The sequence below is a fragment of the Haliotis asinina genome, chromosome 8 (genome assembly GCF_037392515.1).
Source record: "Haliotis asinina isolate JCU_RB_2024 chromosome 8, JCU_Hal_asi_v2, whole genome shotgun sequence".
NCBI lineage: Eukaryota > Metazoa > Mollusca > Gastropoda > Lepetellida > Haliotidae > Haliotis > Haliotis asinina.
The window spans coordinates 62,208,571-62,264,763 of record NC_090287.1 but is presented as its reverse complement, the minus strand read 5'-3'; the positions used below and the strand labels follow the sequence as shown (position 1 = coordinate 62,264,763).

Here is a 56,193-nt window from a genome sequence, read left to right as displayed (position 1 = left end):
TGGCATCAATTCTGTCGATTCTATTATAACTGTATAGTTGTAAGGGTAAGTGTTAAGTGTATTCCAATGTAACTGCATTTGTGGGTAACGTTGGTCGATTTGTAACTTTACCGTGGCAGTGTGTATATTTGTAAACATACTGCCTCGCTTCTTTTTGTGACACGTGAATTCATTACAAGATTACATATGTGAGTATTTTCGTGGAAATGCTCTTACTTGCTTAAGGTGAGGTAAGGTGAAATTCAATGCCGTTCATAAGATATATTTCACTCTTATGACGACGTGCATGCGGGTGTATATGTAAACTGGATCAATAGTGCTAACTAACTGAGATTCCATGCCGTAGTTTAGCATGAATACCTCACTCAGACATATTATACTGGCCCCGAGCCGACATTGTTACCCATTAATGCTGAGCGCCATCTTATGGTATGACTCGACCGGGCATAGAACCCGCGACCTTCATCGGACGTTCTAACCACTACACCACGGAGGGGGTTGTTACGAACGTAAGGGGTGGGGGTGATGGATATTTTGTTATGCATCTTTGAAAATAGAACTAACTTGCATTTGTAAGGAAACTTATAAATTCTAAGCGTTTACACGAATAACTGCCTCATGGCATATCTGGACATATGAGAACCCTGTTTTCTGTTTTGTGTTTATGTATTACACGTCAATCCAGCGGTTTTTTCTTTTCAATTTTAACATAAGTTTCACAAATCACTAAGATGATTGTAAGTCACTAAGGTAACCTTTGTGCAATGATAAACAATGAAAGTTAAGGTTAAAATCGGTAAATGTTGCTTTATGAAAGGAGACCCAGTTCAGAAACCTGTACGGCCAGAAGTTAAGGTTTAGGTCCGGTTCTGCATGACACGCCTCCGTCTGGTTCTGGTCAACTCATTGATGTTCTCCCATGTCTTAAGCTATTTTGAAACATGACGCAGCCACAAATCTACGTAAAGGACTTTTTCTTCGTACAAAATACATAGCACGTTAATTTACTTTTGAGTAGATATCGTTTTACATGACTTCTTCAGCTTGTGCAAATATACTCCAGTCGGAATGATGCTTTCACACGCACCGTTTGTGCTCTAAAAGCAAATATACGTTTCTGTGCTCATGCACTTACATAAGAAGAGGAAGGCAAGTGAACATGGTAACAGACACTTTCTGGCCTCTCCACAACAGAAAAGAACTCTTTCCTGTTCGTTAAAATGCTGACCCAACTCTGCTTGTTATAAAGATCACCCAGAAGAATGTACATTCTCCCCCGTGACCAAAAGCAATTTGTGTTACATATACCGGTGTATATGTACACTCACATGTATACCTGTTCATGAGACGTTAGTGCATGTGTACCTGTTGAAATAATATTGTTTACGTTCACGATGACTTGTTTTCATATGTGGGTGTTATTGTGAGCGTTCTGTACAGAAGCGGTGTGAAAGGAGACTTTTTGCACATAACCAAAATTAACTTTCCTAGTTCATATGCTTGTGTAAGTTGGCACACATGTTTGAACTGATGATTGTAAATCAGAAATGAAAATGTATTCAAGAAACAAGTTTGTAGGCATGGCATTATATGTACATAATCACTTCAGACGTGTTTTCATAAGATGTCTCATGTCATTACACAATTACCTTAATCTCAAAAGTCTGCGATAGTATAGAAAGGAATATGTTGTTATAATTTATTCAGTTTAAAATCACGGCAACTCGACAAATATATTTCTTTTTAAATCAGTACACCTTTAAGGAATACCTTTGTGTTTTGCTGAGGACAGTGACAAACGGAAAGCCATAAGAACTATGAGTCATCTGGTAGTGTTACCTACACCGGTCACGTAACAGCTGCATGAACATATACTCTTTCTTTAAGAGCGACGTCGCTGTGTCCGGCTGTTGACGAGCGCTGACTGCGGAGATCAAGGAGGAAAGCGTTAAATTGATGTTTTAAAATAAAATGTCTAAGGAATAAACTGCGAATAGGCTATTCTAAACACGAACAATGGTTTCAGATGAAATATTGTGGTTCTAAAAGATGTACCATCATAATCTAAGAAATAATCCTGATTGTCCTTTTCAGTTGGTAAGATAGCCGAACGTTGTTGCTATTGACAACAGCTAGTTTTACGACACGAAGTCGGCTCACAAACAACATTCGCATTAATTTCCGAATGTCTATTTACAGGTATATCTCTCAGTTATGGCCTTGGTATTTATTTATTCCGCTTGAAATATCGCTCATCCATTTGCAGCATATGTAGCAGTGGCTTACACGTGATTAAACTTACTTTGACATCAACACAAGCAGTGGTTCACAGCAGAAAGGTGTGTGATGAAAATTCTGGCTCACGATATCACGTCGGAATGATAGTCTGCGGATGTGACTACGTATCCCCCGCCCCTTTCACACACGCACTCACAAACTCTCACGCACATACACTCGCTCACACACGGAGTCATACAACACACAGTGAGTTTAGTTTTAGGGCGCTTTAAGCAATGTTCCAGCAATATCATGGCGGGAGACACCAACAGTGATCTTCACACACATTCTACCCATGTGTGGAATCGACATAGGTCTTTGGAGTGAACAGCAAATGCTTTAACCACTAGACTACCTCATCAACCTATTCGTTAAACACAATTACTACTTGAGTTCGACTTGAGCCAGGTTTTAGGACACTTCTATTAACATTCCAGCAATACCTGTCATAGACAGAGACCAGAGACCAATACACGCAGACACATTGCCACGACAAGGATTTACTGTGATTATGGACACGTGTTTTGTCTCCTATATATATTGGGGGTTTGACAAACTATGTCCTACCTATGAAGCTATGAGGGCAGCAGATTTTACAGTGGATTATTAGCACATCAAATCAGAGCAGGCAAGTTTGCACAAACAATTCCAATAGCCTGACAATTTTCCATCATATTAGTTGCATGTATTTTGAGAATTTTTATCGCAAAGTCATTTTCTACTTAAAGCTTACAACACAACACATCCAGGTGAATTATACCGTTGCGTTCTGTATGCATTGTTTTTAACTCACATCGTGTGGTGAAGTTTCTGTGGATGCTGTGGAGTAAGTACTTATGGCAGAAACCACCTATCTAAATTCTGAATTCAGATTCGACTGTTACGATTATGACTGCACACAAGTATGCGTTAACATTTGAAATGAAGTACTGGCAAGAGTACGGTCATTATAAGAACAGCCAATCACGCCAGTCAAACTAAACATAAACACATGCAAAGGCGAGCCCCAGGGTATACTTCACATCAACCAATGCTCCAAACAAACTTCTTCCGTTATTTTAAGCTTTCAAATAAAAGATCGAGGTTAAAAGTTGTTGTAAGGGAATCTGTGTGGTTTCAGAGATAAACAACGTCTTGAGATAGCAATACCAAGCACATTCATCTACGGATGATGTGGACTTGTATGTTGCGGTTTGGTTGTTGAAGTCAAGCCTCCAGCTCTCCTGAGCGTGCTTGCGTGTGTATGAATGTATGAGTCACGGTGTCAAGAGGAACATGCCGAGTCCTATCATGCCATCATGGCTGTGTCTGTAGACTCCGGTCGCCAACAGGTAAAGGTCTGCTGGACACTGGCACCTAAACACGCAATCTTGCCGTAACTGACACGCGCGTGCACTGACCTGTGTCCACTCTGAAGCTATCTTAAAGCACGTTCTTTGTGTCTGTACTTTGTTGGACAATGCAAATATTTGCACAGGATCATATCCGTCACTTCACACGGGAAGCTGGGTGAGATTTAATGACATCACCAAAATGCAAATGTCCTCCCTGTAAAACATGATGCTCCCTGTTACAGAGGCGTGTGGTCTGTGCGTAGAGCTCAGGTCACAAATCAGTTGAAGTTAACGAACATTCGGCGCGGAGATTTCTTAGACAGGTGGCCGTGTTTGGCAGCTTGACTTCTGAAAGTTAACAAGACATCCACCAGTCCTGCTCCACAAGGAAGCATATATGATACATGTGGTCTTACTTTAGGCAAGTGAGTTTGTTCAACTTTGCCTCAGCAAAAATGGGTACCCGGTGAAACACGTACTGAGACTGTTAACCTTCTAGTACCTAACAGGCCGCTTCGGATATCCGTGATAATATAAATGGGATTATGCGTTTTGAGTAGGATATCTAGTCTGGAAAAGGCGTTATAAATATTATCATCATTGTTGTTGTTAGGACCTCACACATGGGGCCCAACGCATAGATTCTGACACAAATGACATCACGCACAGGACCTCACACAGAGGGCCCAACGCATAGATTCTGACACAGATGGCCAAACGTATAGAATCTTACATGGATAGCCTCACATAGCGGGCTAGATTTGCACAAGACTCTATGGTACAAATTAACAGTTTAAATGATAATTTCTAAAAGAAATTGAATAACCGACTGGATGTACTGTCCGCTTATCTATTCACTGCATCTTTGGTACAAGGATGATAGAGAGCCTAGCACGGACGCTCTGACGATGAGGACACTTGAGAGGTCATGACACAATACAGAGGACCTCACAAAGAGGACCTAATGAAAAGACCTGACACAGATGACCTTATGACGATGACCAGGCATGATGTCCTGATGTCGAGAACATGACAGAGAACCAAAGGCTGAAATCTTCAATCAAATGACCCGCAATACAACGTGGTCTATAAGCAGTGTGGACCCGATACTAAGGACCTCGTTAACACCAAAACAGCTGCATCTATAATGATATAAACTGCTGCGGCACGTATAATCTAATATATAATAAACTACGCTTCTAACGATCAATTCTTGTAAGGAACTAGAGATATGACGCGTACGTTTTTGCCCGAGCACTGCATATTTAGGTACTGTACAGTCAAACACTTGGGCACACTGCAAAGGAATACTCAGGGACCTAGCTTTTTCTTTGACACAACCGTAAATTCTATGCGTCAAAGTTCAATGCAAAGCGTCAAAGTCCGAGTGCGACGTGTCAAAGTTCAATGCGACGTATCATAGTTCGATGCGACTCTCTCTCTCTCTCTCTCTCTGTCTCTCTCTGTCTGTCTGTCTCTCTCTGTCTGTCTGTCTCTCTCTCTCTCTCTCTCTCTGAATATGCATAATTTTGAGAGTAACAAACTAACCCATGTACATTGAAACAGAGCCCCAGGGAAACCAGATGACAAAATCTAGACTTGCTTAATTTAGGGCTTTAGCGCTGTATAAAGGGCTTGAAGACGGGAAAATAATGTGGTTCGGGGACTGTGAGACAGACTAATGCGACGAGTCGAAGCCGGAGACACCGGTATTTCACATTAAATGTAAGCCAGGAATATTACCCACCTAATCCGCATCTGTTTTCACCCTCACGAAATAAATATGTTTGTGTCGCAGAATGCCCAAACCAAGCATACAAACAAGTATTTCTATAAAAAGCAACCAACATTAAAATGCCAAGTCAAAATCCTTTATGATGAAATGAGAAGCCCTCAGTTCAAAGTTCACGTTAAGGTGTCGTTTTCCTTTCCTTTATTAAAGCGGGGTAATTATATATAGAGATGTTTGAAAGCAGAACTGTTTGAAGACAACTGATGAGAATAATTGCTTGGGTGGACATAAGACCAGTGGATGGCATGGTATATTTTATCCGATATAAACATGAACGAGACACTCGCTTTCAGACGGTTTGTATAGTCCAGAAACCATCATCTCCTGAAACAGAATTCACTGGGTGTAAACAGCAAAACGGTCATGAAAATTGAGATTCTTGAGAGGCATTTAGAAGGTGATTCACCCGAAGAAGGGGCAAGAAGAAGGTCAGAAACATCGTGTAATTCAAATTTGCCATCCGTATACTCGTTTTAAAAAGATCATAAAAATTGTAATGAATGCGCCCTTGAGTTTATTGCTGCTTGGTCGTTTATTGTTATTATTTTTACACAGCAATATTACACCTAAATGGCATCGCGTCCTTGAGAGTCAAGTGACGTCACGATGTGTTACAAAATCACTCAATATGTTCAGTTTGACTGGTATTTCAGCATATATATATATATTTCAGAATATAAAGCGACAAAATCCTAGTTCCAAAATAACGAGTACAACGTCAGAAAACAGCCAGCTTTGATCATCCTCCGAATGTGACAGTTATATGAATGAACAACTGAGAAGCAGTGACGACACCCGGTGTTCGCGAAGAATGTTACCATCACCTAAAGTCTTTACTGGAAGCAGAGTTCCTTGCTTGATCCCGTACATATCACAAGCAACAGTTTCTGAATCTCTGTCAGGTTGCGACGACAGCAGGTGTTAGCGAAAATGTGAGTCATATCCCCAGGGTTGTACCCGTCACAAACACATGCAAGGGCATCCGAATTATTTCTGTTCCTGATCTGTCTCACATTCTGGAAATCTCCCAATGACCACCATAAAGCTTCCTGAAAATTTTCATGAAAATGTTACAACCCTCTTGAAACGATACAAAGCAAGACGTGTATGACGCTCTTTTGAAAAAGAGCTGGTTCGACTATATTCAAGTCGTGCAGCATAGACACCAACCACTCGAGCTGCAAGAATACTGAGCGACATAAAGTGGTAGCTGACTGTTAGAGAATATCTAGCTTCCATCCTCTCACAGTCTCGTGGTTGGTCCACTCTTTTTGCACAGATCCAAGTAGGACACAGATAAGGCGATGCCATTGGTCTCCCTAATTTCTAAATCAGGTATGAAAACCAGTAGAAGGGAATTGGTTCCATAACATCTAAAAAAAGAAGCAGTCGCAACATAATGGCGCCATGCCTGATGCATGAAAACCTTGAACAGATAACGGTGTATAATGTGATTGAATTAACACACAGTCGTGTCTTACTGCCAACATACATCTGCTCCACTGCTGAGCGCGGCGCTAAACAAATGGATGATCATAACACACTCAGAATTATACAATCGACTTTTAGCTTAGATTTCTTATGGGCGTGGGAGGGTTTTGTCCGCTTATTCAGATCCTTCCTAAGAAGCACGGAGAGTCACTGCCACAAATCACAAAATACTTACCGTATCAGCCTTCACTGCATTTTTTGACAAATTGAGGACCAATTTTTTTCACAAAGCAGATAAATTTACAAAGACAACTCCTCAAAACAGTTAGAAACTGAAACCATTATAAAATGTTGCAGCAATATTTCGAATAAAGATGTCATGTTTGCAATAAGAAATACATTTTCCAAAACAAAATAAGACGAGTTGTAGCTATATATTAATGGATTTCTATCCCAGTCACTGAGAATAGTCTTGTTTTGCATTCCTGCACTTTGTACAAATATGCAGAATTGTGTATGTACTTTTCTAATGTCGTGTCGGTAGTTCACGATCTCTTTCCGCCAAGGAGTAAACTTGGTGGGACTTTGCAGTCCAAAACCTCTACAGTGTACCAGGAGGTAGTTTTGTAAATCGATCGCCTCTTAAAATTGCATAGAGACTTGTTTTGTTTTATCTGCAAAGTGCATCGTATCCACTGAAAATATGTTTCGGCCTCAAAAAGCCCGTATTTCCGGGGATTTGATTTTTTTCAGAATTAACAAAATCATTTACAGTTGCGTCTCTGCCACCTTTCTTGAACTCAAGAACGCACGCACAAGAATGCAAACATACGTACATACATCTATAGCTCGCAGGAATATTTGCTTTTCACTCTGCCACGACAAACTGTAAAAAGCAACTTGTTGCCATGGTGATGTTCTGATCAGTGACACTGCCACCGGCAATAATGCAATGAGAAATGTCGTGTCCAATTTGTGTAGCTCATGACGGTAGCTCATTAATTCCAAACTAAACAAAAACCAGCATTGCGCACCTCCACAATTTTAAGAGGAGCCTAGCGTGAATATGCAGGTATAATTACATCGGATTTCCACCGGGCATCAAAAATCACTTACACCAGTAAACACTGAGACATTCGAGTTCACAACAAACTCCGATTTCACTTGCAAATAGATTCTGATAACAGGCTTTTTTCACCTGTCACTTCCCCGCCAGTGAAGCAAGACAAATGATTTGTTCTATCAGACGAGATTCGCATACCTGAGCGATGAGTCTCACCTTAACTTCTAGAGTAGCCGCCGTGGGAATACATACACACATAAATATACCATAGCTATCACCTGTAGCAAACAATAGACAAAGGATAATAGCATGGCTTTCTTTATGTACCTGCCAATCGATGTTGATCTTAGAAGTACAGACGGACGCCACCGTCTTGTGAGACAGGACATACCTATTGTGCAGTGATAAGAACAGCAGTTTCATTTACTTCTAAAAGCGTTAGTTCTATCATGTTGAAGTAATTGTTCAACCTCCGTGGACTTCACTGGTGGAATGTGTGTGTTGTGTCTTGAAGGACGTCGTAGTGTGTATATAGTGACAGGAATTCTGAAAATAAATTTGTTTGATAAAAGTCTTGTGTAGGTTAAGAACAAGTTTATCTTTCATGAAAAAGAAAGCGCATTTAAATTAAATATTTTATTGAGGCGAACGAACACAGGTCTAACATCAACATCAAGAACAACGATATCATCATCATCATTACCATCATCATCATCGTCGTCGTCGTCATCGTCATAAAATGTAGAATGCTGGGTTCTTTATTATGCATGCACTGTAATCATGTCAAATGATGAAAGAGCACTCCTGTCGGCGATGTTCCTGCTGAACTAGCCGTGTCATCGAAACACCTAGTGAAGGAACATATTTACTACACGACTCAACTGGTCATACATCTCCGCATCCAATGTGCTAACTTCGGTGCATCTTTATGTAAAGTGGTAAGGATAACGGTCGACAGTGAAGGTACGCACATATTTACATAAATATTATAAACAGGAAGGGAAAATGAATTCCGACTATTTGCGACACTTCGTTTGTTGCCTACGGCAAAAGTGAATCTCTTGCATCATACTATTTTTTCATATTGATCATGAAGTGATTGGATGAATGCGTCTTGAATTTGTCGGGGAACAGTAAAGACGTTTTTGGTACTATAGCATGTGAATCACAGTCTTAATTTATATATATATATATATATATATATATATATATATATATATATATAAAGTAAATGAACAGTAAAGGTTGACAACTGCACGTACTGCCTAGTCGCGCAGTTCCCTAGGAAAATGGTGTCTTTTCAACTTGTCAGAGATCTTAAACGGGTGGTTTTAATCCCTGATAATATTATGAAGGGGGATTTGACTGTCTCGTAGATATTCTCGCTGTCTCCAGCAAAATTGCAAATGCCCACAATGGCTTCCCATCACTACCACCACAACCTTCATCTTATACCAGATGAACATCTGATACACGATATCACCGAAATACGTACACTCACTCTACACACGACATCACCGAGACACGTACACTCACTCTACACACGACATCACCGAAACACAAACACTCACTCCACACACGACATCAACGAGACACGTACACTCACTCTACACACGACATCACCGGGACACGTACACTCACTCTATACACATCACCGGGACACGTACACTCACTCTACACACGACATCACCGAAACACAAGCACTCACTCTACACACGACATCACCGGGACACGTACACTCACTCTATACACATCACCGAGACACGTACACTCACTCTACACACGACATCACCGAAACACAAGCACTCACTCTACACACGACATCACCGGGACACGTACACTCACTCTATACACATCACCGGGACACGTACACTCACTCTATACACATCACCGGGACACGTACACTCACTCTACACACGACATCACCGAAACACAAGCACTCACTCTACACACGACATCACCGAAACACAAGCACTCACTCTCCACACGACATCACCGGGACACGTACACTCACTCTACACTCGACATCACAGAGACACGTACACTCACTCTACACACGACATCAACGAGACACGTACACTCACTCTACACACGATATCACCGAGACACGTACACTCACTCTACACACGACATCACCGACACGCGTATCTTCTTTGAGAGGCATGTTTGAACTTGGAAAGGACAATAGAGACAAACTTTAAGGACAACAACTCATGAAAAATAGAAGTTTTTATCCATAAAGTTTGCCAGTAGTGTACAAACAGAATAACTATATTAGGCTGCAGAAAAAATTAAATGTTTCTCGAGAACATTTTTTTCAAAAGAAACGAGGGCGGTGGGACTTTGAGGAAGGAACATGCGTGTATTTTTATTTCTTCTGCCAGAAATACAGCTTGGGATGTTTAGCACGTGTTAATGAGTTGGAGATTCAGTCACAATCGTTTTTACAGACATTCATTCTTATAATGGACACATGGATGATCGGGAACAGGCCGAGACAAAACAAAATTAAATGGTAATAAAAACTTGTTACGTGCACAAATAAAAGTGATGCACCGAAGCTTTTTCTCTCTTTTAATTTAGCCGTATGTGAAGTCGCAACTATGCATATGTTCTTAAAAATGTTAAATGTTGAAAAAATAATTCATTATTAAAGCAGCTCTTGCATCTGGATATACTGAACTAGATATAACACGTTATAGAAAACTCGAAAATGAAAACTTTGACATAAGGGATACGAAAACGTTCAAGCACAACTGCGCAAACATCTTTCACAAACAGTTTAATTTTTAGCTTTATATTATCAACAGATTAACCAATTTTTTTACCGTTGTTTAAACATTTTTAGAAATATATGCATCTTGGAGTCAGTTCGGATACATTATTCACATAAGACGTTTACACGTCCTAATAACGAATCTTCTCGTGTAAAACATGCCTCATTCATTTCTAGAACTATGTTCATCGCCATGACATCCTGTTCGGTTAAAACAAGAACTTTTGACCATATACAGCTACGGATGTCATCTCATAACAAAATACTTCCTTGAGCCAGTCGAACATGTCAGGCATGTGTTTGACGCTGGCACGTTTCCGCTGACGTAATTTTCATGAAGTTCATGTATATCTCAGGGGCATTTACCTTCTATGGCGAAGGCCATTCTACTTCACAAGAGACGTCAGCGGTCAAGTATGTGAGAGACAGCAACATGTGGTCAAGGCCGTCAGTGGCACGAGAGGACGTTCATCTGCTGAAAGCGACATGGTTACAGATCCCTATACTGTTCCTGAATGTACTTTCATGGCATCGCGAATGACAAGGAACCGTTTTATGTATTTTATCAAATTCCATGAGGATATTTTAGTATGCAACAGGATGTTTATTTGATAGAATGATCAGAACTCTATATCTTCATCAGCTGTACATCCTCCGGTCATACAATCCGTCACACGATCATGGAAATGGATTTTAGAAACGGAATAAATATGTTGTTGTTTTTCTTCTTATTTTTTTCTGACAAGACACCGTTAATTTTATATTGCATACTTGAACAATGTCTTTATATGTGCGGTCCTATGTTTTAACATTGATATGTAGTTGTTTTCAACAACCATTCTTCCGTTGCTACAGGCACTGTAGATACTGTAAATTTGATATAACCTTCCTTGAATCATGTTATTATTTTATATATTTTAATTGACAGAAATCGTTGAAAAGCAGGCAATCCGACTTTTATGTACGTTATCATACCAATTACGTGTTAAAAGATAGCAGTAAGAAAATGCAGGGAATTTCTAAAGTGTTAACAACGTGGAGTAAAAGTGGAGTCAACTGAACGATTTCATATCATTTACAACCTATGAAAATCCGGTTACAGCTGGTCTTCAGCAACTCATGTTTGTCGTAAGATGCGCCTGACGGGATCGGGGGACCAGTCTCTGACTTGGTTGACACATATAGTCGTATCACATTACGTAGATCAATGTTCATGTTGCTGATCACTGGATTGTCTGGTCCAGACTCGGTTGTTTACAGACCGCCGCCAAACCGCTGTATTATTGTTGAGTGCGGCGTAAAACAAATAACAAAGCAAGCAAGCAACCAAATCATATCGTCTTCATGTATCTGTTGATCACTGTCAAATAATGTTACATCAGGTGTTCACTAAAGAATGATCAGCGTGTTCGCCACCAGCTCTGTCATCCGGCACAGACACATCACTTGAAAAACGCAATGTTTGCTGTTTCATCTTTTGTTGTTATATTGTTTGCTGTCACATTGTTTGGTGTTATATTGTTTGCTGTCACATTGTTTGGTGTTATATTGTTTGCTGTCACATTGTTTGTTGTTACATTGTTTGCTGTCACATTGTTTGGTGTTATATTGTTTGCTGTTTCATCTTTTGTTGTTATATTGTTTGCTGTCACATTGTTTGGTGTTATATTGTTTGCTGTCACATTGTTTGGTGTTATATTGTTTGCTGTCACATTATTTGGTGTTATATTGTTTGCTGTTTCATCTTTTGTTGTTATATTGTTTGCTGTCACATTGTTTGGTGTTATATTGTTTGCTGTCACATTGTTTGGTGTTATATTGTTTGCTGTCACATTGTTTGGTGTTATATTGTTTGCTGTCACATTGTTTGGTGTTATATTGTTTGCTGTCACATTGTTTGGTGTTATATTGTTTGCTGTTTCATCTTTTGTTGTTATATTGTTTGCTGTCACATTGTTTGGTGTTATATTGTTTGCTGTCACATTGTTTGGTGTTATATTGTTTGCTGTCACATTGTTTGGTGTTATATTGTTTGCTGTCACATTGTTTGGTGTTATATTGTTTGCTGTCACATTGTTTGGTGTTATATTGTTTGCTGTCACATTGTTTGGTGTTATATTGTTTGCTGTCACATTGTTTGTTGTTACATTGTTTGCTGTCACATTGTTTGGTGTTATATTGTTTGCTGTTTCATCTTTTGTTGTTATATTGTTTGCTGTCACATTGTTTGGTGTTATATTGTTTGCTGTCACATTGTTTGGTGTTATATTGTTTGCTGTTTCATCTTTTGTTGTTATATTGTTTGATGTCACATTGTTTGGTGTTATATTGTTTGCTGTCACATTGTTTGGTGTTATATTGTTTGCTGTCACATTGTTTGGTGTTATATTGTTTGCTGTCACATTGTTTGGTGTTATATTGTTTGCTGTCACATTGTTTGGTGTTATATTGTTTGCTGTCACATTGTTTGGTGTTACATTGTTTGTTGTCACATTGTTTGGTGTTATATTGTTTGCTGTCACATTGTTTGGTGTTATATTGTTTGCTGTCACATTGTTTGGTGTTATATTGTTTGCTGTCACATTGTTTGGTGTTATATTGTTTGCTGTCACATTGTTTGGTGTTATATTGTTTGCTGTCACATTGTTTGGTGTTATATTGTTTGCTGTCACATTGTTTGGTGTTATATTGTTTGCTGTTTCATCTTTTGTTGTTACATTGTTTGTTGTCACATTGTTTGGTGTTATATTGTTTGCTGTCACATTGTTTGGTGTTATATTGTTTGCTGTCACATTGTTTGGTGTTATATTGTTTGCTGTTATATTGTTTGCTGTCACATTGTTTGGTGTTTTATTGTTTGCTGTCACATTGTTAGGTGTTATATTGTTTGCTGTCACATTGTTTGGTGTTATATTGTTTGCTGTCACATTGTTTGGTGTTATATTGTTTGCTGTCACATTGTTTGGTGTTATATTGTTTGCTGTCACATTGTTTGGTGTTATATTGTTTGCTGTCACATTGTTTGGTGTTATATTGTTTGCTGTCACATTGTTTGGTGTTATATTGTTTGCTGTTTCATCTTTTGTTGTTATATTGTTTGCTGTCACATTGTTTGGTGTTATATTGTTTGCTGTCACATTGTTTGGTGTTATATTGTTTGCTGTTTCATCTTTTGTTGTTATATTGTTTGCTGTCACATTGTTTGGTGTTATATTGTTTGCTGTCACATTGTTTGGTGTTATATTGTTTGCTGTCACATTGTTTGGTGTTATATTGTTTGCTGTCACATTGTTTGGTGTTATATTGTTTGCTGTCACATTGTTTGGTGTTATATTGTTTGCTGTTTCATCTTTTGGTGTTATATTGTTTGCTGTCACATTGTTTGGTGTTATATTGTTTGCTGTCACATTACTTGGTGTTATATTGTTTGCTGTCACATTGTTTGGTGTTATATTGTTTGCTGTCACATTGTTTGGTGTTATATTGTTTGCTGTCACATTGTTTGGTGTTATATTGTTTGCTGTCACATTGTTTGGTGTTATATTGTTTGCTGTCACATTGTTTGGTGTTATATTGTTTGCTGTCACATTGTTTGGTGTTATATTGTTTGCTGTCACATTGTTTGTTGTTACATTGTTTGCTGTCACATTGTTTGGTGTTATATTGTTTGCTGTCACATTGTTTGGTGTTATATTGTTTGCTGTCACATTGTTTGGTGTTATATTGTTTGGTGTTATATTGTTTGCTGTCACATTGTTTGGTGTTTTATTGTTTGCTGTCACATTGTTTGGTGTTATATTGTTTGCTGTCACATTGTTTGGTGTTATATTGTTTGCTGTCACATTGTTTGGTGTTATATTGTTTGCTGTCACATTGTTTGGTGTTATATTGTTTGCTGTCACATTGTTTGGTGTTATATTGTTTGCTGTCACATTGTTTGGTGTTATATTGTTTGCTGTTTCATCTTTTGTTGTTACATTGTTTGTTGTCACATTGTTTGGTGTTATATTGTTTGCTGTCACATTGTTTGGTGTTATATTGTTTGCTGTCACATTGTTTGGTGTTATATTGTTTGCTGTCACATTGTTTGGTGTTATATTGCTTGCTGTCACATTGTTTGGTGTTTTATTGTTTGCTGTCACATTGTTAGGTGTTATATTGTTTGCTGTCACATTGTTTGGTGTTATATTGTTTGCTGTCACATTGTTTGGTGTTATATTGTTTGCTGTCACATTGTTTGGTGTTATATTGTTTGCTGTCACATTGTTTGGTGTTATATTGTTTGCTGTCACATTGTTTGGTGTTATATTGTTTGCTGTCACATTGTTTGGTGTTATATTGTTTGCTGTTTCATCTTTTGTTGTTATATTGTTTGCTGTCACATTGTTTGGTGTTACATTGTTTGTTTTCACATTGTTTGGTGTTATATTGTTTGCTGTCACATTGTTTGGTGTTATATTGTTTGCTGTCACATTGTTTGGTGTTACATTGTTTGTTGTCACATTGTTTGGTGTTATATTGTTTGCTGTCACATTGTTTGGTGTTATATTGTTTGCTGTCACATTGTTTGGTGTTATATTGTTTGCTGTCACATTGTTTGGTGTTATATTGTTTGCTGTCACATTGTTTGGTGTTATATTGTTTGCTGTCACATTGTTTGGTGTTATATTGTTTGCTGTTTCATCTTTTGTTGTTATATTGTTTGCTGTCACATTGTTTGGTGTTATATTGTTTGCTGTCACATTGTTTGGTGTTATATTGTTAGTTGTTTCATCACGTGTTGTTATATAGTTTGTTGTTATATAGTTTGGTGTTATACTGTTTGTTGTCCACGAGCACCTGTAATCTTGTCATCTCTGGAACCCACCACTATCACGGATCCTTCCACTGGCCTCAATGATACCAGCCGGACATCTGTTGACAGTGCCATAGCAAACACACCTTATCCATTAATCCTGACCTCATTTCAAACGATTCCTGTGTCGAGCCTAATAGCTAAGCTTACATACTATGAACATATACACAGACTCCAACTAAAAGTTTACGTACCTCAGCTGGCTATAGGGACCCCTTATTGTATGTGTGCGTAATTCGAGTAGGTATTATTCTGTGTGACACCCGACATAAACGTCTATGGTATTTATGTGATTAACGACATAAAGTTTTTCAATCAGGACTGTCTCAACCATTTCTTATGGCTGTTTACAGGTATCATTCACAGACTGACCCTCAGCGATCGGTCTCACTCTAATTTTGTTATATTTAATCATGGCAAGCAAAACTCGGTTAGTGTGTTCAACCTGAAGTTCTGGTGTAACCTGGCCTGACAACCAGCAATGCCGTTCGTGATTCTACAAATTCAAAATTAGACAATATCATTGTACTCAGTTGTATAAATCTAAATTCGTATTTGCGTATTATGGAATCGGGAGTTGAACAATTGTAATTTCGGCCTACGATCCCGAGTTGAGAAAAACAGAAAACAGGTGGTCAAAAAAGGGTTGTTTTAAGTGAATTCATTATAAACGTAATTTAACGTTTGATTCAAATAACTGTAGATTCCAAAGACCTGTTTGAAACACCGTCTACAATGGCCGATGTTGAGTTACCGGTCATGTGTGTGGAACAAAACTGGTATATATGTAATAATTGTTATTGACAAGGATTCAGTTAACATTGCCTTCTGATTCTCTCATAAAGTTTGTTCAATATTACAATATGATTCAATCGTATTTATTCTAAAAATATTTTTACGTCAACACCTAAACTTTGTCCATTGTGCCTGAAGTAGAAAGTACACCATAAAGTGAGGTAGACATCCAGTACAAATGTGTTAAGTAAATCACTAACGAGGGTAACTAGCCAAGGCAAGTTGGGTGGTACTGCATGTAACCAAGGTGGAGCGAAAACTAATCTGCATCGATATATAATAACCGTGTAATCATTATGATATCATGATATCATAATCATAATCTCTTTCGCATCATGGCATGAAAAACAGATAATCGTAATATCATAATATAACACCTCGCATCCTCTTTATCAAGTCACAATACATCGCACAAAATGAGAATTTTACTACCGCTTCTCGTAGCACTGGGTAACGACATTTCAGCCCAAAATTATTATGGTTTTGCAGTTCGACATATATTGTTAACGATTTAACAGTTCAAAATCACTTCATCTTTACAATACATAATTTCAACGTTTCTTTAGTACATATATCATTTCAACTGTCATGATACATCGATACATCATTAGCTTTGTAATACTCAGATGTTCGCATGTCTAACATATTACAGTTTTGCGTTCTTACATTATTACAGATCCAGTGTTACAGATGCAAAACGCGTATTATCAAACAAAGAAATATCGTAATATCGTATTAATATCGTAAGTATCAGATATTTTGGACTTTTGGACTTGGATGGTACAAGCTGAACTATCTGAAGTATCAGAATAAAGTAGATACTGTTTGGTATAAATAATACTAGTCATTTGCATATGCACCGGTTTGATATGTCACCTCGATAGCACTGTTACCTTCACAGTTTACATGTCAGAATAGGACTATGACTTCCCTTATAACTATTAATACCTGATTACATTATAGCATGTGTGAATTGCAGGACGAAAGAAAGTATTCACTTGAAAATAGTGTACAATACTGTGTACTGTGACACTCCGAAACTGTGATATGCCTTGTTAGACTTGCACACGTCTCTATGGTTATGATTAATAGTTTAAATGATAATTTCTATAAAACTTTATTACTCGCCCGTTGAAGATACTGCAGTGTAATATTTTCACTTCAATATTACACTTGTGTAATACCGCTTGACGTATGACGTCAAAATGGTTCAAAGTTGTGACGTCACAATGCTAATGTTGATGTCGCGAGTTTACTAGACCTTTCTTGACTTGAAAGCTGAGTTTCCTCACACTAGGCAATTTCGCCGCGGTTTCTGTCAATTTATGTTGGCGAGTAATAAACAGAATACTAAACTCGCCTCCGTGAAATACCATTTTCATTAAACTCGTTAAAGATTTGGTATCAAACGAGCAAATCTTTAACTCGTTTAATAAAAATTGTATTACACGGAAGGTCGTTTAGTATCCTCTATGTACATATCCCTCCACCAAACTGGTATACTGCTTTCGCTCGTTTGATACCAAATCATTAACTCGTTTAATAAAAATGGTATTACACGGAAGGTCGTTTAGTATCCTCTATGTACATATCCCTCTGGTATACTGTCCACTTATCTATACTTGCCTCTTTAAAGGATAGAACCACTATACATCCACGGGCTTAGTCACAGTACAGCCTTGGAAGAAGGACAACGCCATGCATACATCACCTGGTGTGAGATACTCACTGAGATTATCGATGGTGTGAGATACTCACTGAGATTATCGATGGTGTGAGATACTCACTGAGATTATCGATGGTGTGAGATACTCACTGAGATTATCGATGGTGTGAGATACTCACTGAGATTATCGATGGTGTGAGATACTCACTGAGATTATCGATGGTGTGAGATACTCACTGAGATTATCGATGGTGTGAGATACTCACTGAGATTATCGATGGTGTGAGATACTCACTGAGATTATCGATGGTGTGAGATACTCACTGAGATTATCGATGGTGTGAGATACTCACTGAGATTATCGATGGTGTGAGATACTCACTGAGATTATCGATGGTGTGAGATACTCACTGAGATTATCGATGGTGTGAGATACTCACTGAGATTATCGATGGTGTGAGATACTCACTGAGATTATCGATGGTGTGAGATACTCACTGAGATTATCGATGGTGTGAGATACTCACTGAGATTATCGATGGTGTGAGATACTCACTGAGATTATCGATGGTGTGAGATACTCACTGAGATTATCGATGGTGTGAGATACTCACTGAGATTATCGATGGTGTGAGATACTCACTGAGATTATCGATGGTGTGAGATACTCACTGAGATTATCGACGACATCATGCACGTCATATCTTTATCGTATTCGTATCAGGGGGTTCGTGAACACGGGGTATATTTTCTTATGAGATGCTTCAAAGAACTGATTCATATTGAACAACTAAAGATTAAATTTCAGTCCTGAGTACTAACTGTCAAACCACAAGAAAATCCAATTTCGAAACTGAAACAAAATCGTGACTGTAGTTTTACACTGCAATAGCAATATTCCACATATATACTCATATGGGGAATCGAACCCGGGTCTTCGGCATAACGAGCGAACACTTTAACCACTAGGCTACCCCACACGCCGAGAAGCAGTTCGATAACGGACGAACAAATACAATAAAATGATAATAACAGCAAATATATTCATCATCAATTTTATTCTGTATTTTAGGCCACATGGCCCATTGTACAATTGTATTTTAAAGTATGCAGTCATGGTCACATGACCAACATTGTATCAAGATCTTAAGCTAAATATTTTTAACAGATATATAGATCATGTTAGACGTAATACATTCACATCAGGTGTGTTGAATATTGGTTGCAATGCTGATCTAGCTTTGCCATATTTTTAATAGACAAGAAGTATTCTTTACGGAGCAGAACATATCTATCACAGATCAAGAAAACATGTATTCGTTGTCCATAGTATTCATATCAGAGAGCAAACAAAGAGATTCTATGTCGGATTTATCTCTGACCTTCTTTTTACGTTGTTGGATAACCCTGAAAGTTCATATTTTCAAGTTTATATATTTAATTTTAACATGTTTGTCATGTAATCTATGCATTTCATAACAGTGTAAACGGTAACGTGAAACATTCATTCTTAATAACTTAATCCAATATTTTATGACTTTTTAAAAATATACTGCAAACAGCAGATATAATAACCGAATGAGTGATCATAACATTCACCTAACGACAACTCAGACTAATTTAAGGTCTTCCACACTACCCATGGTCTTGATATGTGAGATGTCTTTACACGCACGACCCCCTAACCACGAAATCAAACGTAAAGGATGATATTCATTGCCAGCAAAAAGTGAATGTCTTTACAAGCGTCTCCACAACTATTACAATTAATTTTGTCATCACTGAAAGTATTATCCCTTCTTTCGAGAATGACTTGCGCTCACTTTATAAATATTTCGATTCGAAACTGTTTATATTCCACAATAAATCATAGCAGTGAATCCTGATTCTAATTTTAGCGGTGAGAACTTAAAAGTGACTTAAATCTAAAACACAAAAACACACACCACTTAAGAATGACACAATACTGTTTGGGGACAGGACACAAAACGGTACGGTAACCAGTCTGTCTTGGGACGCGTAACCGACAGTCACTGGTAAGCTAATATTGTACGAACGCTTCAGTGAACTATCATCTCTGCGTCTGCATAGTTCATATTCGCCCGAGTTTCAAGTTTCAATAATAATTTAACACAATTTCAGGTCAAAAGGCTGTGGGGAGGCACCCCCAACTTTAACCACTTTAACCACCTCTATCCTCCCCCACCCTCATTGTGAAAGACAATGACTACTTGAGTTTGGTTCTTAACTCGCAGAACCCGTGTTAACCAAGGTGTAAGTAAAATTAAATTTTAAAACATAACTGAAATGGTTTACTTGTAAGATGACATAGATTTACCTACCGACTGAACATTAGGTTCGGCACTCACCTCACTCAACTGAACTCAACGTTGTACTTATATGATTAATATATTGATTCAGCCATGAATCAAGCATTGTGATGAATAATTAAACAGGTATTGATAGTTTGTATGTATTCCGGGGAAATGTGACTGTCGATTAATGATATAAAAACTTTAAAATCGATAATGTTGGTGTTGAGTTTACATCCGAGTTCGATGTTCCATGCACTTGTTACAAACATTCATACATGAGGTATCAATGCACGTGTTACAAACATTCGCACATGTTTATCAATGCACTTGTTACAAACATCCGTACATGCTGTATCAATGCACTTGTTACAAACACTCGTACATGCTGTATCAATGCACTTGTTACAAACATCCGTACATGCTGTATCAATGCACATCACTGTTATGTTTCCCCATTTACTGGCAGCCATTTCAGATTGTATCTAACACTACATCCTATGTCCATTGCGCGCATGGGTACTGCACTTAGCTATCTTTAAAGCAAGTGTACAACATCTCCAAGACGTTACTTTCACATCCTAGGAAAATATTCTTATTTAAGATTCACAAAGTAGCAGTTTGATATCTCACTTTATATATATGTAAATAAGGATGTATAACATCTGTGTCTATGCTAGTAAACAAATAAAATAAAATGAAAAACACCACCAAAAAGAGAACAACAAAACAAAACAAAAACAATGGATTCTCTTAAAAGAGCAACAGGTTGCCATGACAGCCAGGAATATTCATTTTATTTATTGTTTCTATTGTTGTTGTCACAGCATAATCAAAACACATTTGCTGGCTAACTGAGCATTCATAATTGAGTAAAAATAATCGAGTCTGGACCAGACAATCCAGTGATCAACAGCATCAGCATCGATCTGCGTAATTGGGAACCGATGACATGTATCAACCAAGTCAGCGGGCCTGACCACCCGATCCAGTTAGTCGCCTCTTACGACAAGCCTAGCCGCCTTTTAAGACAAGCATGGGTTGCTGAAGGCCTACCCCGTGACTTCGTGGGTCTGTTGTTGTACTAAACAACTTAAGCCCTACGACTGCTGTAACTCTGTGTTTTAAGCTATGGGAGATACAATCACGATGCTTTGTACAACGGAAGGCACCATGAAACAAAACCGAAACTCAAATATAGCATGACAATTAAACGCAACTTTCAAGATTAGAATAGTTTGATTATAATCTCTCGTGATCGAATTTAAAACTTTTCAAGTGTTTATCATTCTTCATCATCATTTATCAACACTGGGTTCTGCCATATATGTGAACCTTGTTATCACTTTCGAAGACATGGATGTATGCTTCATTGATAAGGCGGCTTAAGAAGATGAGGCCCACCCGGCTTCAAACTGAACAATGTTATGTCATGTGAATCAACACTACATATTTGGGATCCGTGTGTATATGCGTGTGTGTCTCTGTGTGAGTGTCTATGTTTGCTTGTGTGTGATCATCCGAAATTGAAACTAGGACTCTTTCGTTTATAAATGAAGATGTTCCTACAGAACCTTTTGAATAACCTTGCATTTCCACACTGCTGAGCGGATTTGAAATTAGTACATATTAGTTTTATGCATTTATATGCTAATACTACAATTCTTTCCAAGTTTCGATTGAAACAATGATTAGTTTAGTTTCTGCAAGTCGGAAGGGATAAATCGTGAAGATGATTTGATGATTTAAATTTGTACGACCCTGACTGGAAATTGTCCTAAAATAGAACTATGCCACTCTGAACCACAACTCAACAAAGTCTACTCTCTTCTAGATCAACAACAATTTTTATATTTATGTTTATTTGTAGTTGTAATGCTATTAGTATAATCATCAGCAATGGCGGGAATATGATATTATGACAGGAAACGAGTAGAGGTATTTCCGATCAAGTGATGGACTGGTCCGAGTCCCACAGTCCCTGAACCATAATATATCCCCTTCCGTCAAGTCATTTTATAATCCCCAAACATTTTTTGCAGCAAATCTAGACAAGTCAAAATATTGACTGCACAACAGTCTCGTGTCCTGTTTGGGCAACTTAGTGCAGTAACCAGTCCAGAAGTTTTAGACTGATTTATTTGAAAGGATACATAAATATTAATCAGTATGATTTGTTACGTCTTAGTAATTGTATATTGCAACAGTAGACTCCTTCTAATCCTTGCAAACACGTCTTACAGTGTGCTCTGTCGTACAGAGAGCTCTGACAAAAGGAAACCTGGAAATCGTGGAAATCTCAAAACGAGGCTCTGCTGCTAGAAAACCTTTGGTGGTCTGGTACAGAACTGATATTACATGAATAAGCGCGAAGAACACATAACAGGTGTAACAGGTGAGCCAGATCCATTGTGAATCATTTTACGACCTCATCTGTGACGTCTTAGTTAAGGTCATGCCGCCTCAATCTCGACATGAAATACTGAAATATGGTGTTATTAAAGTTTAAAATTGAAATTCATTTCATTTGTTCTTATGAGACAATGAGTTGGAATTCAGTGTAACCAGAGTTCTTGTGATATCTATTTTCACTTTCACACGAGAAAATTCGGATCGTGTGAGAAGTAGAGCATTGTCTGAATAGGTTAACCGGACCAATGTTTCGAGATGCTTTCCTCAAGTTATGAATCTTCCATCTCACTGGAATACATTTCAGTTTGAAGGGAATTATTTGTTGCATTAAAATTATATATTGAAATGGACCGAGCGTAAGTCTAGGCTATTCTACGCACCCAATTTACCCTGCCAATTTTATGGACTAGCCCGCAATCCTATCACAACGCCTTCCTGCCTGGCACAATGTGAAAACAACACCAAGCCAGCACCGGATGTCCCGTCTCGTGGTTCATGTCGTGCATGCTGATGGTCCTGATGTCACGACGTTGTCACTGTGAATGCCCAATACTTGTCATTAGTCGACGGCACAACACTACTGTTAACATCATGTTAATAATCATCATGTTAATAATCATCATGTTAATAATCATCATGTTAATAACCACCATGTTAGTAATGGTAATATTGATAAAGTGATTACCACTTAATTCTACAAATTGAAAAAAAACCCTACACTTTTCATCAAATGCAATGTTGTTTACATTTTTATATTTTCTTCTGAAATTCGCACAAACATCGGGGAATCATGCCACATCTATTGAATCATGATTCAATCCTGTTATTCCTTTGGCCTAAAATATAGAATCCCTTCCCAGATAGATACACGATACACTTACAGTGTATTTCAAGTACTGCTTCCATGCTTTCATCTAAGTTGGGACTTAAGTACCTGAGACCCGTGAAGGTCCCGGGGTAGAATAGGCCTTCAGCAACCCATGCTTGCCATAAAAGGTGACTATGCTTGTCGTAAGAGGCGACTAACGTGATCGGGTGGTCAGACTCGCTGACTTGGTTGACACATGTCATCGGTTCCCAATTGCGCAGATCGATGCTCATGTTGTTGATCACTGGATTGTCTGGTCCAGACTCGATTATTTACAGACCGCCGCCATATAGCTGGAATATTGCTAAGTGCGACGTAAAACTAAACTCACTCACTCACTCACTCACTCACTCACTCACTTAAGTACCTGAACATTCAATAATCCATTTATTATTATTTATTTATACCCATTCAGTCTAAGAGGATGCGACTATCAACTGACCAAAAATCCATACTCTTCTGGCATCATATTGATATTCTTGATACCCATCAAGATCACTCGTTGGACGTGAGGAAGAAGAGAACGCTTAAGGCACAACATCTAATGTACAATGAATAATGTCGATGGTTGTTTATACTTTGTTCCCAGACAAGATGTCTTTTCTTCCTGAAAGAAAGCTTGGGAGTCTAAGGAGTCTTGCACACTCTTGCATCTAGTTACTCTCTGTAGGACGTAACTCTCTATATACTGCTATGGCTGAAGACATTAAGTAAATTAAATTACACTTGGTAACAGGTTATTTTTAACTTTAATTCAACATACGCGATCATGTAAAATTATGTTAACATTGGCATTATTGTCAAAGTATATGCTTGACAATGTCGTGATTTAAATCCGTTGGATTGATGTGTTGAAGTCCAGACAAGTATTCTGGAAATGTGTTCTGTCTCGCCATACATGTTCGAAGTCGTATATCGTGGTGGTATGCGACTGAAGAAGATGAACGACCCAACAGGAGATGTCCTGTTTGTGATTATGACGACCGAGCATGTTTATCGAGGATCGATTTGTGGACGGTTACTACCGATTGCATCAATACTGGTGCTGTTGAGGCAAGCTACATCAGATACTGTTGCTAGATGCTGTAAACATGTGTCCGTCCCCAAGTGTTGCACACAGGGTCCTTACGCATCTGTTGTAGACCAGTGTCCTTCCTCACGTGTTGCAAACAAAGTCCTTACACATCTGTTGTAGACAAGTGTCCTTCCTCGAGTGGTGCATCCATTGTACTCGTGTCCCTACTATTGTACTTATACTGAAGTGTTCGCTAGTGTTATACAAGTATTTCAAATTGAAGTTACTAAAGCGTTTTGCCGTCACGGACATTAGTAAGTAACATACCAGAACACTAACATAATGTCCAAATGTCTTAATCCTGAACTTATCAGTGAAATAACACATTACCTGTATTGTAAAACGACATCGGAAGCTCTCATATCCATAACGACACATCGAGTATGACTGAATTCTTTGTTGCTTGAAACCTTGGTGAACATGAAGATGGTCACCGTTTCTTCCACTGTGCCAATGCTCTTATCCGTACATATAACAATTACAATGAATAAATGTCAAAACATAGTCATACTTTAAAGTGGAATGTATGATATTATTCATGATTTGATTCATAATGGTTCTATTCATGAGTGAGTGAGTGAGTGAGTTTTAAGCCTATTTTAGCAATATTCCAGCTATATCCCGGTGGGGGACACCGGAGATGGGCTTCACATATTATACCTATGTGGGGAATCGGACCAGGTCAACCCCGCCGTTCTTTTTTTCTTTTCAGGAAATATGTTTTGGAAAGTTATTTGCAAATTCAGACTTAGCAGTAAACATGGCCGTACACTGTTCCGTCAACAACAGCCGGCACAACAGATTAGTGGACCAAAACCATATTCCGCTGCTGATTAATATTTCATGTCACTAGACATATTTCCTCTGATGCAAGCTTCCGATGGAACAGCCGCGGGTGGACGCAGAACGTCAGCGTTGGAATCAATATGTGGTGGGATACTTCATAACACCGCGCTGTCTTCAGCAAACATGGGTCAATGTCATCGTTTGTGATTTACCTTCATATTTCACCACAGTTACAGTTACAGAGACAGTTACAGGGACAGTTACAGGACAGTTACAGAAGAAGCAACATATGAGTTCACACTGAGTTTTCCGATTTAACATAATATTCCTGACCCCAAACTCTATGATGTGTACGTTAATTTATGAGGCGATATGATATATATTCTCCAACGGTGTGATTTCGTATGTTTCAAGATGAAATTCTAGGTATGTCCACCATGAACGGTTCCTGATGGATCAAATTACTGCAGAATTTTCAGTTGGTTGCTAAAGAAGCAAGATGGTAGTTGTGAAAGGTTTCCAGGTTGTTAAACTATGAAGACGTCATCCATGTGGAATACTTACAAAAGGCTGTTACACGTAGCAAATACTTAAAATCCAACGACACAGTATCAATCAGGATCTCACCTGCATGGAACATAAAAATACTTTTACCAGTGAGAAGAAAGTTCACGTAAAATGCTTTTTGGTGAAATCATTCGCCGAACATGGACCAACCTGGCGCGAATTCCTTCTTAACTGCTTGACTGGAAACTTATTTTAAACCTTGAAATGAAATGTAAACACTTACGGGTCAGAGGTTTAAGTAAATTATGAAACTCTTCCATCAAGAAGATCGACGATTCCTTAACGTGACACTTATAATAAAGACGTGACGTGACTCTTGCGAAGCTTTCTCAGTGAGTCTGGTGTTATGACAAAAGCCTGGAATATCAGGATGTGTTTGTGTCCATTCCGTTAGCAGGATGTGGGATCGTGGATATCTGTTGTTTGTGTTTGGCTGTCTGGAGCTCTTGACACTATCGACAACATGCAGACTGACCTCCTTCAACATAACAATAGGTAGGTACCTCAGTGGGATAAGTTCTGACAACCTAGGTACAGAACAGGGGATAAGTTCTGACAACCTAGGTACAGAACAGGGGATAGGTTCTGACAACCTATATACCCATATTCGTATTGCATGACATCCTGGAGAGGGGCAGCGAAATAAAGCGGGGTTTGATTTAGGCCACACCAATTCTATTTCTTGTTTAACGGATCCGCAGGTCCTATTTTGTTCAAGAATAAGATAAAAAAATTAAAGTAAAGCCTTATGTTTTATAGGCCCAAAATGTAAAACTTACAAGGAAAAGTTTTTTTATTGTTTTTGTCCTATTTACACTTCATAAATTGCCAGAAGTAAAATACTTTTAATATTAAAGAAGGAATAGTACTTTGACTGGTGATTTTGTTTTTATTTATTTTCCTCCTTTCTTTGGGTTTTCCGAAGGCAAAATTGCGTAAAACAAGACACAATATGTGTGTGCTTGCGTGTGTGCATGCGTGCGCTGAGCTTGGATCTTGTAAGCATTATACTGCCAGCCCATTAAGATATCATGTTTCAGTGTAGCCTGTGCGGTCTACTCAGACAGAAAGTGCTTATCTTGAGTTCAAGCTTTCGACTGGGGAATTGTGAGTATCCTTTAACAGGAGACAGAAAGTGTTTACGTGGTGACATAAGAAAAATAACGTCTGCCTTCATAGAAGTCAGTCAGTGAGTAGACGACCTTCCGCTGAAAACATCAGTGGGCTGGTGCCTTGCTACAGGGGATAGCAGTGACAGAAGGCCTATCCTACAAGACAACATTTAGTGGGTTGGTGTTTTGCTGCTACAGGGGATAGCAGTGACAGAGGGCCTATCCTACAAGACAACATTTAGTGGGTTGGTGTTGTGCTGCTACAAGAGATAGCAGTGACAGAGGGCCTATCCTACAAAACAACATTTAGTGGGTTGGTGTTGTGCTGCTACAAGAGATAGCAGTGACAGAGGGCCTATCCTACAAGACAACATTTAGTGGGTTGGTGTTGTGCTGCTACAAGAGGTAGCAGTGACAGAGAGCCTATCCTACAAGACAACATTTAGTGGGTTGGTGTTGTGCTGCTACAGGAGATAGCAGTCACTACTCTGAAGACAACCGTTTGTGGGTTTGTGCCTCGTGACAGAATACCACTTTCAGTCCGTGGGTTTTCACTGAAAAGGGAAAATACGTAAAGGCCTAACCTAATTGTAGGTGGACAAGGAAATATTGTCCTTTAAAACAATAGTCTGTGTGTGGATGTCATTTTATAGAAGACAGCTGTCGGTGGACTAGGAAATATTGTCCTTTAAAACAATAGTCAGTGTGTGACTGAGGAGTAACGTCCCTGAACACAACAGTCGGAGTGTTTATATTATGTTACAGATGACAATAGACAGTGAATTGGGGCGTATTGTGTTCACTAAAGAAGAAAAAGCACGCAAAAGTATATTTTAACGAACTTCTCACCAGAGCTTTAATGTTAGAAACCGTGATCGTAAGATGTTTCCAAGACCCGTGAACTCAAATTACAGTCTACTGCTGAGCTGATGCTAAGGATGTGTTGAACGCCCTTATCCAGCAGAGACAATACATAAAACATTAGTTCTGTAGGCTACTTTCCACGCGTAATCAGATCCTATCGATCCTCAGGATAGGTACTTGTGCGTTGAAGTTTACATCTTGAGGAAACTGTATCATAGATAGTGTATCATAGAGTAACAGTTCATGCAAATGTTATGCAATTTTCTTGCTTTAGAAAGCCATTGGAAGGTGAATGTGTGAGATTTGTTTGTTCACATTTCTAATGTCAGAAACACTCATGATCGATCTAATGTACGCCCATTGAGACAACATATAAACACTATAAACAGTAATAATTATATGGATATATACAGCTGTTTACTACCATCAACTTGAAACTGACTGTTCAGACCATGAACCTTAGACATATATACACGTCTTGACAGTCATACGGTTCTAGGGGATCCAAAACAATTAATTATAAAGGTACAATTATTTCAATTTGGATGGTTTTAGACTGAAAAAATAAACCTTCTGATCATTCCTACAGTCCCATAAACATATCATATGTACATTTATTAAATCTCAGTTATACGTATACTAGCGTCAGTGACGAATACTAAGGCAGACCTTTTCTAACTTCAGGGTATCATTAGTTATGTCTATATTTATATACAATATATATAACTTAAAGTTTAGGCCAATTTCAAATATTTCAGGAACATAAAGGTTGAAAGGAAGTAATATGATCTGTAGTACCTACAATACAATACGTTTAGAGACTGCTATAGTACACTGTTTTAGTACTCGGATTTCCCATCATTCAAATTCAAAATTTCATTTCGACATCAAAAAAGTTTATTCACACAACTAAATTTATATTGTCTAGGCCTAAGACGAACTTTCAGCCAATATATAACAGGCGCTGACGCCCATCACCTAGAACATAATACAAATAGGATGACTACCAGTCAAACTGATCATTAAAACATCTAATGTTAAAATCTATTTACATTCAGTTAATTATGCAAAGAATTATATAAACTGTTTCTATTACGCCAGTGCTGTTTACCAAGTAACCCGTCTCGTTTATGCTGCAAAATTCATCTTTTGTTCCATCCCATCAACTTCTGGTCACTACCCATCCTGTATTACCCTTAGTGGCTGGGAAGATTGATGATGTGTTGTTAGGAAAATGAGTAAGCTATTTGTCATCAAGGAAAGTTGGTTTTATCATCTGCCTTTATCTCTGTATCAGTTCAACGAGCTACGATATTGATTACAACTAGTTTCGTTTAAAATAATTGCCTCAGGTTGCACAAGCGTTGAGTGGCTATTAGTGTATTCTGACACACATCGATATAGGGTTTGGCGTCTGAGAGGAAACGTAATTTATAATGCGCTAATTATTTTTGTAGAAGTAAATCCTAAGCATGGTAACACTCCACTAGTCTGTCAAACAGACCCTTATTGTATTGTATTGTATTGTATTGTATTGTATTGTATTGTATTGTATTGTATTGTATTGTATTGTATTGTATTTCATACGGAAAGCAGTTTTAAGAAGGGAACATCCGTACCGCTGGGATGGACGTCCATTCGTTTAAGACGACACACTTTGCTACGTAGAGTAATGTCCCTTGGCAGCCATACAGGACGTCCCACTTTCTATTCTTAATCGTCCGAATAACCGTAGTCTGGTTTACCTGTGTAATGTGACACCACGTTGGCACCAGGTGCAGTTGATGATGACGCACGTGTTACTGACGTCCATCATCATTGTCAACAATGTCAGCACACATCTTCAAAGCAGGAATGACATGCTTTTATGTTTGAACTCCTATGTTTATCGTGTAGAATGTCATGCTTGTATGTTTGAAGTTCTATGTTTATCGTGTAGAGTTACGTCCCTTGATAACGCCAGAAATCTATGATAGTGCATCATTTCAGCATAACTATGTTTCTCGTCTATGCGTTTATTGTTTTGAGAGATATGATGGAAACAGTTATATTTTACTTTACCCTGTTCACGGATAAAACGCCTTTGTCTGCCGGGTGTTAATAAAGCGATGTATGATTCAGTCATTTTCATATTTCAATTACATCCTTCCTGTTAATATCATATAGAATAAGGCCGATATCGACACGGGAAGCAACGTTGGAAAAACGTTTCTAAAACTTTGGTCCTGCTCCACAACTGAATACTTGTAACATATATCATGCCCACATAGGCTCATCACTTTGTTAATGATATGTTTCTGTTCAACTAGCAGTAAATGTGTACCAGACGGGATGCAATCGAAATGTACCTGTTAACCTACTTGCGACGCATGAGTACCTTAGGGAGATGAGAATGAATATTGTGTGCACATTTATCCTTTGACCGCAGTTGGATAATAGTGTCACATGCGTATGTGTATCTACATTTCTCTCTGTAATTCATCTATCAGGCATCATTTTACACCCGTCGTGGATGGAAAACGTCACACATCCCGAGACGACGTCACATCGTACCAACTGTCATGCAAATGTCACACTACTCTCAGCAGTCCTCGACACAGACAACGAATTTCTATTAAAACAAAAAGGTAACACCACGACGTTGTTTTGCTGCTGTTGTTGTAGTCAGTCATAATCATTTCTATAACTATAACATGTCTGTCCATCATCATCATCATCATCATCATCATCATCGATCACTAGCATAACCATTATAACCAATCATCCAGTCCGTTGCAGTGAAACATTAGGTGGTGGCGAGTGGTCCTGTGCGTAGTGCTCAGGTCACCATCAGTTGAAGTTAAGCTCGGACAGTCCTTGGATGGGTGGCCGTGTTTGGCAGTTTAACTCCTGAGAGTTTCTAGGACTTCGGTCCTGCCCCACAACGAAGCACATGGGAAACATGTGGTCTCACCTTAGGCAAGTGAGTTTGTTCAAATTTGCCTCTGTTCACCCAGCAGAAAATGGGTACCCGGTGAGATAGAGTCATGTGACTATAACCTTCTAGCGCCTAAGAGGCAGCTTGGGTTGTCCGGGGTAATGATAATCAGATTCTGATTAGAGCGTCCAGTGAGCAACTGGTCAGATGGATACTAGACGCTATATAAGTGAATTATTATCACTATCATAGGTCCTCACGTCATCCTGATCACAACCCTCGTTCATAAAGCTTACAACTAAGCATCCTAATGCACAATGTCCTCCAAAACAAACATTGCAGCTTCACCTTCATTAGGACACAGAGTCGTAAACATAAAACACATCACCCCAGTAAACGCTGTCCTCGGGAGGTCAGACAGTTTATTTAGTAAACATCAAATGTACAACTGTACAGATAAGTTTCAACAAATATATGGAAATCAATATGACCTTGAACATAGCAGTTTATATTGTCCAATTTTGTGTAGATACATGTTTTAAATACCTGTTTGCTAATATTAACAAATTATGGTACTTCAGAGAATATATCATTAATGCATTGTGTAGACATGGGTGTAATGTTTTTATTATATAGAAATTTGGAGTCTATTTAGTATATATAGAATTATATTGGTTTTGCGACATGTTGAATTAAATTTGCGTATTACTGTCAGCTTAGATTAATTTTTTAATACCGTTACACTGTTATGCATATCATCATTACCATTAATGTATGACATACTTTCCCATATATATTTGTATCTCTGTTATAATTGTAGTAAACTCTCTCCGGAATAACGACCCACCAGCTGATCTCATCCTCATAGGGCCGTCATCGGCAACGTGCTCGCCTCCACGCACTTGGGAGACACTTGGCGTCGTGGACAACATCATGTCTCTTCCTTGTCCCAGTCAGCATCGTCATGAGTCAACAGCCTCGTCCGCGTGGTTGCCTCGGTCGACCTTTCAAGACGCATGGGATTTCATGGCGTCGTACACAAGCGACGTGCCACAGAATACTTTGTTGATTCTTTATGAGGAAAATACGGGTTGGTATTTTCGCAAGTGAACTGGTGTGAGGAAAATAATGGTGTTATTTGTGTGTGATCTAGTCTCTATGGAAATCGTACGGGTCGGTATTTTTGTCAGTAGTGATACAAAAGTGAACTGGTCTGTGTAAGAAATATACGGGTGCGTAATTTGCCCATGAGCTGGTCTCTGTGAGGAAAATACGGACAGGTATCTTGTAAGTAAATTGGTCTGTGTATTGGTCGTATTTTGCACATGAACTGGAGTCTTTGATGAAAATACGTGTTGGTATTCTTGTAAGTGAACTGGACTGTGTGAGGATTATACTGGGGTTATTTCTGTGTATGAACTAGTCTCTATGAAGAACATACGGGTATGTCTTCTGCATATTAACTGGTCACTGTAAGGAAAATATGGATTGGTATTTCGGCTAGCGACAAGATAACATTGTCAAGTTTATTTGTCTTCTTGACAAAGAACATAAATGTTAGCATTGATGAGTATGTAAATTCAACAAATTGTCATTTGAAATAATTACTGACACGTATTTACAAGGTTCGCACAAACGGTTACATTCGTCAGGGCAGCATTCATTGCTGCAACACTCACGAACAGTTAATATGATTTATGCAAACATATACATGTATAAGGAAAGTGTTGGAGAACATACAATCCATGAGGCTCCTAGCCTGAGATCTCATTTTGTGTACCGGCGGAGAAAAAAAATTATACTATTGATCCCTGTCGCCAGTTTCAATACGTTCCTATGAACAAGATTAAGATCCAATTAATTTGGATGTATTTATGTTCGTATATTATGCAACACAGATGAGGCATTCAATCCACATGGGAAAAAAATTATAATTGCGAAATAGCAAGATCATATCAACAGTAATGGAACGTTCAAGCATTGATACAGTATTCACGTATTGATACAATAATGGGTATCGATATAATATTCACGTATTGATGCAAATCAAGTGTTACCCAACAACTTCTTGGCTCATCTAAGCTTACTAATCAATAGTGAAATAGTCTGGTTTTCTTATTTTCACAGCAGGGAGATTTCTAGGCCAGTTCTTGGAGAAGCACATGTCTAACAGAAAGGATCTGAAGCTGATGATGTACAGCACAGAGACCTTACCACCTACCACCAGGTGGCGCTTGGAGCTTGCACGCATACACAATATGACCTATGTTAAGGGAATATATGGAATACTGTTGGGGTCAGAAACTACACTTCGAAAGTATATGGAAGAGGTAGGGACAGGGACAGTGTGACATGTGGCATTGTGTTCCATACGTGGTGACATCGCATGGCAAGACATTTGATCAGTACACTCAAAGAATTGCTTGGAAAAACCGTTGCTTAACACTCTAAATATGCTTACCGAATCAGCGTTCTAGTACTGAATCTGTACATATTAGGTTATAATGAGATTACCTCACTCTCAAATGCTCAGTTAGGTTACAGTAATATCTCTACTAGACGCACTGGCGATGCTAGTTTCGCACAAGCCGTTAAAAGAGCGTCTGTTCTGAATGCTGGCAAAAAGGTTGCACACTTTGTTTTACAGTCCCAATATTTTACGCCCCACAAAAGTTATATCAGGAACGCAGTCAATGTCAAGAGAAGAGGAAGGCAAATGCCAGATTGTCTGGTCCAGGCTATAATTTGTAGAGGGCCATCATGTGGCTGGACAACGGCTGATTACGGCATTAAACAATGGCCAAATACGAATAGGCCAAAAGGTAATGTTATACGAATAATGAAGATCATCAAAAATAAGGCCATTTTTTTTAACAAAATGTATGATCAAAACGTTGCTTGTATAAGAGGAAAGGCGTCTCTTATATCTACCACAATCAACACAATTGTACACACTATTCCAGATAAATAGTTACGATGATCTGTTCCCGAGAACTACGGACTTCCGCCACCGGTCATTCTGGTTGGTCATCACACAAACAGTGGACATCCACGAGCTGGAGACAGTGTCTCGTGATCTGGAAAATATGGCCATCATATCCCCCGGATTCTCCACCTACGACCATGACGTCAATACGACAGTTGAGGTAGGTCACACCTCTTCAGCTATAATCATCATAAACAAATTGTATATATCAGTCTCAGCAGGACACTGCATTGAAGGCCAGAACGACTTCTCGTTTGCCAGTCAAGGGGTAGTGTTATCAGATCAGGACAGTGACAGTCGGAATGTGTTGTCTAATCTTGATACACCGAAAAGGTTAACACGAGGTGTCCTGCTCGACAGTTACTGACTGTGTGATTGAATCTGTCAAAATCCTGTTGTGTCTCTCACTTTAGCTGGATGAACATTTGAAGACGTTAACCTGACATGTCCTTGGAAGTACTGCTATTCAATCATAGCTATCATTTAAATATTCAGTTATTTTCTTATTCTTCAGGTTTCAAATTTTGAATAGATACCTATGTTCGGTTACGTTTCATACCTATCCCGAGAATGGATTCTCTACTTATAAAACTAATGCTGTATAGCTCTTTCTGAATTGCTAATATCGACTTCTTGTATCCCTATCATAGTTTAGTCCAAGTTCGCGAAATGTCGTTCTGAAGTGCCGTAACAGGATGTCCTCGGGTCTTTATGTTGAGGAAACGATATACAGAGACTGATTCATACTGAACATGTTTAATTCACACTTTAAAGTGTCTCTTCCAGTCACTTGTCATGGAAACGGCGTTCTCGGCGCTTGGTACAAAGGTCAACGTTTGCGGCAATACGACGTTGGCAACTGTTGTGTGTGTCATCGCGCAACATTTGGCATTGGTAAGTCCATATTGTGTTGAATATTAAGAGAACGATGCCATTAAATAAAACAAATACATAAAAACGTAAATACTGTGATGGTCTTGTTATGACAACCTGATTTCTTGATAAGTTGCAGTATGGTAGAATAGTCTTTAAACCGTAAGCTCGTGGCGTCAACTTAGGACAGTACTCTACGAAGCGATCGGGTGATCGTAATTCAAATGTTTTGAAATATGCTTGCGATCATTCTTAGATCCAGTTCGACGAGGGTTCGAATCTCTTAATGGCGAGAGCCTGTGAATGTCGGTTTGGCTAAATGGATGATATGGCTATATTCGAGCAACAAGGCTATGATCTGTAAATAATTGCGCCCATACCAGATTATTCAGTGATCAACAGCATGAGCATCGATCTACGCATGGGATGTGCCAACCAAGTCAGCAAGTCTGACCACACGATTCCGTCAGGCGTCTCTCACAAAAAGATCCTTTTACTGAAGACTTATTCTAACCCGAATCTTCACGGCGGCGGTGGGGTCGCCTAGTGGTAAAGCGGTCGCTCTTCACACCGAAGACCCGTGTTCGATTCCCCATTTTCTGATATTGCTGGAATATCGCTAAAAGCGGCGTAAACCTAAACTCACTCACCGGATATTCACGGGTATGGCAGGGACGGGTTAATCTAAAACGATAAAATAACAGATCCTCGCTGTGACGGTCAAATATACAGTGCTGACCAATATATGAAAATGGCAACTTTTTCATTTTTGGATTGCGACGCACATACATACAGACACACACACACACACACACACACACACACACACACACACACACACACACACACACACACACACACACACACACACACACACACACACACACACACACACACACACACACAACTAACTAACTAACTAACTAACTAAATAAATAAAAATAAGAACCAAATAAATATATAAGTCTATATCCATAAATTGTCATTATTGCACTCCCCAACTTCTAAAATACCACTCAAAGAAGGTCAATAATTATATCGTAAAAAGCGTATATTCTTTTCTGACTTTTCTTACATTGAACATTTGCTGACAAAGGGCTATACTAAGTGATGATTCTTATTTTCTAGGCTTTCCAGGCGGATGAGTCTCAACGACTGTACATCTACGTCGCCGAGGGAGTCGGCGACTCCCATCACTATGTCAAACATCCGGTGTCCACGAAACAAGCAGATTTGAACACCTTCCTCTTCCCGAATGTCAAATATGGCTACAACCTGCGACATATTGATATAACCATTCAACCGGTACGTGATGAGTGTTGACGATGAGACATTTATCATGACGCACGATGTCCGTCACAGCGAAGCATTAATTTGGCAAAGAGTTCAATAACTCTCACGAAGAGTTCGATAATGGCGATATGTTATTTTATTTCTTTCACTTTCTTCCTTTCAACATATTATTTTGGGATTAGTCTCATAAAAAGAATGAATGACAACACGTCCTGTGTGAAAAACATAGTTCCTTTCAAAAGACTCACTACAGTAAATATCGACACCTACTTCAGGCAACCGTTCTAAATTAAATTTTGCCAAATGTTCCAAACTGTTTAAAGGTGCTGTTTACATATGAACCGATATATTGTAATACAAATTCGTATCATTGGAAAACTCATTGCCATGAGTCCAATAAATGATAAAAATCAGTGAAAATTAGCGACTTCTTGACAAAGTCTTACACAAACACGCATCTGTTCACAAGCACGATATCTGCATATTCAACAATTTAATGCATGATTCACGAGCAATTAAGCTGCATATAGTTTGCGCTTGGTTCCCCAAAGTTAGTGGGGATATCAATCTTTGATATAACCATGTGTGTATGTGTGTGTGTGTGTGTGTGTGTGTGTGTGTGTGTGTGTGTGTGTGTGTGTGTGTGTAAAGTGTTTTATCAACATGTCTTCAGTTTATAAATACGTTTATTATATGCTGCGACCTTCATGTTGGTGAAGGCAAACAATGGCAGGTACAGACAACATACATCTGGGTTCTTTTCTCTGCAATCAAAAAATGTAATCATTTCTACTCCAGTTTGATAAATCTCTTTTTAAACCTTCTTATGAAACTGTTAACATTCCTGGAATAGTGGAGAGGTTCGATGTAATTTATAGAGTGTGTTTCGGCTTAATCGCGGACGATTTTCTTTGGCGCTAGCGTCAGTATATTTGTGGTACAACTGCTTCCAAACAAATTTGCAAAAATGTGATTCTTCTTTTTCTCTGTCGATATTTTTACAGTGTGACTTTCCAGACAATTCTTGTCTCAATATATCCTACTGGACACGTAAAGCGTTCGGTACGTCTGGTTGTGTTCAGCAATTGTGTACACGGTATATGGTATTTTAAACAACTTGTTAACCTAAGCAGGACATGCTAACCCGTTTCGCGAACACCTAATGTCATCATATATTCCAATGAGCAATTCATATATTTTCACAGCTAATATACCCAATGAAATCGGTTAGAGCGGATAAAAGAGTCTGGTTATTCTCAGGCACTGAGGTCTTGTGCCAATGACTGTATTTTCTGGTTCCGACCCGATTGTTTACAAACAGCCATCAAACGGCTGCAACTTTGCTGAATGAGTGTTGAAACAAACACTTACTCCATGATATAGTCAGAATTGTACAATGAGCTCTGTCTTTGAGCAGAGATTTCCTTTCAAATGTGAAAAGGATTTTCAAACTTCTGTTGTCTATGACATCATCAAAGAATCGATCTGTGTAACATTATTGGAGCCCTGCAGCACATAAATTACTGAACCTTTCGCTATTTTATCTTCTCCTTGACTCTCTTAGGTATTGTCTGTTGTCAACCGTAACATTAATCTCCATGCATGAAGGTCCGCCAAAAGACCCGATTAATAATACCATAATGCATTGTCAAGTACACGTGTCTTTGGTCCAGTAATAACCACCGAAAAAAGCAACAAAGCAAACGCTGTAAATGCCACATTTGGAAAAACCAATATTTTTTCACACAGTCCCAGATCGACGTCGCTTTATACACACTATCTACTCAATGTCCACAAAGTATGCTAAAACTGATCGAGGTCTCAGCCGTCAAATCGTTCCTGGCCCAGTAAGTGTTACGTGTGACCTTCCTCTCTCGAGTAATGTCAACAGACACACCTTTGGACGTACCTACGAGATCGTTCCATTTGGCGAGATCCTCAGTTCGCAGGTTTACATATCTCTTGCAAGACTCCTCTGTCTCGTTATCTGTAGCCATTACTGACGAGAAGTACAGATTATCATTAAATGAACATTGATTCGAGTTCTGTTCTATTGACAGTTACCACATCTATTCTCATATTTTTTCGGAATTGTTTGCTCACGAAGTAAATGATTTACCATTTATGCATAACAATTTATATATCAATATGTCGAGTGATTTACCTCCTGAGTATACACAGTATATGATAAAAACTGAGAATCGACCCCGTCATTGTCAACCAACTACTTTTGTGAACCCTGATACAAACTGTTCATGATGTCAAACATATAATTGACATTCCATTTTGTCATTTAATAAAGGCTTTAATCAATAAAAAATGTATCCAATTTGAAATACATACTTAACATATGTCCCTTAGACGAGATCTATACATTTTACCTGTCACGATGTTGTGGTATGAATGTGTGTTTACCTGAATTCCCGGTTGGACATCTTAAGTTGAACACATACGTAACACTATTTCAGCAATATGGACATAGTGGCACATCTTGACAAACAATGTTTCACTGATTAAACGAAAAAAGCTCTTTACAAAAGATCGTATTATGGTATAGAGTAAACAACAACACAGAACAAAGTATTAGGAAACACAAATGCCAGTGTGAATGTCAAGATCACCTCAGAAACCATTATAAGAGAAGAGACTGGGTTCTCGAGCGACAATCCGACACTGCAATTAAAAGTGATGTTTAAAGTTTAGCCCAAAACAACTTGTGATGTCCATTATCGGTTCATGGCTGCTCATGACAGACTTGTTTATTATTTCTGGACAGTGGCCGGGGTTCATGGAGCGTGTTGACGATGGGAACGTGACCAGATACCAGGGCATGTGTATTGAAATGCTCAAGGTGCTACAAGAAGCCCTCAACTTCACGTGAGTGTTTTACTTGCTCACAAATATTGATTTACGCTGCATATTCGACCACCGTAGAACTGTGTAACAGTCTGACCATGATATTCCTTGCTTACGAGTTGGTGAAAAGATCAGCGAACTCCATATGTCAGTTAAATTCATTAATATCTGAATGACTAACATTTATCATTGTTATTAGCGAAAGTTAACACATGTTTGTAGAAAATTTTACTTCTTTTAAATGTTTTTGTTGGGGTGAGTGGTTTTTTTTATTTGTGTATTTATTTTTAATGTTTGTGTGGGCGTGGCTTTTTTAATTATGTAGAACAACACCGAAAGAGACCGTTAAGGAATATTATTTTGCCTATACCGTAGTAGGCCTCTGAAAGAACGCCATGGTACACATGCAATATCATTGTTTATCTGGGTTTTCTAGGTAAATCAGCTGCTAGCGTCTTGATCAATATGTGACCATAGTTGTATTTAGTTTCCATACAAATGATATTCAGTATGTCCCAATCAATAATGACAATCAATAAACCACCTGTGTGTACAATGTTGTCTCTCACCGGTGAAGGTATTGTGACCAGACACCTGTAGGTGATTTTATCCCTGTTTTCTGTTAGGTGCCTTGTCATCAGCAGCCATAGGTGTCTCTTTGCTACCTAACAACTCCTTGTGTGTCATGTTGCTATTCACGTTTTAATGTGTGAGGGAGAGAGGGAGAGAGGGAGAGAGGGAGAGAAAGGAATGTGTGTCAGTTTTCACCTACTACCTTTATACGTTCATTGTATGTGTACTGCATGTGTACAATGTCAGCCCCAAGCGGGCAGAACCGTGATACTGACCGACTGTTTCTTCAGATACACGCTGTTTGAGAATAAAGACAAGACATGGGGCACTGTAGTAAATGGCTCTTGGATTGGCATGGTCGGGGAACTACAACGACGGGTGAATATTGTTTGTGTGTATTCTGTCTGTCATCTGTGAGCATTGCAGATATGAACCTTTTTCTCTTAGGAGTTAAAGCAGACAGTTGAAACTTCTTAAACACATCCACTGAAACGAAATGCGATCCATTCTATTGTTTTCCCATCCTCGATAATCTCCAGGGTATATGTTCCAATAAATCTCCACTATACCCTGGGATGCATCTACAACTATGCTCCATGATTTTATTACCTCCTTTTGCTGGCTCCGCATTCTCACAGTAGCCAATCAACCGAGCTTGCAAGTGTCAACAAAGATAGCGGTCGCAGCCCCGAAGACTTCTTCGCATTGCAACTGAGATTTGGGGGGAAATCATACAGACAAATTGACAGCTCTGAAACTTTTAAAAAATATGTGCAAAAACTCCTTCTACCTCTTTCAGTGACCCTCTGCATGATTTGTGTTGCCAAGTTTAATCGGTTAGATATTTTAAGAAGCGAAAGTGAGTTGTGATAGGTACGCTCAACGTACCAGTGTACGATTGGATGAAAAGCCAGCCTAGGGAGGTAATACAATCATTGGTCCGAGACGTAGATGCACTACGTAACGATAAATCTCCTCTATACTCTGGAGATATTCGAGAATGATTTTTCCCCATCTCCCAGGAAGCTGACTTGGCGCTAGCTGATGTCACTATCCACTATCAGAGGGATCAAGTGGTCGATTTCGTACTTCCGGCTTTTGGAACGGAAGTGACCGATATCGTGTACCGGAAGTGGAAGACGGAAGACTTCAGCTGGAAGAACCTCGTTCGTCCTTTCAGTCCCCTCGTAGTGTTGTGTATTGCAGCAGCACTAATCTTTGTCATGTTGACGGTTGCTGTCACAGAGAGACTTAACCCTTATTACAGTGGGACAAAGGAGAGACAGAGTCCTCTGTATTTATCATGGAAGACGATCTGGTATCTGCTTGGATCGGTGCTCATGCAAGGTTATAAGAATTATCTGCACTCCTCGCAATTATCTGTCATTCGTACCTCAACATTAAACTTTCAGCAAAACTACATACATTGTACTCCCAATAAGTAAGTAAGTAAGTAAGTAAGTAAGTAAGTAAGTAAGTAAGTAAGTAGGTAAGTAAGTAAGTAAGTAGGTAAGTAAATAAATCATTCATTACCCTAGAGGGTATTCTTTGTTGGATGGAAAGATTGGTATGATGGGACAGTTATGGCCACTAGTTATGATAATAAGCAGTCAAAATGGGTATTTTGATATGTGTTCTGACTACCGTTATTCTTATAATATGAAAAGAATTAAGTATTTTTCTCAATGATCAAACCATGGAAAAACAGGTTGGTTTTTCAGTTTCTGGTTTTACCCTGCTAGGTGGAACCCAAGAGCCTGGGTCTTGTACTGGCCGGGTCCTCCTGTCGACCTGGTGGCTCTTCTGCATCGTGATCTCTGCCACCTACAGCGCTACTCTCATCGTTTCCTTTGCTGTGAAGGAGGAGACACTCCCGTTCAAGTCATTGGCCGAACTGGTTGAGAATGAGGAATATCGATGGGGAATGTTTGACGGGTCTATTGCTATGCTTATATTAACCGTAAGTACAGGAGCTGGACGAAAATAAACACGACACGTTTTATGGATAACAACAGTGTATCCTTTATCCTTTATCAGAGCTAATTCTTCCTCCTTCATCAGGCGGTTGACTTTTCACCAAGTGAAAGAGGAAAAATTAGCTCTGTTACGTCGTGTAAACACTAAAAGCTTAAAAAATGTGTCATGTGTTTTTTGTAAGTGCAGAAGAATTATTTCGTTGTCTGGTGTCTGGGGTCTACCTGGAGGGCGAAGGTACTTCGATCCCCTATCCATAACGGAAAAGAACTTTTATTACACTCAGGTCGGGATACTTGGCATAAAAGGCACGAATATACAGTTAAGGGTACATGGGGTGGTTTACATGAAAGATTGTAAGATTCGTGGTAGTATTACACACTACACTTATGTTTTTAAAACACTCAATGCAGTAATTCAAAAGACGTAAAAAGGTGTTACTTCTTGTCACTCTTCCTGATGTTGGGTATACAGGCGAAAAACCAAGGTCTTGACGTGTCCTTATTCTTGCACGTTTCTTGCCATTCCCCCTCATAGGTGAGGCTGATATCTAAAGCAGGATAGATAGATCAATTTTGAACATTTGAACCGGTTGATTGAAATAAGATATCAATTCCGTAGGTACCAGTGACTCGTAATTATGTATTTCTCGTCCGGAAAACACATAGGATTGATTTACTATGTATTTGACAGCTATGTACATATTTTATATTTCCATCCACATAAATCACATCGGTTAACGGTTTTACCATCCATGTGCACTGTTTCCTGCCAGAACTCGACTCGTCCAGAGTTCCAGAAAGCCATTAACGGTGTCCGGAAGTTTGCGCAGTCAGACCCGAGCGTCCTCAGCCGAGATATCAATGTACAGCTCCGAAAGGTCCAGACGGAGAAGTATGCTCTCATCTCCAGCCGCGGCACGCTGGAGTACATGCAGTCGGTGTCCAAGCCTCTAGATCTCCGTATAGTTGGGGAGAAGCTGTATTCCACCCACGTAGCTCTGGCCGTTCCCCAGCGCTCCCCCTTCCTGTCAGACTTCCAGAGAGTGTGAGTTCCCCGTTGGATAGTCTGTGTCACAGTCCGAGAATGACATCATTGTCCCTACAACCTAACACTCCCCGCTAGCAAAGGCCCTATGTGAAGCAAATCTCTAGGTTCAGGGCTGCCTGGGGTCCCTATTTCATTTAAATTGGTAATAGTATATTTGTTACTATCAAAATTATATGTGCTGGACAAACTAAGTTAGGGATATTGGTATTTTTATGATTGATATTTTATCAGTGTGTCAATGAATAAAAGATCATTATTCAAAATTTCAAAATTTGCACATATCCCTAACTATTTTTGTCCAGTGTATATTCAGTGACTATGCATTAGTCTGCCCACTCAAGGACTCCGTTAACGAAACATATGTTTCCTACCGGAAGGGGTTCGGAATATGAGCTGAAGATAATCCTTTCAGAGAGATTATATTCGATGATCCTTTATCATTCCATTGACTCATAAACACTTTAATTGTTGGGAAAGGATTATCACTAAGATTATCACATTAAAAACTCTCTTTCATTTGGTAAATGTAGTGTAGTGTGTTTTATGTCAACTAGCAGTTTATCAGAGAATCGTATATTTATTTATTCAAAGTTTGTTGATGTAATCCGATCTTCCTCGTTCCCAGATCGAGCTGATTGTCTTTTTACGCACTAAAAAACCCATCCCGGTATCTGACTGATTAAAACAAAACCCTGACTTATTTTATTACGCTATGTTACCTCCTCGCATGTATTGAATGTCATAAATACTGTTACTTTGTATTAAGTCTTTTTCTATGCACCACCAGTGTCTGGTTTCATCAATACTGTCCCTGAATCTACAGACAGAGTATCCCCAGGACCAAAGATGTGAAGAACGTAGTGTTTGTAGATATCAAATAGCAAGACATTAGTGTCGTGAATCTGGAGGGTCTACATTCTGATACAATGAAACATGACAGCGCAGCAAAGTATCGGTTTATATGGACGTCTTTGATAATGTTTCAACAAATTAGATAAAAACCTACACTGCAAAGGCAAATAACACCTGCTTTTCTAATTTGTTTTTCGTATTATCATTGATAGTAACCACACTTTGACATTAAAAGATATATGCCCAGGGATGTCTTTAATGTATTTCCAGCAACAAACTTCTCAATTGGTACTTCCACATTTGAAGAGAGTGACTGGCCTGTTGTCGAGTCGACTGTCCTTTACTGTGAACATTCGCTTTACATTGATATCAGATAACTTCTAAGAATTGTTTGTTGAACGAAGAGACATGTGAAATGGACCAATATTTTTTCACGAGAACATTGTCGATGTTTCAGGATGGCGACTATGAGTGAGATTGGGTTATTGGAGACTTGGGAAAAACAGTGGGGGAACGAGAGCTATCTGAAGAACCCCTCACTTACTTTAGGAGGAAAACCTATCACTATCGGCAACTTCCTGAACGCGTTGTGCCTCGTTGCTATCGGTGTAGCTTGTGGTGTCACGGCCCTTCTTCTGGAATTCGTCGTCACAAAACTCTTACAGTGCTATCAGGCATCGTCCGAAAACAAGCCGGAAACAGTGACGACGTGTGTGGAGAGTCACGTGGTGGATATGACGTAACTACGGAAATGATGGATCCAGGAACCGTGTACCTCAGGTTCTGGATCAGTAATTGGATCTTCGAAAATGAACAGAAGAGGCAATCGCAACGGTGCAATCGCGAAGGTGCTCGTATTCCCATTGAAGGTGGTGGGAAACTTGGATTCAGATTGTTCCTCTAGTGCTGATGCTCATAAACCTACAGAAACATAAACAAGTACAAAGCAAAAACCGAGGTTGTTACATTATTCCTTATTAAGTAAGGAATAACGACAAACGGCTGCTCACTGCAAAATAGAAGCGATTTAGATTGGTGTTTGAACGATCCTTCAATCTAAACGAAGTGCAAGATCAATTACATTAGGAGATTATTCGAAGCTGAGCCGACGGATTATAACATGGGTTGTATACGGGCCAAATACTACATTCAAGATAACAATTCTGTATCAAAGCGGAAAGAATATATTTAAGGATGGAACTATCATTGGAAACCCAGTGACTCATCGTGAGTGACCTGGCACCAGATATTCTTGGGACAGCCTTGCATGGTAAGACTAAGAGTTCAGGTATACCAATGCCGTGCCACTGAAGTCTGAAAATGGCACTACCCATGCCTGTCACTGAATCCTCAGACACTACGTGAAACCTTCAGCTTTCTGTTGGCTTTAAACCTTTCTACCATTTTGACTGCGCTTGTTCGGGATTAGCGCTTGTTCGGGATCAAAGATGTAACTGAGCCATGATCAAAAGCTTATGCTATCTGTAATGTCACATGTGTTTACTTATCCTCTGTGTCCTTCGGGTGTACGAGATCTTTTGTGAGAATCAATGATGAGATATCGATCAATATTAGTGAAGGTCATGGTTACTCGTCTCACGATTAAAGGCTGTTAATAATACGTTCAGATTGGCCCGCATTGTACAAGGAGCACGGTACACCGGTCTGCCAAAACAGGTTTAAAGAGCTAGTATGAGATTGTTCCTGACTGCCTTACCGACATTGTAATCAGAAGGAGACGGGAGGACTTGTTGATTTCTCACTTCGTTAACATCTACATGCTGCTTTTTTGAAAAACATTGTACTAAGTATCACACAGAATGAATTTATATGGTCCTCTCGTATCAATAATCTGTCAAGATCTTTAAGTTTTAATCGCTTTTACAAAACATAAAACCATTACAGAGATATTCGTCTAATGATATACTATCAGAAAAAAAGAAACGCACAGACGAGAAATCTGTTGCGAAAATATGTATTTTCAAACATGTATAACTCGTCCACAAATAGACTTTAGTGCATGAAATTTTACAACGGTTTTGAAGAAGGCAATGTGTATACAACCAAATGGATACTTTTAGACAAAAGAGACGCTGAGCGACGTAGCACTACCCCGACGTCGGGTTTCCTGGCTCTCTGGCTGATGTGCTCTCACCCGTGGCAGTGCGACCACGCAACTGTAGTACCCGGATGTACAGATCCTGGGCTGCAGCGGTAACTCGATGCCTACCTGTACGGGGATGGTTATTTGTTATACCTGTTTGGTTGCAACGAGCTGCAAGCCATGATATCTTGCTCAGACTAACATTCAAACGACTGGCAGCAGAAGACTGGTAACTCCAGCATGCATTCTTTCAATGGCGATGTTCCGTTTAGCAGAGTCAAGACGTGACGTGGTGATTTGACATTCAAAACGAATGCCAATAATCAGAAGGTAATGGCAGGCAGTGTTTGTTCTTTGCTGCACAATTTCAACTAGAAGGTGCTCTCTGTTGCGTTGTGGATATGCCTGTCTAATCCTTGTAAACAATCTCATCAAAATCAACATTTTCAGGTAAAATACTATTTTACTTGTGCAGTTGTGTAAAACCATGTTATCAGCACTTGTGTTACATATTATAACGATTGTTTGATCACAATAGGTAAATAGGTAATTAATAGATTGTATGAAATACAAATCTCCCATGCGTTTCTTTTTGGGGACAGTATGTATTCTGTCCATGATTATCATATCTGTATTAGTAAATGTATACATTTAAAAAATGTCAGTATATCAACTTGTAACTTAGGTTTTGCTTATTTGAATTATATGTTAACATATTGAAATGTTCGATACTTGATGCTCATAAACTTTGTGCCTTCATAAACTTAAATTCAGAATTCAGATGTCAGATGCTGGATGCGTTGTAGAAGGGCAAGATATTGTCATCACGTTGGATGTTTAGCCCTAAAGGTTTAGGAACCGTTCATAATTTATGGCTTGGAGGGATGGTGAAGATTTTTATCTGGAAGCTTCCTAACAATCACTGGATTGCATGGTCCTGGCCTAGTAATTTGCAACCGCCATTTACCTTGAATATTGCTGAGTGAAGCGATAAACAAAAAAAAAACTTCGTAAACGTGGATCTTGAAATTTTGAAGCTATCAATTTGCGTCGGCAACGTGGTTGTGGGTGTTAATGTAGCTTTTAGTGCTTCAGGAGTCATCTCCATGGCCAACTGCTTTTGCAACCACTACAGATGTTGACAGTAATGTACAAGTGATTGACCAAGTATCCCAGTGAATTCATGTTTCACGGGCATTAATAAGCTAACTAGAGACAGATAACTCAGCAATCTGGAAAGTTTATTGTTTTTATTACCCATATTAAATCAAAACAATGATTCCTATCTTAACAATCTTTGAAAGAGCCAAGGTCAATCACTATCGCTTCTGATGCGTGTGAACTGGCGCCAAGTTCCGCGAATTTCGCCGAATTACGATCAAAATACACAATCATTCGGTTGAGTCGCATCTTTTTCTTGAATATCAATATTACGAAAGGAAGCACTGGGGATCAATTTCATTTCGTTCATCATCAACATTAAAAATCAAAGTAGTTGACATAGAATATCTTCTGCATAGTCAGACGCGCGGGTTACACCAGGAGGTTTACCAGGCACTTCATTCGTCATCTTTGGAATCGACTTACGTCATTTCGGGGTAGAAATGCTTAAAACATCTAGTGAATTCTACAATGTCAGCTCCAACTAATGGAGTAACGTGATTCTACGACCAATGAAGGTCATTCGCGAAGGAGTTTATGTGAACATATCATTTAAACAAAAGTCTCAAAGACAAACATTATGGGAAACACCTCTCTGAACTTCTTGAGTCGTGAAGGGTCGGGTAAGAATTTGTCTTCATTAACCTGCTATAACATGGGGAATAAACCTGCAAATGGTGGCATATGTCAGTTTGGACTTTTAAACGTCCGTGAAGGTTCTGGTTAGAATTGGTCTTCAGGAACCAATGCTTGCCGTAAGAGGATCGGGTGGTCAGGCTCGCTGACTTGGTGACACATGTCATCGCATCCCAATTGCGTTGCACGATGCTCATGCTGTTGATCACCGGATTGTTTCGTCCATCCTCAACAAACAAGAAAACACACTTCATCACTGTACCCACCCCTTGTCCCACGGGACCAAACACCCAGCAATTAAAACGCAAACCAAGACCAAAAACGCTAACACCCACAATCGCCTCTGCACAAGCATAAACGTCCAAAGATAAACCTGCAGACTAGAAGTGGGGAGTTGTTACAGCAACCTATCACATGGAATAGTTAGTCAGTACTAACAGATGCCACAACGCCTTCTGTTTACATACCCCGCCCTCACATGTTTCTTCTATTGTCTTGAAATTCATGGCATCATGCGTAGCTTCTTCACCATCTGTTTGACCTGAACGGCAAGTAATCAGAACTTCAATGTGAGTATTTACGTTGACACAAAACAAACATTAACATACGAATTTTCAACGTTATTCGTTTAGAATATTGATAGTCGTGAAAAGATTTCATTTTTAAAGAATTCTTAAACATATCACACAAACATAACTTGCAGACACTTACAGATAAAAAGTCAAATCCCCATTTAGATTTCACAGCTTTGTGTAGTCTTTCTTTTACACTCCAGAGACAGTTACGCATACTTTCATCACTAGACGTTGCTGTGACGGCACATCTTTGATAACAGGGGCGGCTGAATGATTTTGTGAATGAATTTTACGTCTCCTTGTTCGCCGGTAATGAAGTTATATCCACCGTACTGCCTGACTGAGGAGGGTTCAGGGGGACATCTTTAGGATTTCCATAATGGAGTTTGGGCAAATTCTGATCAAATGAAAGGATTCGCTTTAAAACACCTAGTGCATATGTCCAATTCAATGGGGGCACTTGAAAGTGATATCTCTGGGGATGATGCTCTGGCTGATACCGATTCTCTACATGGGTACAATGTGTGAGGCCAACTGGTGTACGCCGCTATGATATTGCTGGAATATTTGCTGAGAGTAGAGTAAAACCACAATCACTCACTCACTCATCACAGAACGCCGTCATATAGGTGACGTATAGCTGGATAAAACATGCAGGATCTGCAAGCCCTGTAAAACCGGTTTGACCAAATGAATCAATATACACGTCGCATGCTGCAGTTAACTGAAGCGTTTGTAAAATCGCTTCAGAGTTGCAGTGGTACTGGGTGGATATATAAACATTAATTCATGTACTTTTGAATAATTTAAAGGCAAAATTCAATAATCCAATAATGGTGTCACATTTTGATATCTGTGTACGCACCAGTGAAGAAGCGGGTTAGAATTGGTCTTCAGCAACCCATGCCTGTAGTAAGAGGCAACTAACGGGATCGGGCGGTCAGATCTGCTGACTTGGTCGACTCATGCCATGGCATCCCAGGTGATCGATACTCATGCTGTCGATCACTGGGTTGTCTGGCCCAGACTCAATTATTTATAGATCGCCGATATATGGCTGGAATACTGCAGAGTGCAGCGTAAAACTGAACTCACTCACTCACTCTTCCTGATCTTCCGTGATTTGTGTTGACACAGTGCTAAGTCACGGAACAAATTGTCAGTGACAGTGTATCAAAGCAAAGAAATTGATCTGTACTGAGAAGAAGAGTTTACGAAGAGCACTATCATTTTTAATCTTGTGATGTCTCTATGATAAGGCAAAGTTTCTGTTGTTCAACATCAACGCCGAACTGACTTGCAAATGTTTATTTGAACCTCAGACTCAAATGTTTGTACATATCTACAGTTTATAACTGAGGCTAGGTAGAATGAAATCAGTCGATATTGCTCATAAGTAGAAACTATTAACTAGTAAGGTGTAGCACGTTGTTGCTCCTGTTGTTGATTAATGGATTGTCTTTCCCAGACTCGAGTATTTACAGACAAAATATAACTGGAATACTGCCAAGTGTGGCGTAAGACGAAACTCTCTCACTCTCTGTGTGCACTAGAAGAGCACTCATCTAAACTAATCTAATCTATTTTTTAAAAGTTCCTATCTCTGTCAAAGCAGGACATTTATGTTATTGCGAATGGAAAATACCAATGTCTAGTGTATCTAATTACACAGAAAATGCATGGACGTAAAAAGTGAATTCGTCATTAAAGTACAGACAACATAAAACGTAGCATTTATAAAAAATCTCCTTTCGTCGTTTTAATTCTGTCTAACCGCCGTTTATTATGCGTTTTACAAGTTACTATACTGAGGTCTCAAAGGAAATTGTAACAAACTTCTAAAATATATTTCTTATGCGTGACGATTCAACCTCTTTCCTGCTCATGAAATTTTCAATTTGCTGTTTATTGGCTTAAAAATTACAGAAATGCCTATGTTGACGATGATTAGCACACACTCAGAGGCACATCAAGGGGTCGTAAACTCAGTAGTAGTAGGTGGAATCGTTGTCAATGAAAGGGTTTACTGTTTTAATCATACCACCGAATGTCTGTCATTTGTCGTATTTTCGGCGTCCTACACAGAACTGTCAGCATTCAGATCATTTTCGTAATCTATTAAGCTAATGAAACAGCTGTGTGGACTGTTTGATGTCTTCCTTCTTCTCTCCGATACAGGAAAATGAATTACATTATTCGCGCCAGGGATTAAAATAGTCGTCACACCTTTGGCGCTGATAAAGTGAGGTTGTATCACGTTGCTGGATAGTAGAGAATTGATTAGCCGAATGACCACGTGCTGGAACGACGATAGAATATGTATGGTGAAACGGAAACCATGCAGAATCCTGTTTTAACCTTTGATACCTCGAAGCATTTAAGTGGGCATGTCTATTCTCATAATGAGTGGCATGTACATGTGTTCACAAAAAGTGAAGCGCATCTATGCATTCACGTAATGCGACGTCAGTGTTGTTAGTTTGCAATATTCCAGCTATATGGAGGTGCTCTGTAAATAATAGACTGGACAAGACAACCCAATGCTCAATACCAGTGAACCAAACTTGACAAACCTATCCCGTTAGTCCCCGCTTACGACAAGCATGGATTGGTGAAGATCAGTTCCAGCCAGGACATTCACGATCAATGTAAGTGGCAATCTTTCATACCGCTCCCTTCGAAGAATTCTTAAAGTGATCGGGTGAATGAGATTTTACGCCTCTTAGCAAGTGTTCCAGTACTCACAGAGGTAATATGCGAAAGAGACACATTACTTTTGTCGCATTTAGTAATCCATTTTGACCTTCAAACCCGACCCTTCAACATGGGACAGCACTTAAACCACTCCCCTCACTACGAGAGATTATAAATATCTTATTATCGCCACGTGGGTTTTCATAAGCCGTACATAATTGCTCATGTTCAAGTGATGTGTGATTATATGTCGCACTCATAACTAGGAAACACGAGGCTGTTTATTTGTCATACAGCGTCTTATCAGCTGTTTTGGAAGCTCAAAACTTTTTATATGGATGGGTCTAAAATTCGTTATTGTTTCAAATATCAATAGATCACGTATAAGTATCCACAACGCCATTGCTGTGTGCAACACCCAAGTTACCAGGTTAGGAGATAATATATGCAACATTTACCATTCCTGAAAGTTGGGATGTATTACATACACAGGTATCAGTTGGTGTAAGGTTCTCGCTGAAATTAATCGTTGCAAGTGAGATTTGCATTTAATTGATTTGTGTACTAACATTGCTTTGAAAGTGGATCTTAAATTTTCAGTTGAATCGGTGCATAAAGCTGGCTATTAGAAAATATGTACAAACATGTACAAGCGCGCTGGAATGGGTATAAATGAAAAAAATATGATTAATTTAGATGTTAAGAAGCCATAAGAAACGATATACGATACTAGGGATACCGTCTTTATTATATTATGATGCGAGGTTTCGAAATAGATTTTTATACCTTTGTCAAGCAAGAGCCTCTTTCTTGACAACGGTATGCGAATCCATATTAAGAGTGACTCTTGCTTGACAACGGTACATGTATATGTATCTACCCGAGGAGTGACTCTTGCTTGACTTGACAACGGTTTAAGAATATGAATCTACTCAAGGAGTGACTCTTGCTTGACAACGGTATAAGAATCTAAATCAAGAGTGACTCTTGCTTGACAACGGTACATGTATATGAATCTACCCAAGGAGTGACTCTTGCTTGACAACGGTATAAGAATCTATATCAAGAGTGACTCTTGCTTGACAACGGTACATGTATATGAATCTACCCAAGGAGTGACTCTACCTTGATAACGGTATAAGAATCTATATCAAGAGTGACTCTTGTTTGACAACGGTAAAAGAATCTATATCAAGACTGATTCTTGCTTGACTACGGTACATGTATATGAATCTACCCAAGGAGTGACTCTACCTTGACAACGGTATAATAATCTATATCAAAAGTGACTCTTGCTTGACCATGGTATAAGAATCTATATCAAGAGTGACTCTGGTCTGACAACCGTGTAGGAATCTCCACCGAAACGTGCGATCATAACAGAATAAAGAAGTTATTAATATCCCTATAAAATATTGTGCTTTTTCTTGTTATTCACTTCTAAAATTCTAATGCTAAAATATATTTCTGGACCCAATACCAGAAGTCAATTCTGTTAATATAAGCAACGAAAATTGTCAGAACGTTCTTTTAAAAGCAGACAATGGTATGATGAGACAACTGTCAAACAATGGAAGATGTTCGTGAAATATCCAAGTCAATAGTTCAGTTTACACGTTGTGGTTCAAGGGGGACGGTGTGATAGCCTAGTGGTTAGAGCGTCCGCTCGTCACGCCTATAGCTACGATCCGGGTTTGATTCCACACATAGGTGCAATGCGTGAAGTTCATTTCTGGTGTCCCCAGAAATATGATATCACTGGAATATTGCTAAAACCGGCATGAAACCACACTTCTCCCACTCAACTCAAAATACGGAATTGCTTCAAACATCACTGCCCGTTACTGACGCGTCTATTTGGCCTGACACAGTAAGCTTAATTTACTGCGGCCTCCACTATGGTAACCTTGGTCAAACTTCTTTTGAGTAAGCGTCTTCGATGAGAGGATGTATGATTGAATAGCATAGGTTGTGAAACGTAGACATCGATAGCCGGATATGCTGGAATAGTGTAAGAAATGAAGGGTCGAATTTGACCGAACGAAAGCTGGAGTCAACAGTGAAAGTGCTCTGAATTTTTGTACGGTGATCGAAATATGAAACACACGAGTCGGTGGAATTGTTCTATCACCTTTTCAGCTCACAGTGGGAAATAAATGGAAGGTGAATTAGCTATATGAGCGTTATTAAACGATATCGAACCTTGGATGTGCCTGAAGCTTTACTTAAATGTCCTCATTTTGATTTTGCTGACGCAACATATATCAAATTCTTGGGCATAAAGAAATAAATTAGCAAGAAGAGAAACCCAGTTGGTGCTTAAGGTGATACCCGACTCTTACATATGTTACACATCTTACATATCAGTGGAAAAACCAAGCATGTTACAAACCGATTGACTTATGTTCTGCGTTCAAAGACCATTATATCAGCATCCAGCGTTTCTTTAATCCAGATCGACAAAACACTCAAGACTTTAGAGTCAACCTTTGCCGTGTCACTCATGCACTTCCAGGCCTGCCATACAAACAGTGAACAAGTCATCGAATCTGAACACGTGAAACACCAAAACAGACCAAAAAATCACCAAAAATAGGAAAACATAACGAAAGCTGCAACAATATCCTCTAAAAGAGAAACAAAAGCTCTGTAATGGAAAAGTAATCGTTTGACATGGAAACAAAATTTGCATATCAGCTACAAGAGAGCCCGAGAACGGTCGCCGAGCGTACAAAACGGCAATCATGGCATCTAAAACCGGCAACCATGGTAACCCTAAATGACATAGATATCGTCAAAGATGGCGGCGAGGGGAGGCGAACTGGCTCTGGTCAATAATGTTTTTCATCATTATGAGTCTAATCTTGAACATTTGACATGGGGATGTAGCTTATCAACCGCCTATTGTAGTAAGCGTCAAACCTATGTTCATGCTCAGTGTCAGGCTTGCGATTCTGTACAACATGGTCCCTCGTTTGACACGGCTTTTAGGGCGTAATTAAACACATGCTTACCTTCTTCTTGTAAATATTGTAAAGGTTTTGGTACCTTGAATTGAACGAATATCTCATTAACATGCATATGTATCTATGTGTACATTTTGCTTTGATAGAAATTAAGACGATAAATAAGAATTTGTTTGGCGAACATAACTCTTTTAAATGTAAATGTTTACTTTAGTGGCGTTTTGATAGTGGTGCTTTCAGTAGAGAATTTTTTTTAAGAAAAAAGAGTTTCCTCGCACTTATTTATAATCAATTTTAATGTAAACCAGCCTTCATCAACATCCCCCTGAAATACATTTCAAAATTTATTTATACACCAAATCAGTTTCTTCTCTGTTATCCAATGCAAGGAGAGATCTCATAGATACTGTAAATAAAACATACTTTAAAAGACTATTATCAAACTGGGAAATATTTTAGTCAAATAAAAACATCTAACGATGTGTCTGTTTCAAATTTCACTCAACTGTGTTTGTTGATTAGCTATTACTTCCTTATTCAAAACAAAAATAAAACATAAACAATATCTGCTGCCTCACTGAAACACAGAACTATGTCAACAGTACTCGATTCTAGTAGGTGTGAGACAAAATGGTGTGAGACAAAACTTGAGAACGACCTTACCGATACATTGTGACATCAGGTGTTTCTATTTGAATTATTTTGTTTGGTGTGTCTTCGGCGTATTTGTCATAACAGTTTGTTAGTTTGTAATACTATTCGTAAAGTACAGACATGCTTAAGACACATCTAAAAGTTACAAACCTGACAACAGAGTCTATATTATATATGCGATAAACTCCTCAACAAATTGTGCTCAAAGTGCGTACTTACACACATACACACACACACACACACACACACACACACACACACACACACACACACAGAGAGAGGATATATATATATATATTTCATTGAAATAATTTAGATGGCATACATGTCCTTCATGTGAACAATTACAAAACGTATTTCCTGTCCTCATATGCATGTATTTGTTCATGTTATCACGCAAATGTTGTAGTGGTGTGCTGTTATCTTAGAACATATACTTAGTATGTTACTCGGATTTACAACAATAACAGAATCTTTTGCTGAGTTCTTGCTCTTGTCGTACGTGTATGTCGTCGAGTTAAAGGACAGAGTTGAGATAAATATTCGTATTTCATCACTCAATATATTTTAAAAAATAAACACCAGATATACGCTATGCATTGTTTGTCAAATGCGCTTCATTTCATACAAATAAGTCATGACATTTATTACGGAAATTCGCTTATATTTATGCGTTCAGTCTTTATTTAATCTACATTTCAGTTCTTAATAAAGTCAGATGCCTCTTGAACATGACAATGCACAACATACAATCGTACATAATATAAGAATATAAATTAAATTGTAAAAGGTCACACACCTAAATTGCAGATATTCATTATATGTTTATGATATTTCTGTACATGTAGGCAAGATATATGAACAAATCTAAATCTTGCAGAACTAATATTTGTATTTGATAACAGGAAAAAAAAATATACATTTAGTTCAATTTGGGTATGTAAAGTAATATGATTGCAGTTATAGTTCTCTAGTTGTGAGTAAACGCATACAAGCAGAAAATGATGCTCATCTTCAAATTAAATTCAATGTGCATTCACATGTGTTTCAACGTTATTTTGTCATATGTTTCAACGTTATTTTGTCATACTGACCTATGGAGTGATATCTGGTGTTCATGATATGTGTCTTTAACTCCATGATGTGACGTTATCAGCGCCACACTCCATGATGTGACGTTATCAGCGCCACACTCCATGATGTGACGTTATCAGCGCCACACTCCATGATGTGACGTTATCAGCGCCACACTCCATGATGTTACGTTATCAGCGACACACCATGGTCTTCCGATTTTCAGTGGATCATCTACGATGCTGCACCGTGGGGTGACGTAATGGTACGTGTTCGAAACCCGAGTTCGATTCCCCTGATGGGTACAGTGAGTGAAGCCTATTTATGGTTCTCCCCACCTCTTCCGCCGTGTTAGTGCTGGGATATTACTAAAAGAGGGGTACAAATATACTCACTCAACTCCAAATATTGAATCGCTTTAAACATCACTTTCTGTTTTTGTTCCGTAGCTGTCGATGATGCTGTAATCACGATCATGTAATTAATGGAACCTTTGAAGACATATTGTTGTGATGTCGTCCTTACTAAAACGAGCAAAAAGTATCAATTTTGATTTAAGGGCGACACTGCAACTGCGCGACATGTTGGCCATTTGTGGCATTTTCGAGCTTTGAATAATATTTTTTATTCTGCAAAGGACAATGTCTATCCTAGGTCTCCATGCCTAATGCTTACAAGGATACAAGGATGATGCTGTAATCATGGAACGGGTGCGTTATTTACAGAAACTAATTATAAGATGTTAGTGTGAAACCTTCTTTGATTGAAGGTAGACAATGGAACAGTTAGGAATGATAACAATATATGGACGAACAGCATGGTGGAGCCAGTTAAGCCACTGCTTAATACAGATTATCAGAAGCGCTCACACGTGTGATAAATAATGGATTTTGACTGATGGGAACCTTGTTGAGTTGATGGTGTGCTGGAAGCATATAAAAGCCAAGGTCACGATTGATTTATCTATTGC

The 56,193-nt window shown here is 38.9% G+C and overlaps 1 protein-coding gene across 1 annotated transcript; it reads left to right on the top strand.

The window, feature by feature from the left end:
• Positions 1 to 26,407: 26,407 nt before the first annotated feature.
• On the top strand, positions 26,408 to 44,595 carry LOC137294562 (glutamate receptor U1-like). Its single transcript, XM_067825606.1, has 13 exons — positions 26,408 to 26,504; positions 30,475 to 30,612; positions 31,723 to 31,992; positions 33,030 to 33,232; positions 33,866 to 34,048; positions 34,675 to 34,782; positions 35,890 to 36,066; positions 38,831 to 38,931; positions 39,774 to 39,861; positions 40,506 to 40,830; positions 41,226 to 41,443; positions 42,233 to 42,504; positions 43,817 to 44,595. The coding sequence occupies exons 1-13, from the start codon at positions 26,408 to 26,410 to the stop codon at positions 44,100 to 44,102; spliced, it is 2,466 nt and encodes an 821-aa protein (XP_067681707.1). The 3' UTR covers positions 44,103 to 44,595.
• The last annotated feature ends 11,598 nt before the right edge of the window (positions 44,596 to 56,193 follow it).

Bases quoted from the DNA above. Each gene is read 5' to 3' on its own strand.
- LOC137294562 (XM_067825606.1), top strand. From the start codon at position 26,408: ATGTGGGATCGTGGATATCTGTTGTTTGTGTTTGGCTGTCTGGAGCTC. The intron at 33,233-33,865 runs GTAGGGACAGGG...ACACTATTCCAG, and splicing joins TTCGAAAGTATATGGAAGAG to ATAAATAGTTACGATGATCT. The intron at 41,444-42,232 runs GTAAGTACAGGA...GTTTCCTGCCAG, and splicing joins TTGCTATGCTTATATTAACC to AACTCGACTCGTCCAGAGTT.